At 40.2% G+C, this 71,451-nt stretch overlaps 2 protein-coding genes across 3 annotated transcripts; one reads left to right on the top strand and one right to left on the bottom strand.

The window, feature by feature from the left end:
- The first annotated feature begins 15,146 nt into the window (after positions 1-15,146).
- Positions 15,147-23,194, top strand: NS1 (Class II aminoacyl-tRNA and biotin synthetases superfamily protein). Of its 2 annotated transcripts, none has more exons than XM_089055756.1 (15): positions 15,147-15,610; positions 15,713-15,781; positions 16,102-16,212; positions 17,244-17,348; positions 18,347-18,484; positions 19,072-19,152; positions 19,946-20,023; positions 20,128-20,196; positions 20,289-20,363; positions 20,504-20,587; positions 20,775-20,861; positions 21,612-21,683; positions 21,814-21,888; positions 22,394-22,520; positions 22,860-23,194. In XM_089055756.1, exons 1-15 carry the CDS (start codon positions 15,182-15,184, stop codon positions 22,973-22,975), a joined length of 1,716 nt encoding a protein of 571 aa, XP_088911882.1. In that variant the 5' UTR covers positions 15,147-15,181; the 3' UTR covers positions 22,976-23,194. The 2 variants fall into 2 exon arrangements, with proteins under 2 accessions (XP_088911882.1, XP_088911881.1); XM_089055755.1 differs by having other exon boundaries at positions 15,148-15,610; positions 21,588-21,683.
- Positions 23,195-26,285: 3,091 nt separating this feature from the next.
- On the bottom strand, positions 26,286-34,359 carry LOC103337159 (protein transport protein SEC16B homolog). Its single transcript, XM_008240311.3, is given in 14 exon segments — positions 26,286-27,286; positions 27,821-28,119; positions 28,270-28,413; positions 28,563-28,765; positions 28,768-28,879; positions 28,962-29,070; positions 29,147-29,274; positions 29,845-29,979; positions 30,061-30,186; positions 30,619-30,789; positions 30,942-31,064; positions 31,152-31,280; positions 31,547-31,867; positions 32,183-34,359. Coding segments are annotated over 14 exon segments (4,257 nt in total). The 5' UTR covers positions 33,917-34,359; the 3' UTR covers positions 26,286-26,763.
- Between the last annotated feature and the right edge of the window lie 37,092 nt (positions 34,360-71,451).

Raw genomic sequence — 71,451 nt, 5'->3', positions numbered from 1 at the left:
AGATAAACTTCTACGGTACAATAAAAAACATCAACAAGACATCTAAAGTACCAATCCCAAGAGGGCAACAAACTAACATGCTAAAAGCAAAACTAACACAGACAAAAACCGCACGAAAACTACTAACCCACATCACCACAATTAGCCATAAGCCTAAACAAAGCCCACAAATGCAACATAACCAACCCTAAATCAACCCATGAGCCTAAACGAACCCTACCAACACCACCACCTGAAGAAGCGCTGTCGCGGCCACACCCACCATCTCATTCGTAATAGATATGAGGAAAATATGATTTCTAGCAATCTACCTGCGCATAAAAGTGAACAAATAAACGAAAACAATAACTTTGATAAAGAACAATTAAGTGATTTGTATCAACCTTCATCAAAGATGATGTAGAATCAAATTTAAAGAACATCAGCAGCGTCAGGGAGTGGGTTTTGAGAGTAGGATTTGATTGAGAACATAGACTAAAAGGGGTGATGGGGAACTTCAATCTAACCATGGCTTAGAAGAAACCACTACAAAAGGTTTTTATCCAAAATGCCCCAGTGGACTTATTTACTAGCCTAAAATGAAAAGACGAGAAAAGAGGAGGGGGAGGAGGGACAGTGACACTTCTTCCTCCTTCCCCCTCTATGAAATTTTCCTTTAGGACTCACAGAGTAAGAGAGCGGCTAGGGTTTTTTGGAGGCCCAACCATTGGCTCTTTAGACTCTTCCACCCTTTTGGGTGAACCCTACTAATACAGTTAGAATGATCAACTTGTAGAATGTTCTTGCTTTCCATCTTATTTTGAGGACCTTTTCTCTTATTGTCCATCTTTTAAATGCCATATAAATGTAGAGTGCTGCTATACGAATTCTAAAATTAATTGAGTACATCTTATGATCTAAGTACACCATAATATTTTAATCAAAATGTAAAATTAACTGAGTACCCTAATATCAATCCTAAACCATGTTTCTCTTTTCACATGAATTTGTGCCCAAGTTCAGATTATTAACAAAATCAATTGCTATGCTTATGATAATGATAGTTCCAAACAACATATTTGTGAGAATCCTTATTCTTAAAAATGTTAATATTTTATTTTGGTAAGTGTTAAATTATAATTATAATTATTTTATGGAAGTCTATGTTTTATTTGCTTCACTTAATGCAAATTCAATAATTTTGATTATATATATAGTTGTTTGACCATTTTAAATAATTATATATATTTTATTTAGGAAGCATGAGGTGGATAACATAAGCTGGAGGTGGCACCATTCCTTGGTTGCTTAAGGGACGTGTAAACACATAAGATTGTTGCCTTGCTATCCAAGTGCTAGCTGGCTTTACTCCATCAAAATATCATCCCAATACCAAATGTTAGCACTTATCTCCAACCCCAAACATATCAACCAATGATAGACTGATAGTTGCTGCCTTTATTCTAGTATAAATAGAGAGTTTCATGTACAAATGGTTTACACATCTAGAGAAGGGCATGCATACCTTGCTTAAGAAACGAGAAGACCATATTGGTAGAGAGAAAAAGAAAGAGAGTGGTAATAATATTCTTGGAGGAGTTAGAGGTCGGAGCTTGTGTTTTCTTAACTTGGAGTTAGCTTTGGAAATAAGGTAGGGGTTTCTTGGGGGGCCTTTTACAAAGATTGATTTAATTAAATTTCGTGAGCTTTATATTATGGATATTTTTTTTGATATTATATAATGTTCTGGATATTGGATATTTATAAATTATTAACTATTTGGTTAATGTATTACTGTTTGATTTACGTTCCTTGTATTGGATATTTACGTACCCTTAACTATTTGAATAATGTGGGCATAATTATATGTGCATTTGTGATATTTTAAATGGCTACATTGTTGTGAAGGGCATAATTATATCATGTCATGGAATTTGACTAGAATTTTGGAGTTGAGAAAATAATGGTGGAAAAGAGGGTAATGGAAATAGTCTTTTGTGTAGTTGAGTCTAAATCTTGGCAGGTACTAGGTCTCAGGGATCTCACAGTGCACATGATTTTTATTGGGTGATTCAGGACTGGCGAAAGGGAGTTAGACAAGATGACTAACAAAAGGGGAATTATGGGACAGTTAAAATGGGTGTTAGTTCATATAAATGGGCATTCGAGACCAAGTGGTAAAAGCATGGTATGGGACGTGTAGGTCTGCTTGTCCAATTATATGAATTAACGGGATTAGATGAAGAGCATTCATGCATTGTTTCTAATAATGTGAAATTTGGCTGCTTGATTATTTATCACTTAATTTAATTATATCAATTTATCGTAAAAAGGCTTATGTCCCGACTGAGTTGTGGTTTCGCTCATCCCCTAATAAATTTTGCAGGTACCGAACCTGAAATCTAGAGCTTGTGATGATTTTTGGCATGTCTATAGAGTGTATTATAGCTTGTGGATGAATAATGAGCTACTCTTTTAGTGAACTCTCGAGTAGTTCTGACTTGTAAAATAATGTAAAATTTTTATGGTTTCAGATGTTATCGTTTCCACGTTTCTGCTGAATATTTTATGTGAAATATTTATTTTATTTATTTAAATGTTTTCTTCACATTTTAGTTATAGTTTTTATTAAATTCTATAATTAAGGTGTGAATCACGTCTTAACCCAAGGTTTTGTAAATCCAAGGGTTGGGGTGTGACAATATTCTTAATTAATCATATTGATGCACTAAAACCAACAAGGCGTTTGTGTTTGGTTATGTTCATCAATAAACTTCCAAGTTGATTCCAAAATTTCAAAAGTAACCCAATTTGCATATCTGCATAATTTTAATAATCAACAAGGCAAGTATAAAACAAAGAAAAAAGAGTTATCTGCTACAGTTCATGCCAAAGTGGTAGCATGCCAGAGTGTTCATATTCACAACCTATGGTGCAAATTAACATGGAAAATCAATCGACTATGAAGATTTGGAAATTATTTTATGTAGCAATACTCTCTTATACATGGAAACAAAAATAATTAAGGTGGTTTAATTTCATAACATGAATTCATTACAGAGTAACAACTAACAGAGAATGTAACTAAACCATGAAAATATTTCATTCACAGTCAAGGAAAAGCAGTTTATTGCCCCATCATTACAAAGGATGAATATGTCTCTTTTTCTTTTGGTTGAATGTTCTTTTTGCGTCTAAATTTTCTTTCAACTTAAGGGTGATTGCGAAGTTTGTCTAATTCCCAATGTTAATTTTTTACAGAAAGCAAAATTTGGGTTTGTAATCGAATCTACATAATTTGAACAGAACATAACAACTCGAAGGGAATACGAAAGATAATAAGATGTAGAAACATGGTAATCAAATGCGCATTTGGCTAGAAATTTTGAATATTAGTTGTAAAAATCAAATTAAGCAATACAAAAACTTCTCTACATTTGATTAAGGTTGAATATGGTGAGTATGGTGTACTTATTAAAATTATATGGGTTTACTATTGATTTACCCCCTGAACTTGTATGCTACTTTCAATTTGCACCCCCACCTTTTATATATATATATATATATATTTGGAAAATTGAGTACACGAACTAATTTTTATTGCCAATTCCCCTTACCATCTAAATCAACAATATGTCATCCAATAGTCTGTCAAATCATTAAACCCCCACAGTTGGGAACTGATGATTGGCTCTGTCTACAAAAGTTTTTGGATTTACTCATAATGATCAAATTATATCCACTCTTGTTTCTACTTTTCCAGTCATTTTAGATACAATTTTTTAAAAATCTTTTTTATTCCCCCATTCCACCATGACCTCGCCATAGGGACCTACCCACCTACCCACCCCCTTCGGTTTTCTTCTCTTTCCATTCCCCCATTCCTCCATGACCTCCACCCTTCATTCTAGACCAATCCCCACCCTAAACCCTAGAACCCACACATCCACACACCCTGCCTCCCCCCAAAAAAACCAAACCAACCAAAACCCTAGCCCTCAACCACCTATTTCCTTCTCCCCCATTCCCCATGGCCATCATTGCAAGCCACCCACCAACCAACATATAAACTAACAAACGCCAGTGCCATTGGAGTGATTGATTTCACTGGGAAAGAAACGACGTCGGACAAAGGCAGCTGGTGGTGAAATGAAGTTGTTGACCAAAGAAGGCGATGATGGTGGTGGTGGGAAGACGGTGCTGGTCACACAGCAAGGAGTTGTTAACGTGGCACTCGTCAAAGTGGCAGAGCCTAGTGACAATGTCATCGCCATTCATATCCTTCAGGACCACCTCCACATCCCCCTTTAGGACCACCTCCACACCCCCCTTTGGTCTCTCTCTCTCTCTCTCTCTCTCCCCTATGTTTTTTCAATTACAACAAATGGAAGGCATGGGTGTGACACTTTGTTTCATATATTTTAAATATAAAATGACCACCTTGCCCTCATATTCAATGGCAAATTGAATGAAATGTTGAGATTTAGACAGTAGGGGGAAATTGGCAATAAAAATTAGTTCGTGTAGTCAATTTTCCAAAAAAAAAGTTGAGGGTGCAAATTGAAAATAACATACAAGTTCAGGGGGTAAATCAACAGTTAACCCAAATTATATTTGTTTTATAATTCAATATATCATTTATAGAGTAAATTAGTAATTCAATAAATACTTTGGTAGTATGGTGTACTCACTTAATTTTAGGGTTTGTTTAACAACACTCTAAATTGGCCCGACCTCTTAAGAGCAACATTTTAATCGATTTTTTGCTTTAATTTATGTGCAGAAGGTAGTGTAGAGACGTAGAGAATAAACAAGATAATTATCAGAAATTCAAACATGCAAAGCCAAAACCAGGGATAAGAATATAATGAAACTAAAACCGATATAAACGATAACATTAATATTTAGCAAACTTGCATAAAGGCAGAAGAGTAGTAGTGCTTGAAGCTTCACAGAAGCAGCACTTGGAATAAAAACACTCGGACACTCAAGTAGGGGTGGGCATCTCATCCGAATTATCCACGTACCGACCGTACCGTACCGTACTGGCGGTTTGGTTTGGTTTGGTTAAATAATTATTTTTTAATTTTAATTATTCCGATCCGATCCGTACCGAAACGTTTGGTTTGGTTAACGGTTAACAATGTCCATAATCTGACAGAAACCCGTACCAATCTGATATTTATAATTATTTTATTATTTAAATACTAATATATGTATATGTTTATTAGTGGCTGGATATTAAGTTATTGTAGACTGTCAAACACTGAAACACTACCTACATTAACCATAATTTCCTTGAAGTTGTTTTGTTAAAAATATGGAAATTCCCTTTCTTTCTCACTCTCTTTCTCTCTCTCCCTGCACACAGAAAATCTGGAAATCTGAAATTACTGTTCATCCAAACTTCCTCCGCCATCTCCTCCACCAGCCACCAAACTTCGTGATATTGGCATTAAAACGTCAAGCTCACTTCCCTCTTCCTATCGCGACCCTTCACTGCCTCCACCGCTGCCCGTGGTAGCCGGAAATTGCAGAAAATTCGCCGATTTTACCCATAACTTGAAGGAGCTCGTTCAGGTGATTCCCGCAACCAAATTCTTCGAACTTGGTATACATTTCTATCCTTTCAACATACTCTAGCTGCTGGTTGTGGTTTTTAGGATCAATTTCTGAGTTTTGAAACGTTTCCAAGTGATGGAAGTTTTGGCCGGTTTTGGCCTCCGATTCCAGCCACTTCATCAACTTTTTGGGGTAAGTCCAAAAACAAAAGTTGCTCCACTGCATGTGATTTACCTAACCTGGAAGTCTTGGCCAGCGGTTTGGAGTTTTTCCGGCCACTGGAAATTTCTTTGGGCACTCATGTCTTTTTGTTTAATTTAATTAATTTGTGTTTCAATTTAAGTAATTTGTGTTCATCTACTAGTCCTATGTCAAAAGCAAGTTCAACTCCTACACCAACCTCTGCACAATCTGTGGATAGTTCAACAAATGCCAATCCCCCACTTCCACCATTGAATAACTTAAAAAGAAAAGCTGCAGCTCGGTCTAATGTGTGGGAACATTTTGATAAGTTAAAGAAATCGAACCAAAGTTTGATCCACCATCTCGTAGGACAATTGCTAGAGATGTGTGGAATTTTTTTCAATTAGAGAAGGGTAAACTCAAGAGTGTGTTAAGTCACCCATCACATAAGGTGTTTATTACCACCGACACATGGACATCTCTTCACAAGATAAATTATATGGTGGTTACGGCTCACTTTATTGATGTTGATTGACACTTGAATAAGAGGATTATAAGCTTTTGTGTCATTCCAAACCATAAGGGTGAAACTATTGGAAAACTTTTGGATTATTGTTTGAATGATTGGGGTATAGATAAAGTGTTTACTATTACTGTTGATAATGCTACTCCTAATGATAAAATGATAAGTTATATGAAGGGTAGGTTGACCAAGAGCAAGACACTTATGTTTGGTGGTGATTGTTTGCATGTGCGATGTTGTGCACATATTTTGAATTTAATTGTGTTTGAAGGGATGAAAGAATTGGATAACTCCATTATGGCTATTACTAATTCGGTGTGGCACATCCATTCTTCTCCCGCAAGGTTGGAGAGTTGGAGAAGATGTGTTGCTTTTGAGAAACTTGATATCAAAGGGCTTGTGCCCTTAGATGTGTGTACAAGATGGAATTCCACCTATTTATTTTTGGAAGGGGCATTGAAGTATCAAAGAGCTTTTGAAAGGATGTTGGAGGATGATAGAGGACGATGATGTTGAGAAGAAGAAAAAAAGAGTGGGGCCTCCTACCTCAAATGATTGGGATTGTGCTAGAGTCTTGATCAAGTTCTTAAAGTTGTACTATGAAACCACTTTGAAATTTAGTGGGTCAAAGGTAGTGACTTCTCACCAAGCTTTCCATCAAATGTGTGCTATTTTTGTTCAATTACAAAAGTTTTGTAGAAGTGAGGATTCTCTCATGAAAAGCGTAGCAACATCAATGAAAAGAAAGTTTGACAGTATTGGGGGAAGGTTGAGGACATTAACAAATTGTTGCTTATTACAATTGTTCTTGATCCACGATACAAAATGGAGTATCTCTTATTTAGCCTTTCCGATATAGAATCCAATCCCTCCAAGGTTAATGAGTTACATAAAGGAGTCAAGGATTTTTTAATCCACATGTATGATGTATATAAAGTAGCTGACTCATTGGCTGCCCAAGGTTATAATAATAGCAATTTGGAGAGAATTGGGGATACGGTTATGGTAAATGATGAAGATGATGTTGAAGCAGAAAGATTGTCTAAATTTATGAAGTTGAGACAAGTGATGGATGTTGTTGAGATAAGAAATGAAGTGGATAAATATTTGTTAGAGCCACCTGAAAATCTTAGAAATCCCAAATTTGACTTGTTAGCTTGGTGGCAAGAAAATAGTCCAAGGTTTCCAATTGTATCCCAAATAGCCAAGGATGTATTTGGCATTCCAATCTCTACTGTGGCTTCAGAATCTGCCTTTAGTTTGGGTGGTAGAATTGTAGATCCTTTTCGTGCTTCTTCGACTCCAAGAATGGTGGAGGCCTTGGTTTGCACAATTGATTGATTGAAAGCCGAGGAGTTTTCCTTGTACAAGGATCCCACTAAGGAAGAACTTGAGTTCTATGATGCTTTGGAGAAAATTGAGACTGGTAAGTAATTTTAATTTTTTATATTTCTTTTGGTTTTCAATTGCATTCATATGACATATGTTTATTTTCTCACTTTCATAATTTGTTTAATGATGTAGAGGTATATTCTAGTTTTCAAATGAAAGAGAAAGTGGTTGCTAGTCCATCTTGAGTACATATTGAATGGTATGGTGATTAATAACCTTCCTTTATCTCAAATAACATGCCCATATACTTGATATTTGTTCTTAACTTTGTTTTTCTTTGGCTACAGTACACAAATCAGATTTGGATTGAAGATTACTCGACCTCTATGCTGCAATTTTTGGTTCTTTGAAGTGTTTAAACTAATTTCTTGTTGTTTTGTAACGTAATTTGCTATTTTATTATGCAGTTTTAATCTTCGTTTGTAACTTTAAAACTAAGTTATTTGATTTTGTATTTTACAAGGATAATTGGGTGTATTTGTTCAAGAACTAATGTCATGTGAAATTATTATAAATTGTATTTTTATTAGTATGTTTTTATTACGGTATTACCAGCATACCGATCCGTTCCGAACCGAATGTTAGGTTAACCGATCCGAAGTCTGCCGAAGTCTTTGGTTTGGTTAACGGAAGAGAAAATGTTCTACTGAAGTCTTTGGTTTGGTTAATGGAAGAGCCCTCTACCATTCCAAACCGATCCGAGCCCATGCCTACACTCAAGCACTCAAAACACTCAAAAGTACAAAGTTTGTTTCTGGAGGCGATGATTTTTCAGTGTCTTGCAACTGAGGAGATGTCCTCCTTTTAAAGCCTCGGGGCTATTGTCGTGTCAAATAAAGACAAGAAATCACAAAGCAGCCTATAGTAGAGCGGCATCTTCACTTTGAGAATCTTCGCTAAATTTTTCCGCAAACAGCTAAAAAAGGAAAAAGCACACTTTTACAAAAGAGAAATTTGAGTTAAAGCAGGAGAATCTTGCTTTAACCGAACAAAACTACAAGAAAGCATAAAATTACAGTTTTCACAAGTTGTCTTATATCAGACAGAAAAATTACTGAGGCCCACCATAAAGCTCTGGGTGGAAATTGTCCATCTCATCTTGAGGTTGGGTGGCAGATGCTAAGGCTATAGATTCGTTGTCCAAATCAAGAATCTTGAGGACTTTCTTTTTCAAGTCTTCTTTAGAGGATGAAGATCCTGGCTGATCTATCAACAGTTGTAACCTTTGGGAAACACTTAAATCAGAAGAAGTGACCAAAGGCTGAGTTGCAGCAGAATCAGGAGATGGGATAAGAGCTGGGATGATCTTGGTGGGAGCTAGGCGATCCCTAGTGAATTTATCCCACCATCTAATTAAGATACTTCAGACTAGATTAGGAATATAAGCCCACTCTTCATCAACATCCTCTGAAATGACATACTCCCATTTTAATATCCATGGTAGTTCATACATTATCATGAACCACATGAATAAGGTCCTTTGATCAGGATGGTTTTTATTCCATTTACAAAATTTCATTTGAAAAAATTCCTTAATTTCAGGAGGAAGGTATTCGAAAGTAGGATCCCAAATCAGAAAAAAGCTCTTGAACCAATTAGGGAGTTCTTTCAGAGCTCTAAGCTTGAACTAGATAAACCAAGTATGGGAATAATTTTGATTTTGAAAACATAATACATATTCCCATGCCTTTTTATAATCCCAGAATTTATAAGAATATGGCCTAATTTCAGGATGAATAAATCTTTTGGCCCTTTTAGGGCTAGGGCCCCATTTTTCCAAGGAAATGACGTTTAAAATTTGAATTTTAGAAAATGCTATAGTGTTAGCATTTTCACCCCTATGATGATGGACGATGTTAATAGACTTAGTTTCAAGTAGAAGAGTTTCATAGAAAATTCGAGGCTTATTTGAGAGAGGAAGATTATCCCTTAAATATTTTTCAACCAGAAAATTTGGGTGTTTATCTAAATCATTCATTTCAATGATTGCAACCGACATATTCATATACTCACAAAAAGGATTTTCAGCGATCTGCTTCTCCTTACCCTTATTGTATGGAGAAGAAGACATCAAAGGCTTTGGATTATTAGGGGATAACTTGATAAAAGCTGAGGAGCTCTTACTTGCAGTCATCCGGCCTGAACTTTTGGTTCTCACCCTGCAAAAATTCTCGAGTTAAAAAGTCCGGGAGTGCATTAGTTTAACCTTTTATAAATTCAATATCAAAATCGAAAGCAGAAAGAATTCCTTGCCATCTTGCAAAAATTTGTTTAGATGCTAGATTTTTAATATCCTTAAACAAAATGTCTTTGGCAGCCTTGCAATCCACTCTTATTAAAAATTTCTTATTTAAAAGATCACTTTCAAATTTAGACACAGCATGGACGATGGCTAGCATTTCTTTCTTAGCAGTAGAATAGTTCTTTTGAGTTGATTTCCAGACTCCAGAGGTGAACCTAACCAATTGTTCTGAGTTATCAACTTTCTGTTTTAAGATTCCCCCATATCCTATGTCGAAGCATCGGTTTCTACGATTTTAAAGGCTTCTGGGTTGGCTAAAGCTAGACAAGGAAGTTCTTTGACTTTTGCTTTCAATCTCCTAACAGCTTTAGTGTGTTCATCAGACCAAGGAACCGGGTTCTTTTTCAACATTTGATATAATAATTTTGAAACATGAGCTAGGTCTTTATAAAAATCTTTTATGTAATTGAGACTTCCTAAAAACCTTTGTAACTGTTTCTTGTCCCTAATTTCATTAGGGAACTTATCAGCAAAGGATATTGCTAGATCAATCAGAACTATTAGTCCCTTACTAATATTATGTCCCAAAAAGCGAACTTTTGCAGAAAATAGTTTCATTTTATTTGCCGACACTACTAATCCTGCATGTTTCACAACTTTTGAGAAAATATTCAGATATTTAAAGTGCTATTCCAAAGAATTAGAATAGATTAAAACATCATCAATATAAACAATGGTGAAAGCAGTGTAAGGATTAAATATATCATTCATAATATTTTGAAATTCAGAAGGAGCATTTTTCAATCCAAAACGTTAGAACGTTCCATTCGTAATGCCCAAAGGGGACATTAAAAGTTGTTTTGTACCTGTCCCTTTTTGCAATCTGGATTTGCCAATATCCTGATTTCATGTTGAATTTTGAAAAAATGACTGCCTTATTTAGTCTATCCAAAAGATCCTTCTTATTAGGTATCGGATATCTAACCCATTTCAAGGCTTTATTTAGAGGTTTGTAATTTGTCATCAATCTTGGTACTCCTCTTTCTAATTAAGCCATGTTTTCGACATAAAAGGCGGAACAGCTCCAAGGAGATGAGCTTTTCCTTATTAACTTGTTATTTAATAAATCTTGTATTTCAGATTTACAAATTTCCATTAGCCTAGCATTCATTTGAATTGGTTAGGCTTTGGTTGAGATTTTCTTTTCATCAAAATCAGGCTCATAGGGTAATTCAATTATGTGCCTTTTTCTATTCCAAAAGGCATTCGGTATTTCAGCACAAACTTGACTTTCGAACATCTTTTGAATTTCATCAATTTTATCTTTTATTTTGCTATTTTGCAGCTGCTCTTCTATTCTCTTATGCTGCATTTCTTCTTTCAAATGGTACAAATAGTTCTCTTTTCTTTTAATTTTTTCTTGAATTTCATTAATATACTTATGCTTTGGTGGTTGAGAAAACCTAAAGATTATAGGCTGACCTTCTACCTCAGTTCTAATTCCTTCTTCCGAAATAGAAAAAGGATAAAGCATATTAATGAATGGTGTTTGTAATATAAGAGACTGGTTTAAACCTTTCACCAAAACAAAAGGAGTTTCAAAACAAATACCTTGATTGAACACAGCAGCGTTTGACAATTTAAATTGAATTCCCTTTTTTGGCTATTAACGGTTGTATGTAGAACCTGGGTAGTTTTCTTAAAATACCTAGTAGGTACTACTCCATTTATATAGTTAAGATCGGCTCCTGTATCTATTAGCCCTTCAACTGTAAATGTATAAGTTCTATCAATCACAACAGTTATCATCGCATACCATTTCTGAGCTATCACTCTATCTATGCTATTAATGAATTTCATGGTATTAACCTGCTCTTCTTGTAGAGATTCTTTTCTCACAGGTTCTATCTTTTCTTGAAACTCTTCCATTAGATTTTCAAATTCTAATTGCTCTGATTTTTCTTATGTATCTTTTTTTGAAAAATGGTGATAAAGTTCTAGAACTCTAACCCTATTTTTTTTAACTCTCTAAGTTCTTCTTTCACATCATGAACTTTGCATTGAAGATCATTGAGAGTAGGTTCTTTCTTGTGAATTTTGTCATTCATCCTGTTTACTATAGTTTTAAAGCTATAGTTTTCAACTGGTTGCCTTACATTAGTTTTAAAGCCATAGGTATATGACCCATAAGGAATGACACCACCATTTTTATCTTTAATTCTATTACTAACCTTTTCAACGAATAGAATTGGTAATCCAGAAAGAAATTTCTCTTTCCAAAAATCAGCATTACAGTCTTGTCTTGTAAACACCTTAGAGTAAAATACATCCTTATACAATCTAAAATGGGACAGGTTATTAGGAGTTCTCTAGACCTATCATGCTGCAATTTTGTAATTCCTACAAAATGTAGAGTGATGGTGTAATTCCCCATCTTCCTGGTAAACGTTTTCACTTTTAATGACTCCAGTTGCTGGATCCTGTACACTCTGTTGGCCAATGGTCACTTGAGCATTTAAGATCTGGGTCTTAGCCGAGTCGCTTAGGTGGAAATCCCACCATCCTTTCAACTGACCGAAAAAGCCGGCGATAATGGCTTTAGCCACCCTCCTATCTCTATTTCCTTCTATCTTAGAGGCTATAGCGTACATCATCATATGTTTCATTGTATTAATGATCTGGTATTCTGTCAAACCATCAATATTCCACTCAACTATGGAACTTCCGTCATATTGAGCGGAATTCCGCATTCCATCTTCCTCAAACTGTAAATCAACTGGTGTGGGTCTAGGGTAGTAGTTTTTAGTCTTAGCAGTTTGAGTAAATCTTTTTTCAGTTATTAACCTATTAATTTCAGGTTGCTCTTCCTTAAATATTGTTTCTAGGTTATCTATTTCTCTTTTAGTGAGAACTGACACTTGAGGACCCTTTCCTTTATCTAACAAATTTAACCCTGATAACTTTTTGGCCAAGACGTCAACAAAGTTTTCATCTTCAGATAAGGTCCTTCCCATCTTAAAATTTTTATTATCTAAGGCAGGAGGTGGTTTAAAGAACGCTTGACTTACTTTTCTATTACTTTTGGTTTCTGAGGGTCCTGGTTCGGATTTCTGTTCCCCTATTGAAACAGATGTTTCAATCCTAGTAACTTGCTTTCCTAAAGACTGCAGAAACAAGTTGGTGTAGTTATTCTACTGAATGACAGCACCTACATCTTCTTTACTAGCTGTGCAAAAATTATTGGCACTATCTTCAAGGAAAGTGGTTTATTTGTAGGGAGCTGCAATTACATCCTTTTGTTTAATCACCATTTTAGGTAGATGTATGGCTTTGACTGACTTCCCATCTTTGGAAGTATAAGGCGAGAAGGGGCTTCCTATCATTTCTATATTTTTCCTATATTCAGGGATGTCATACTTTTTAGCACACCAATCTAACCACGCAAAGAAAAAACAATTGAATTTCTTTTCTTTTATGAAAGCGGTGTGGGCTTTCCAGAGATGGTCTTGCCTTTCCTTCCTAAAGGTTGTTTCAAACCAAATTCTTTTATCAACATTTTCAATACTCAGATAATCATTTTTAATGTTTTCGTGTTCTATTTCAAAAGATTTTATCATATTTATTTCAAATTCTACATCTGAAAATGTCGGTTCAGGTTGAGGAGGATTTCTTCTGAAACCTAAGTCTGGAATGGTTTGTTCGAACCTATAGACTGGCCTCTGTATTTCTTCTTGAGTTCTCCTAAGTCCTGCTAGAACCATTCTTTCATGTTCTAGGTCATAAGCTCTATCAGAGGAGGTGCTCGATCTATGTGGTTCTATGTTAGATCTAGAGGTGCCAAATCAATTCTAGTTCTTCTAGCACTAGAAAATTGTATTTCTACCTCTCCATCAGCAAATTGCGAGATCCGTGTAGGCTCTTGATTTTCAAGGGGCCTTTTTGGAGCTACTTCATCCAAGATCCATTTTTCTGGCAGAGTTATATCACTCCACTTTATCATTTTTGGGACTGCCACATTTGACTTTTGAAGATTGGTTTAGAACAAGGTAGTTTCACCTTTACTGTCCAATTCTTTAGCTTTATGACAGACAATGTTCAAAACCTTATATGAAACCCTGTAAATTATGGCTAGATTTTGGGATCCTGGGTCCATATCATAACCCCGAGTTTGAATATTCAACATTAAGGCTTTTAAGACATTTATATCAGAAAGGGCAACAGAAAAGTTGGAAAAACAATTAAAATATATTGGGCCTTCCCCTAAAGTTGACTCGACTATTCCTAACAAGGAATCTGTGAACTTTCTATGCCTTCCATCTCTTACACATAGCAAGATTGAACTGGGCAATCCTGTTCTGCTAAGTGGTTTCACTGCTACCTACACCAAGCCTATGTGCAAATAGTTATATTTTATATCAAGATGCTGGTCGATTTGACGCTGAGTAAATAGCTAGAAACTGTCATTTTTATCAATGAAAGATATGGTTTTTTCAACAGTTTTTATTGCATAATCAGATCTAAATTTGAAATATCCTTTATAGCAGATATCAGTGATAGGTACTCTGGGTATATCCCAGTTGGACAACTCCTTTTCTACGTCCCGCATGGTTATTTTTTGAGAGTTTTTTAGGGTTCTATGGCTAGAACTGCTACTAGCGCCTATATCTCTAGAAGAACGGGTAGACAAGATTCTTCTAAGGCTTGCCATTTTAATAGTCTAGGTTTTATGCTTTCCTTCTGTTCTCTTCCTAATTCAAGGTTGCTAGTCCCTGCCTAGGTCTCTTTAACGCCTTACGCCTATCTGGCAACGACTAACGAGCCTATCCAACAGCTAGACAACTCGATGACTAGCGAGTAAAGGAAACTTGACAAAAAACCTTCAAACTAACAACTCTTCTGGGGACTTTTAGCTTTGATACCAAGTACTGGCCCGACCTATATATATATATATATATATATAATTTAGTCTTTATTTAATCAATTATATAAAGTTTCACTGAAGTTTTGAACCCTACATTCAACGCCTTGTTCCCCAAGAAAATAGAAAAATGTAAAACAATTCACACATGATTTGTTTAGTATGAAATCAAACAAGAAATAAACATCTGGAATCTTTTTATTTTTTTCTGTGTTTTTTCTAATTTTATGGGTTAAAAGTTAATGGTGTTATTTCGGGGTTTAAGTTCTGTTAAATAGAGGGACGCATGTTAAAATTTGATAGGGACACGTGCGACGTGTGGATATTAAAACCAACAAAAGCACCACTCAGAATTACACACTCCACTGAAAACGAAGGGAAAATGGCTGCTGCTGCCGCCTTAGCACCAGCCCCTGCTCTCCGGTTCAACCCCTACTCAACCCTCCGGTTCCTCTCCTTCTACCCCCGAACCCTAGTTCAACCACAACCGCCAACTTTCCCGCCATTTCTTCCCTGCTGGTCCCGGTTCTCCGGCGCCGGTCCAGCAGTCCCTCGCCGGAGGTCCTTCTGCACCGTCATATCCGGAGCTCTCCACTCTGGCGGAGGAGCCGCCGAGAGGACGAAACCGGAAATTGCAGAAAATTGGAGGCCGGAAAGCGGCAACAACAGAGTTGGGGAGTTCAGGAAGAAGCTGAAGGTCGTGGATATCAAAGGCGGGCCCGACGAAGGGCTGGAGCGGTTGGGCCAGAGTTTGGTGGTTATGGGTTGGGTGCGGACTCTTCGAGTCCAAAGCAGCGTTACATTCATTGAGGTAATAGCATCAATATATAATTGGAATACATATTATTTTCCTAATCTTTTAGTTTTAGTTTAATAATTTGAGTCTTTTTGTTGTTAAATTTTGCATCTTTAGGTTAATGACGGGTCGTGTCTCTCAAACATGCAATGTGTATTGGGTTTAGATGCTGAAGGTTATGATCAGGTACTGTTTACTAATCGCTGGTAGAAAAATGTGTGCTTCTTCTGATCATTGCTTATGTGCTTGTGTTTTTTGTATTTGCATATAAGTTTACTTCACACCAGTTCTTGGGCCAGCCTGAAACTTGCTTCTTATATTAACATTGTGGAATATGTCTATATTTAGGTTGCATGGTTTATATCTATAATAGTATGGGTTTATTCTGTTAGTTATTTTTTGTTAGAGTGAAATAAGTATCTTGAGATATTAGTTTCCCTGATAATTTAGTGGAATTTGTGGCATATCATCGTGTCTTTACTTCAAGCTATGGAGCTTATTGATAGGTAGAATCTGGCTTGATCACTACTGGTGCTTCAATATGGGTGCAAGGGATATTAGCTGCCAGCCAAGGATCAAAGCAAAAAGTGGAATTGAAGGTCAAGAAAATTGTTGTGGTTAGTATTTCTTGTTATCTAAGTCTAGCTTGACAACTACCTTGATGGTATGTGATATAGGTTTTATCATTCCTCCACTCCTGTTTACCTCTTTTCATTGTTTTCCAGTTGTAGCAACTTTGCTTGTTTGAGACCATGTAACTATTTGAAAATGGAATCTCTTACTACATTTATTGGACATATCTGCTATAGTTTACAGTTTAGTTCCCATTGTGCATGCACTGCCTTGTGGGGTGGGGACTGTGCCCTAAAAAAATGTGTATTTGTGGGAAAAAAAGAGGTTATAATTTTAATTCATCAACTATGAGTGAAGCATTCTGCCTCAAGCCTGTACATAACACATGATATCTAAAGGCTACTTTTCCATGTTTGGGACCCATGTGTGAACTTATTAGTTTCATTTTTGAATTCAAAGCCTCAAGATGTGAGCTTGAGTTCTGAATTCGTGGTCTTATCATTGTTAGTATAGTCCCACATCACCTGTGAACTTTTGGGATGTGTGATGTGGTGTAAGTTTATTCCTTTGTAAGTTTATTTTCAAGCATGAGTTCATCATGGAGTATATCATGGTACAGAGCAGGTATGTTGTAGAGATCAGTTGATTTGTGTTTAAGGCCTTGCACGGAGGGGGAAGAGTTGAGTGTCTCTGCACCTGGTGCTGAGGGGGAGTGTTAGCACAGTCCCTCATTGGCCAGGTGCCTTGGAATGTGCAATATATAACCTTTTCATAATCCAGTTTTGTAAATTCGTGAAGTTTTTCATGGTATCCGAGCAAGAAATACTGAGCTCTAATCTTGCAATTAAATCCTCCCAATATAAATTGAACTGCACAAGGTGGGCTTTAATGGTGGAGAGGGGCCCACATATGAGGGGTGTTAAATATAAAACACTTGTTGACCTAATCCTAACAGCTTAAGCTTTTAGGAGTAGTGCTAAACCAACAAAGTTTATCAATCATTATTTTGGACTTTCAAGTTTCTAGGTTCCCAACAAAAGAATTGGAATAATTGTGTATGCTCTTCATCTTGAAGGTTGGAAAGAGTGATCCTTCATATCCCATCCAAAAGAAAAGGGTCAGTAGAGAATTTTTGAGAACAAAAGCTCATCTTCGGCCAAGAACAAATACTTTTGGTGCGGTATGGTTCTACATCTTTGTTGCTAATGATTCTCTATAGTTACATAAACCATTTAGTTCTATTTGTCGTTGTTTTAATTTTTTTGTCAATCATTTTATCTTTTTCATGTTTTATATTTAAAATTCTTTTACTTGTCATTTTCAGGATATGCTGCCATTGCTCTTTTTAGATAGATTTAGTGCTACGTTGTTGATTGTGTTGAAATCAGACTTCCATTTATGTCTTTCTTAATTATTTTGGTTGTTTGAATATGCCTTATGGTGCATGAATCTTACTTGAGTGATTAAGACATGTCATGGTTTAGTAAATTTGTGCATATCCAACTGAGTGCTTTTTTGTTTGTTTGTTAAAACAAAAAAAAAATATATATAAAAAAACGAAGGCAAGGAGGAAGATGGAGAGATTAAATGTGGATAAGGACAATACTCACCTGAATTTTGGGTTAGCGTTCCTAGAATTTTCACTTAAATCCATAAATATCAGTAAGCCAATAAATAATGCATTGAGATAACGGTGATGGCTAATTTTCAGTTCAAAGTGAGTGAAGCTGACCTTTGATGGGTGACCTAAGTTGATATAATTTGATTTAGTGTGCATAGAAGTTCAAGTTCAAGTGATCCAGATCATTCACAATTTCATTCTTTTGAAACCCAACTTAAAAAAAAAAAAATTACTCACTAGACCTACCATTTATTCTTCACTTGCTGTTCCAATTGGGTGCGTAAATCTGTTGATTTTTGTTTTTTGTTTTTTTTTCTGGATAAGTGGATATTGAAGTCAATGGGACTAATCTACACATGTATTCAGATATTTTGTATTGGCATACTTACGCAAGTATTCATTAATCATTACTTTGAGACATTTCTTACCTAATTGAGTATGACAGAAGTTCAGTGTGGCAAACAATAATGTGTGCATCTTTTTAGTATTTTCTCTGTGGATCTATCTACAATGTCTAAATCAATTATCTTAATTTTTCAATTGCATGATGGTTTTAGGTCGCAAGAGTGAGAAATGCTTTGGCATATGCTACCCACAAGTTTTTCCAAGAAAATGGATTTGTGTGGGTCTCAAGTCCCATAATTACTGCTTCAGATTGTGAAGGAGCAGGCGAACAATTTTGTGTGACTACTTTGGTGAGCACTGTTGCTTAAAAGTTGTCTTATTATTTTTGTTCAAAACATTGCTGTTTCTGATATAACAGTTTGCAGCATGTGTATCACTATGCAAGTTGTAATTCTATTTAGTTTTTACTCCTTTTTTTGCTTGTCTTATATGCTATTTGCAGGTTTATTTTTGCAATATATTATACATGAAATGTTCTCTTGTCAGATAGTCTGGCAACATAAGAAGCTTATGCTGCCACTGATTTTTTAGACCATGAACATCTTATGTTCCATTACTGTGTGGCAAGAGAATATTAATATACATATAACATATGCTTTTTCCAGTGGACAGTGTTCTATTTTTAATCTGTATTCATTAGCTTGCTTAATTGTTTTCTTGTTTCCTAGTGCCTGCACGGACACACATAGCCAAGATACTTTGGCATTCAGCATCTTGAAGATAATACATCGTGCAAGATGTCATGCCATATTATATTTCAGGCCATTTATAGTGATTAGTAGTGCATTTTGGTTTTGTACCATTGTTGTCATTGCTCTTAAATCTGCTGTATGTTGTGTAGTACTTATATAAACTCTTCTCTTTGTTCAATTAAAAGATTCCAAGCACCAGAGAAGCCTCTCATTCTCCTGTGGATGGTATCCCAAGATTGAAGGATGGCCTAGTTGATTGGTCACAAGTGAGTTGGATGCATTTCCAATTTCTTTCTAAGTTATAACAAAGCAAGTGCAACAGCACACCAATTATGTTCTTATATTATTAACTATTATTACCATTCCCTTGGCCATTCTGCCATTGATAAATGGAAACAAGAAAAGCCCCTTAGGCATATATAAATCTTTGAACCTTCTAATTAAAAAAAATGATGTAGTGGTGGTTTCTATTATGATTTCTAATTTAGGGCTTAGGTATTTCAAAACATCCTGCCCATCACACCAACGGAGGTATTTCACCTTTGTACCTTATTTGGACTTCATATGATATATTGTCTAATCAAATAAATGTATTGTGATGAATGAGATAATTGGGCTTCACTAACACTGTCAAATTAAATGGCTCTGATACATCACTAAGTTGTCACTAAGTTGTTATATGAGCTCCAGCATTGAATTCCTTGTGGAGAAATTTAGCATCTCAAGGAACTCCAAATGGTGTTTTCCTGGGAGGATGAATCAGGACATGGATTATGGCAAAATTGAGATCCAAACCTGTAAATGACTTATGGATAGTTCAACATGCAGATTGAAATATAGCAGTTTGATTCTTAAAAAGGTAAAAAAAAAAAAAAAAACTATAACAGTTTGATCTTTACTATTGGGATGGGGAGGTTTGTACATCACACAACTAGGAAAGAGGTTATGTACCAAACTTCCGTTTTAATAATATTTGGAATTGACCAAAGCTAGTGGGTCCTCTTGTTAAATTTTTATGCGACTTCCATTTGAGTTTTGATTTTAATATTATGGTCTCAGGATTTTTTCGGGAAGCCAGCATTCTTGACTGTCTCTGGCCAACTCAATGCTGAAACCTATGCTACTGCTCTTTCTGATGTATGTTTTTTCTTTCATGCACCAATGCCCGTCCTCATTTTAGTATCAAATTCGGATTACAATCAGTGTATCTTTCCAAGATAAAACCAAGAATCGTTTTCCAGGTGTATACATTTGGCCCCACATTTCGGGCTGAAAATTCCAACACTTCCAGGCACCTGGCTGAATTTTGGGTAAGTTTTTTTCCTTTCACATTCCTTTCTTTATTTAGCTTCTTGGGTTGTATTCTTCTTATAATTTAATTCCCTTTTCTTCCTTGGTTTAGATGATTGAACCGGAACTTGCATTTGCTGATCTCAACGATGACATGGCCTGTGCAACTGCCTATCTCCAGTATGTAGTATGTTACCTTTCAAAACTATTTTCATGAACACTATTATCAAACCATTTTCTGGAAAACTCACCAACCAACTTGCTAGAATTGTCAAGTGACATTGTTATTTTTGGATTTTAGAGTAACATATACTTCCATTCTTGAAGGTGAGACACGTCCTTGAAAATTGCAAGGAAGACATGGAATTTTTCAACACTTGGATTGAGAAAGGAATCATAGATCGATTAAATGTATGAGCTCTTTCTTGGTGTAACTTGTCCTTTATCCTCTGCTATAAATTAAATCCTCCTTTCTATGTTCTTTTTCTGAATTGGTTATTTATACGACGACTAAGCTATGCCCTGCTTTCCAAAATTTCAATTATTATTGTCCCCTCATTATTTTTCTTACCTCTCTCTCTGTGTGTTCAATCAACAGGATGTGGCAGATAAAGACTTCGTGCAGTTGACTTATACTGATGCAGTTGAACTTCTTCTCAGAGCAAATAAGAAATTCGAATTCCCAGTATGGCCAACTACTTAAAGCTTTTTTAACCAACTCTGTTCTTGTAAAAAAATTTCCCTATGATGTTTGTCATGAGATTAAAAGGTCTCTGGAATCTTCTATCAAATTCAAAAGATAAACAATTATCTGGAATCTGAATTGTTTGCCATAATCTTCGGTTCTTTCCTCTTATCTAATTCAACTATGTTCTAGTGTGTATGTAATGTAAGGATGGTATTTAGTATTCTTTTTCTCCGGACCTGTTTGCATAAAATGTTGTGATATGATCTCATCATAATCACTGCTCCTTGGAGCTTCAGGAGAAGATTTTATCAATATTTAAATCCTATCATAACCAAAACATTGCTTGCTTATTTTTAGATCAGATACCAGCGGCATTAATTTTATCAATGTGTATAATACAGATGCCCTCCCACTGGATTGCCACTTTCTGATCTTTTGATAATGGGCAGCTTTAGACATGTGAGCGTTATGACTCAGGCTGATGTTTCATGATTTATAAGTTAACCGATGATGCCCCTTAAGCATACTCTGAGTTTAGAAAAGAAACTTAGTTGATTTACGTTCAGTGAGTCAGAAGATACTCATCAGGTTACAAAAGATGGTGCTTATTTCCATCATTGTATACTGGTACATCTGTGGCAATAGTATTATTCGTTCTCAATAAGTGGCTTTCACCATGTTTTGCATTTTACATTCTGACTCCTATTCAATGCTTGTTTTTAGGTTAAGTGGGGTTGTGATTTGCAGAGTGAGCATGAACGGTATTTAACTGAGGAGGCATTTAGCGGATGCCCTGTAATTGTGAGAGATTATCCGAAGGCATGAACCCCTCTGTTGTATCTTTTCCTATTTTTTGGAATAATCATGGAAGGGAAAAACTAATTATGAAATTTAGTTCCACTTATCGAACTACTTCTCTGAAGATATTCATGACACATTCCTATTTCAGGACATCAAAGCATTTTATATGCGGCGAAATGATGATGGGAAGACTGTTGCAGCTATGGATATGTTGGTTCCCCGGGTAATTTTAGCAATATATAATTGCATTTCTATTATTGCTATCCTGTAGCTATTAATAAAATTTTATTGCTGTCTAAAATTTATTCTAGAGGGTATAGTGATTTTTTTAGGTTGTGTCTTGCGCAACACATTAGACACAGGTATGAAGCTATGCTTAGTTGAATTACAGATAACAAGAGAATGTTCTAGAATGCCAAAGGTTTGCGGTCCAGCAATCCTGTTGAGGCAGGTCTATAGTGGCAATTTGTGTTTCTGGGTTGTGCTTTGACTAAGACAACACAAAATAAAACAAAAACACAAATATGATAAGACATAACCTGACTAACATGGTTCGGTTTATTTAATACTTTGGCTTTGGGTTACATTGTAATGTATTTCGTTCCATCATCAAAACCAGACCATGTTGTGTCAACTTTTGTATCAATTCAGTGATGTATCATGCCATTTAATCAGTGATGTTTTATAGTATTATTTTTGCTAATAAATTGTGATTGTTCTTTTGTCAGGTTGGCGAGCTTATTGGTGGAAGCCAGAGAGAAGAGAGGCTTGAATATCTAGAAGAAAGGTTGGATGAATCAAAGCTGAATAAGGACAACTACTGGTGGTATCTTGATTTGCGTCGTTATGGTTCAGGTGAGGAATTCTGTTTTTTGAACTTGAAAAATTACTCTAGTGGCTGAATGAATGCTGAGAGAATTTGCGCTACTACACAATTGGAAAATCTGAACTTAAAGTTAAGAGTGCTGCTGTTCCCACTCTCCCACCTCAAATTTAGAAAACGAAGGTAGTATTTATGGATAAATTTATACATACAAATCACTAGAAGGTCGTCTAAGTTAACATGATCCATCCAGAATGAACGTTAATAAAACATGAGATGTAGTCGATAGTATATGGTTTATCAATTGAGCTTCTATATTCTGAGTGGATAAATTATTTTATGTTTAATTGCCATTCTCCTTGTTTCTCCAGTTCCTCATGCGGGCTTTGGTTTGGGTTTCGAAAGACTTGTACAATTTGCAACTGGGATAGAGAACATCAGAGATGTTATCCCTTTTCCCCGGGCGCCTGGTTCAGCTGAATTTTGATGCGATTGCTTTTGGTTCCTAAATAGTTTTCCCTCATTTTGTAAGACTGATTCTGATTGCTGAACTTTTTATGTATAGAGAATTTTATAGCTTCAAGCTGGCTTGGCTTCAATTCTTTTAGGCCTGTAAGGTCTGCAGTATCTCATGTAAGAAATATTTGTCTTACTTCTGCGCACTTTTTCGCTATTTAGTTTCTTGACCAACCTTTTTTGGGATGAAGTACCAGTTAAATTTTATAATTACAGCCAATGCGTGTTTGTCCCATACCTTATATTATTTATGGAATTGAACTATTTACATGGAATTAGAGAAACCGAACCTACTCCCTAATATATCTTCCCCACTGCTGAATTGGTGGTGGGTTAATTTCACTCTCGTTCACGCAAGGAGAGCCAAAATTGTTGACTGCTGGGGTTAGGGTTTTCTCTAGTTTTCTTGATCCATTTTTTGTGTCGTCTCTCTCTGCCCTCTCTGATTGTCTCTCTGGGTTCTTCTTGGTGTGTTGGGTCCGGTGGTTTTCGCTTTGTTTGTTCTTTGTGAGGAGGGCTGCGTCAGCTCTTCGTGTTCCTCACTCATAGGCTCTGTGTTTGGTTGCTCTCCATCCTCGGGTCTGCATTTGGATTGGAGACCCTCTTTCCCAAGGTCTTCCTCCCATGGGGCTTGTGTGCTTCTGTTCTCAATGTACCAGGTTGGGCTCCATTTTTATTATTTATTATTTTTTATTTTTCTATGGGGCTGTCTGATCTTGATAGGAAAGTGGCTCTCGACGATATTGAGTGCTCGCTTGGGAGTTGTATGGTGCTTACACATCGGGCAAAGGTTGAAGTAGTGATTGGTATTTCAGCGGCCTCTGTTCAGATCTTGATCTGCGGTGAGAAACGGAAGCGTGCCAGAATTGATGGTGGGAGAGCATATGATCGATGGTGGCATCAATTTTTCTGGTAACAATTTGGTACCAATGGCTCTGCTGACAAGGGTCTCTAAGGTCTCCTTGATAATTCTTAGTTGGATGGTGGGAGAGCATATGATCGATGGTGGCATCAATTTTTCTGGTAACAATTTGGTACCAATGGCTCTGCTGACAAGGGTCTCTAAGGTCTCCTTGATAATTCTTAGTTGGAACGTTTGTGGGCTTGGCATTCGACGAATGTTCAGTAACATGAAGTTTTCTTCTTCAAGACAATAGGTTGGTATGGGAGCAAGTTGGCTCCCGATTTAGTTCTTATTAATTTTGTGTTTTGTTTCTATGGTGGTACGTGTTGGTATTCCTTTGTTTCTGACCCATTGCATATTGTACAACTCTAGCATTTTGCAAAGGACTATGTTTACACAAGAGGTCTTCTTTGACACAACCTAAGAGACGGTGTGCTCTTTGATGGGTTTCGTTTTGCTTAAGTTTGTTCATTTGTGCTTTGTTCTCGTGGATTGTTCGTCTTGGTGGTGTTTTGGTTCTGCCCATTGTATCCTGAACAAATCTCGCGTTGTACAAATGACTATGTTTACATAGGAGGTCTTCTTTGACAAAACTTGAGAGGCGTTGGTGTGCCCTAGGGATGGAAGAAATCCCCATCGGGTCGGGTCCCCATCGAGTTCTCGGCTCTAACGGGGGGAGATTTGGAGGAAAAACAGGGGCGAGTACGGGGATCCCTGATTTTTAAAGAGATATTTAGTCATATATCTATTCTTAGCATTAATAATATAGATAAACTTTACACCATTTAAATTACTTCGATGTCCTATTGAGTGTTTTGGGTTTTTTTTAATGAGGTTTTGGGGTTGAGTTTTTAAAGAAATCAATGATAGTTTTGTAATTTAAAAGAAGTCGAAAGCCTTTTGTTATGTTGTAAATGAGCTTTTGGTGTGTTTCTAAAGTTCATTTTATATAGGGTTTTTTATATTTATAATTTGGGCTCTTATATTAGGTATAATAGTAAATCTCCCTTTTTTAAAAATACCCGATCGGAGACGGGGTGGGGATGGTATTGTTATCCCCATCCCCGAACTCAGGCCATAAGTGATGTATTTGGTTTTAATTAATAAATATGTTATATAATATAATATAACAATTAAAAAATTAGCCTAACCTTTGTAAGATGATGAAACTTTGGAATGTCTCTTCTTCTGACCTGAAAATTCCACCAAATACTTCCTTGGTATATGGTACAACACAATCCCAAATACACCAATAATATGGGGTGCTAACAAAGAATCCCCACTTGATTATCTGGGTTTTTTCATGCTCGGCTATGATGGACATTCTAGTGTGTTAGATGGTAGTTATCTGGTCATCAAATGCATTATGCATGAGTATCTGCTTCTGCAATGAATGCAATAACAATTAAAAGTTATCATAAGCTTTGTAGAATGATGAAACTCTGTCAAATTAAATTGAGATGATTTTGAATAGTTGAGTGAAATTTTATAATTCAATTAAATAATAGTTAAAGGTGAAATTTAAGTGTTATAATATGAATACTTTTTTTTAATTGTTCTAAAAATTAGGGATTCGGGCCGTCTTTGGTATATCAAAACCCCCGACGGGGATGGGGAGGGGGATTCCTAGAAAATTCAAACCGGGTATAGGGCAGGTATGGGGAGCGGAGACGGGTATGGTATTGCTCTACTCGACCTTTAATAAGCCGTTCCATCCCTAGTGTGGTCCTTTGATGGGTTTGTTTTGCTTCAGTTTGTTTCTTTGGTTTTTTGTTTTGCGGGTTGTTCGTTTTTGATGTTCTTTTGGTTATGTCCATTGCATGCTGAACAATTCTTGCGCTATACAAATGACTATGTTTGCTTAGGAGGCCTTCTTTGACAGAACTAGAGAGGTGTTGGTATGCTTTTTCAATGGGTTTTCTTAATTTGTGTTTGTTGGTGGGGAAGTTTTGTTTTAAGAGGTGACTAAACTGTGTTTTTGTTTTTGTCTAGACTCTCTTGTTAGTCTGCTAGTCTACTGCATGTGTAGCACTCTTTCCTCGCTTGGGAGTTTTCCCATGTGGTTCTCATGAGAAGGTTTTAATAAAGCCATTGTTAACACGTCGGCCTTGTGTAATGTTCTTGGGTTAATGGAATTTCTCTTCCACTCACAAAAAAGAAAACAAAAAACAAAAAGGAGAAACCAAACTTACTCGCTAACATATATCTTCCCCACTGCTTAATTGGAGGTGGGTTAATTTCAGCTCTGAAATCTGCCAAAAGACATTTTCCTTATTTTCATCAACTGTTGCTGGATATTTTGCAACTTAAAAAAGAAAAGAGAGTAAAATCCGGCCTTTTTAACATTAATTCAATGTCACAAAGTAATAGCAATACATAACCAAAGAACAAAAACAAGGCATCTTATTTTTCTCTCAATTCGATACACTATCTTTTTCCCTTGAGAAGATCTGTAGACCCTTTTATCTACTTCAAGGAACGTTTACTGTTTTTAAACAAATGAAAAAATGATCTGTACAATGGCGCCCATGCAGGCTTTTTTGTCAAAGGAAACCAGAAAAAAAAAAAAAAAAAAAAACCAGCTCCCAAGCCAGAAATGGTGGCAACTCCCCGGGCATTAAAATAAAATATTGGCTCGAGAATAAAGGAATTGCGCCAATTACATCTGAACATACAACATGTTAGGGTGGGGAGTAGGGATTTTGAAAACGAAAATAATTGTTCTATGGGACTTACTTCTGGCACATACATACCCACCATTTTGACTTTTTGAGAGATGCAGGAGCAGGAACATCACAAGTATTGTATAGATCACTAGGAGCAAAACTTGATATTTACATCTTCATTACTTCGGCTCAAAGTTCCACTTCATGAAGATCATCACCAAAACTGCCACCATTCATTGGCACGCGCATCATAGAAGGCTCACTAGGCCTAAACATAGCTGGGGACATGCCTAATGCCTCCCCTAGAGGTTTTATTTCCCCCATTTTGGGAGGAGGGCTAAATACATCATTGGAGCTTCCACCCCAAGAGGCCGTCCGTCGTGAGTGGGGTGGAACAGAGCCATTAGCATTTGTAGCAACTTCCATGCCATGAATATTACCCATGCTCGGGAACCTTTGCATGGTCGTTGAAGATGGGGGCAGAGGAGTCTGGAATGGGTCATTCCTAGCAGATGTTGAGGGAACTTCTTTAGCTGCAACATCTTCTTGCACACTTTCAGCAATAGCCTCCATAGTCTGTTCACTTGATGATCCTAAGGTGGGAATGAAAAACTTTGCATTGGCAGCCACAGCAGGCTTAACTGATGGAACAGAAGGTGACTGGAACAAGTTTGCTGGGCTTCCACCACCTTGGTTGAATGTGTCAACATATCTGCCAAAATTCCACAAACAATATAGTCAACTCAAATTCATTCCCACATTTGATGAATAGTGGAAATTTTGGTGAAAAGACATAACATTGACTTTGCTCTGCAAAGGGCTTGTGAAAACTCAGTCCCAGAGAAAAAAAAAACCTTTTGAATGAAAGGATTTGAATTGAGAGAACTTTAGAAATATTAACTTCTTAGGTTCATAAAATCCACATAAATTTCTAATGGCCAAAATCACGTCCAAGTTGATTGGTAGTTAGGTTGGATGATCTGGTTCTCCAGTTCTGCAAAGAAAACCCTGGTGGAGTGGAAGTCTGTGCTCCCAAAATAAATTTCCCAGTTTGTTTCAAACAATATTATACCACCAGCTATTTAAGGGATGGGCATTTCTCTTCAAATTTTCAAGCAGTTCTAGCAAGAAGGACAGAAGGGAATTATAGTAATTCAACCAAGGAAATTAAATATGACCTTCACTTAATGCACAACATGAGGGGGGTTGGAAGTTTGGTTGAGAGAGACAGAGCAAACTTATTTACCTGGACCGAATACCCAACCGTCCACGAGCTGAGAATTGATTTGAGCTGGGTGGAATAGGTGGGGTTCCTGAAGTTGGTCCTGGAGGGGTTGAAGTTTGTAAATCTGGGCTGCCCTTAGTGGGAGACCCTTCTTTCTTCAAAACAGATTTCAAGTTGTAATCAGACACACCATTGTGGAAGGCCGTAGTTGTCGGAGGAGGAGGCAAGGCAGCTTCTTCAGCTGGGGGTTCAACACCTTCCTCAACCCATCTCTTAAGTTTTTCGTCATAGTAGAACTTATTTGTTTCACCCAACTTAGCCTTCAGTAACAGGTAGAAAATTTGTTAGTGATGATTTACCAGAAGAGACAACATCTGTACTTCTTTCTCAAAAATGTTTATGAGAAAAAGAAAAGAAAAAGAAGGGGAGGGGGGATGAAGGAAACCGTAATATATGAAAGTAAAAACTACCTGTTTGCCTGGGCGAGGTCTTAAGACTAGACCCACAGTCTTTTGCAACAGCTGTGACCCGAAACCAAAACGAGCAAAGCGAGAAGTACCCCCTGAGGCTTTTCCTTGGGCATCAGGTGAAGCCGTTTCCTTTGATGAATCAACCTGAACTCATAATGAGAAGAGATGTCAAAAAATATAATCAAGCACACAGAAATCAAAGAGGTGATTAATTGCATATATGGGTGTTGTAATGCACTGAGCAGGTGTGTGCACGCATGAGTGAACTTTACACATGGAGAATTTTACAACACCTGTCTTGGAGTTCTACCAAAGTCTGGCTCTGAAACACTTCTATTATGCATTGGCTTTCTATTGCCATCAGCTGCCCACTCACTTATGGGTTCCATTGAAGCAGAAGGAATTAAAGACGACATGGCCATTGTTGATTGACTAGCAGATACTCTGGGGCCCATTGGCTGCTGGTAATGGTCATTACCTTGAGTACTTCCTGGTATGTGGATGGTGCAGGTGGCGGTAGGCCCCCAACAACACGATGTGCAGTACTATCAAACAAGTTGAGCAATTTACCTACAAACTTTGTAGAAACCAAATTTACAGAGTATCCACCCTGAAAATGGAATGTGCATTCAGAGGGATTAGTCATATTAGCTTGAAAATGATAACATACAAACAATAGGACAAAGAACTACCTGCTGATGGGTTTTAATCCTCTCCTCAAGAGATAATACTAGCTGCTTCCACGTTTCCACTTCTGGTGCTCTTCCGGTTTTCAAAGACTTTAGTATTGTTTGACAGTACCTGTATTACATGCACTTTGTTAAGAAAAACAGATATGAAAGAAAGCACCAAATAAAAGAAAAATGCACATGCTTACTTCAACGAGTCAGAAACTCTTCCAACTTCAGCAAGCATGTGCGCATATATGAGCTTATATGGCTGAAATGGTAGAAGGATAAACTGAGAGTTTCCAAGCACCCTTGAATATTCATATAGTTCAGTCCTCTGTCAAAAGATCATAAGGGCAAACTGAGTATAGACTCCAGAAAGCATTGCTTAAAGGAATTAATACAAGACTCTTGTTAAGCAATTATTATGTCTCATTGCATATGAACAAGCAAATAAGAATCAGTTTTCGAAGGAGAGAATTTATATTGAAGCTATAAGTGACTAGGAAGTTGTTACTTTTCGCTCAAAGGGTAAAATAAAAGAAAATAAAGATCAAGTAGAGAAGAAAGATAAATGAACAGGTTAGGGTAAAAAAAATTGAATTAGGAATTAGGGGAGGGGAAAACACTAAAAAGAGAGACGAATGAGATTAGACACTGTTGATCTAGTGTCCAAGACCTGGCTTATGCTATGATTTAAGGATGTTACAAAAAAACATTAACTTTCAACCCTGAAATCTCTGATAAAGCTACCATACAAAGTTACTTGGAGTCCAGATTCGCACTGTTGCATTAAAGCGTGCATTCAGGCACGATCCAGGCACCAAAAAATAACTAGCACAAGGAGAAGTTTCTGAAGAATAAAATGAAGAGATAATGCATAAAAGATAACAGCATTCGAAAGCACCTGAATGGCCTCCGGACTAGCATAAGTTCGAGGTGATTTCCAGTGATCTGCTCCAATTAGACATAGTCTTGCGCTATCAGAGTATGACTCAAAATTTGCTTCTGCCACTAAATAGCAGATGTGTGCTGCAGTAATCTGATACACAACTCATGTCCGATTAAGTGATAAAAAGTTAACATACGTAAAGGAAAAAGGTTACATGTAACAGTATCATACCTCACTCCTATCCTTCCATAAGCAATCTCCAAGATGAATAATTACGAGTTCATCATCTTTTGTTCTGTTTGCAGTTATCACAGCCAGATTCTCCTCCCAGTCATCAAGCATTTTATTTGCACCAAACTGTAGTTGCATAACAGAAACAAAAAGCATTTTAAGGCAAATGTACTGCTAAAGAATTCAGAAAAAGAAGATGAAATTAGAGAACTTATTCCAATCGTACTACCAAGTGCAGCACTACAGGTAATGCTATGTTCAAATTTAATCGGATGTCCCTAAATGAACTACACTACATGTATATAGCTATGAGAAGCAACATATTGATCCAAGAAGCAACTGTCTTCTAATCTTCTAGCTTGCATCCTTTATACGAACCTCCTCTCTTGCTTTAGTGCGATTCCTCTTTTCTTTTAATTGCTATTGAAACTAAATGCATAATTACTTTTGTTTGTCTATTCACTTTCTAAAGGAAACTAAAAACAGGTGAGTTGGCTAGTATTGTATATAAATCGCTAAAGCCTATCCCAATAAGCAGTTTTTAAATAGATATCTCACCTGTGCAGGTGGTTGAGGGGTATTAACAGCACCGGGTCGATTGATCTCAGATGTAGTGTCAGTAGAGAACACTTCAGCAGGTTGCCCGGCAATGAGCAGGCATAATGTCCGCAACGGTGATCCTGCAACCAGCTGACGAAGTGCCATTTGCTTCACAGTATCAACATAAAACTGAAGTTGTTCCAAGCCGCCATCCCAACCGGAGGAAAAGGAAGAGAAAAAAAGGGTGAGATGAGTGCATCCTTCAGTATAAACTGACAATGTACCTCAAGAAAGTAACATCTGATTGAAGTCTTCGAATTTAGCATCAATGGCCAACAAACCTGTTCCCCAAGCTGTGAAGCAATAACAAGCGCAGGTCCCCACAACTGACCTTCTTGTGCACATTGTAAAGCCTCTTTCTTTCTACCAGAAACCAGAAGATTTTGTACCTCAGAAGCAGTTGCCTAGGACATACAACCACCCTATTACAAAATGAAAATTTTGATAATTTAGAGAGAAGGGGAGTTGTCATCAGAGTTGTTTATCCATACCCGCATTTGTCCTTCTGAAGGCATTTTCTGCACACAGTGACTAAGAGCACCATACTCACTGAATTGTACACCATTGCTCTTTGCAGATGCAAAAAGTTTAGCAACTGCTGATTCTGGAGTGTCGCTTTCCTATCACAAGAGAAGCCCAAAAGTATACAAGATACATATTAGTCATATCTCTATGTGGCTCTTAAAAAATACTCTGGCTAGGAGAAAAGTTGAGAAACCATTCATGGGAAGATATGCCTTTATCTCACATAAATACACACAAACACACACACAGAGAAAGAGGTGACAATATGCGTGACTAAATGCAGGATAACTTAAAAGAAATAGAGTCAACTTAAGAGAAGTTTCAAAAGCTACAAGTACCAAAGGACAGGAATGTGATTTACCCTCGATAAATTGTCGGTTCCAAAAGGAGATCGAAGTTTTCCATAATGTTGACAAGCTATCTTAAGCAAAGAAAGAAGCAACCTCAATACTTTGCCTTTCCTATAGTCCATCTCTGATGATTCACAGTTAGCAATCCTCTCATCCATCCATTTGTTCAACTCTTTGCTTCCAACACTCCCTCCAACCAAGGGACCTGGGAAGGATTGTTGGCACAAAGCACGAAAATAATCACAAGTACTCATTCCAAAACTTGAAGCATCAGTCTTTTCCGTAAAAACTTCTATCAAGTTCAGGACAGAAACTGAGCCTCCTACAGGGTCCTTCACATAACAATAAAACATGCATAATTAGGCCTTTCATGGAACAATGTAAACAGAAAAGTTGTACGCTCCATTTGGCCACAAGTCTGAGAAGGAATTTGGGACCAAACATAAATCAAGTCAGTACCTAATACAGGTTATCAATCGATAAAGCAATTCTTTCTAGTTTCAAACTTTCTATCTCTATTCAGGAAACCAGTGGAAGATCAAATAACCACTTCGAAAAAATTTGGATTTTTATTTCCTTCCATCAGCCTTTTGTCAACCAAATGGAGCCTTAATTAATCTTAAAGAGAGAAGGTTTCGAGGCCTCACCTGACTTCCATATGACAAATTCGTGAGACTACTATTGTCCTTCATTACAATGAGTTTCCCACCAAATCCGAAAGTTACTAGGGCATGTGGAGGACGCCCAGCAGATGATCTTCCTACGCTGGGAGCATACGAAAACTGATTGCCACTCTGGAAAGGTTGCTGGGAATAATTTAAAGGTTTCTGATTGCCATAGTAATCATCTGAGAATTGTGTTTGTTCGATCAGCTTTGCATTTCCTTGATTAAACTGCTGGCTAAAGTTACCACCTGGGAGGAAACTTTGGAACCCGACAGTCCCATTAGCCTCACCATGACCTTGACTCGCTTTGTTGTACACAGGAACTGCTCCGAAAGAATTTAATGACTTCTGCTGGTCCTTGTTGACTGTTGAACCAAACGAATTACTCATCTGCTGGTTTCCACCAAAACTTGAAAAAGCCTCATTGTTAGTTCCAGTCCGAGCTTGCCACATATTTGAACCCTGTTGATTGTAATTACTATAAGACCCAGCCCAGCTGCTGTCTTGACCTTGGCTACCAACCCCTAGCGACCCATAATTGCTATCTTGCCTGTACTCACCATATAAACTAGTATCATTCTGGGCTTGAGCAGTCGGTTGCAGAGAGGAGTTATACCCCTCCAATGAGCGCCATTCTTGCGCAATTGTATCATAGTACCAACCCGGGTATTCAGGATTGAAAACCATATGTGCTGGGTACCCATTAGTCCCTTGTGAGACCTGATCCCAGTTTGACAAACTACCAGTCGTGCTAGTTTCAGTCACAGTTCCCGCAACGGAATGAGCCGTTTGCTGCAAATAAGAAACCTCAGTTTTGTTATCAGAAACAGTGGCCCAATCACTGGCTGAATCAGTGCCGAAGCTCCCTTCAGCATTTGCAGGCACATCGAAACTGTCCACTTGATACCATTGCCCCGTGTTAGGGTCATACTTCCACCCTGGATAAAGACTTTCCCAATATTCCGTACTATTTAGATCCTGCTCATTTCTACTTTCCTCCACAGTTGCTCCATAAGCTTGGCCCTCTTGATATTGCTCGTTATTAACCGAATGGTTCAAACCTTGTGCTGTATGATCTTCATTACTGGGTGCAGTTTTTGATTTAGTACTCAAGTTTCCGTCTACTTTCGGGGGGAAATCCCCAGAACTATCTCCCAATTCATTGAAAAAATCTGAGTACGATCCAAACCCATGAATCCCATTTTGTGCAGAATCAGCATGAAACGAACCCCACCCTATCTCCTTCACCCCTGAAGCTCCAGAATCGTTGCTCTTGCTCATTCTGGAATCTGACGTCAATTGAGATCCCGCCCCATCATTATTGGACTGAATCACTCCGTCATCAATAACCGAATTCTTCGACTCCATTACGTTACGGAACCCGAATGAATTCGACTCATCAGGACCTATTTCATCTTTTGTTTTGGTTCTGGCACCCAAATCCTCAGATACAGCTGCAGAATCACCAATAGTCAGATTGGCGAACGCCTTATTTTCGTCGTCTTTGGCTTTGGCATTGGCACCAGAATCCTCAGATACAGCTGCTACAGAATCACCACTACTCAGATTGGTGAATGCCTTAGCGTCATCGGAATCGTTTCCTTCGTTGCATTTGGGGCCTGATTCGGCGGGCCCCAGGTCATCTTCAACCAATTTATCAAAGAAATCCTCGTCGGTCTGATCCTCCACCTGAAATGGAGGAGGATTTGAAGCCATCGACCAAATCCCACAGGCAATTCACCCCTCAGAGTCCAAAAAGCCTCGAAATTGGAGCTCGAACACGACGAAAAACCCGAGATCCAGAGCCAAACACGCAAAAACCAATCTCAGAATCACCAATTTAAAAAATTCAAGCCTAACAAGAAGATAATACAACCCCGAAATGAATGAGATCTAGGGTTCCTGAGCTACCCTGCAAATTCTACAGTGACAAATCAAGCAAAAACAAGATGGCAGATTTTCTTTTTTCTTTTGCTTGCATTCAACGCATTGCGTTAAAAATGAGAATACTGTAAATTGAAATAAATAAATAAAAATAACTTACAGATCGATGGAATTTCAGAAAGAAAATCCAACAGAGAGAAAAGAGGGAAAGAAATGTGTGTGTTTGACAGAAAGAGAGAGAGTCTGAGAGTAGAGGAAAGCCCTCGATTTCGCACCTCCCACCCACCGAGTCCAAGAGCTTCCGTATTATAATTTTAGTATTTTCTTTTTAATTTTCTTTTCAAATTTTCGTTTATGGCCTTTTTGCCTGCATTTTTTAAATTATTATTTATATATATATATATATATATTTGTCTCAGTTTTCAGATTTTCGGAGATGGATGGATTTAATAAAGAACGGTGATGTTTGTCTGATTGTTGTGTCATAAAAGACAGAAAAAAAGAAAGAAGAAAAAAAAAAGGGGGGTTTAGGAATATTTATATGCCGTTGCCTAAATTTTTAGCTGACTAGAGTGCAAATTGAACCGAAAATCCGGCCGTCACAATTAAAATAAGAAATATTAGCAAAAGTCGAAGGTATGGGGTTTCGAGAAGGTTATGAAGTTTCCAACCCCTAACCTCCAACACTGAATGGATAATTTTCACCACTGAATTAACGAATTCACTTGTGTTATGGTAACACGATAAATATATTTATTGAGTTCCCATTCCAGATAATTCAACTATATATATATATATATATACAAAATTCTCCTATGCGACATCCGGACTTTATTATCGTGCCGATACTATGTATTTTCTACTACCCTCCTGCTCCTTCCTTTACAATGACTTCCACGTTATCCATACAATAATAGCGTGTGGACGTCCGGATGAGAGAATAACTACGTAAGTATACTAATGATTTGCCCTCTGAATTTGTACCTAACTTTCAATTTACACTCCTATCTTTTTTTATTCTATTGTATAGAAAATTAAGGATATGAATTTTTTTTTCTTCACCAATTCCCCCCCCCCCTAAATCCGCAACATTTCATCCAATTTGTCGTTAAATATGAGGGTAAAATAGTCATTTTATACGTTATAAATAAATAAATAATAGAAAATTGAAATAATAGTCATGAAATAAAAACTGAAATGTTATCTCTCTCTCTCTCTCTCTCTCTCTCTCTCTCTCTCTCTCTCTTCTTCTTTGAATTTCTAGAACCTCCTCCTCTCATTCTCTTCAAATCCAAATCCAAACTTTCTACTTCTTTGCATATCAATCTTCCTCAAAAAGGCTCAAACTCAGAAATCTACCTGCACAGTGAACTCAAATAATTTCTCAAGTGTTCAGCAAATTCAACTTTACAAAACTGAACATAACAACCCAATTATAAACTTGCGGCTGCACCTAGGTTAACCTAGGTTGTCTGAGGGATCAAACCATACGTAATTCTTTATACAAGAAATCAAGGTCCAACCCATATGTAAGCACATGAATTAAATATTCATTTACACTTTCCTAAAACCAAAAGCTTCAAACTTTAATCAATATGCTGAAACTTAAACAAAAGATATTGATTTCAGAACAATCTTCCACCCATCACATATGTGTAGATACAAATACACATATTTAATAGCTCATTACAGATAAGTAGGAAAACAAGAAAATTATTAAAATAATATTGGCCACTGAAACCTTAATATCAATATCAATGGTTTGAATAAAACATGTTTCAATCTTTCACATGTAAAAACAAACTCATCACTTAAGAAAATAGTTGTGAATTGTATAAAATCCTTAAACTTAGAAAACTCTCAATCATTGTCTCATAAATCTGAAAACATGTATTAAAATTTTGACCAATAAGTACCAAGATAAAATCATCAGTTTTAGTTTAAAACATCTCAAAACTCAAATACTCTCCACCTAGGCGTACTCCCAATCAAAATCCGTCAATTCTAATAATATTATGTCAATTCCAAGTACCATATATGTTACATCCTCGTTGAACTCAGGGGACACGCACGCAGTCAGCTAGAGAACACATTGTTAAAAATATGCCCTAGAAGCCAATATAAAATGGATAATTCTAAGGAAATAATATATAATAGTAAAGAGGCAAGAACATTGCTTTTGATATATAAAGTACACAAAGTAACAAGTCCATGGATTAAGATATAAATGGAAAGTGGTCTAAAGAAGTTAGATGCACGAGACCTTTCCATGCATATAATATCGTATCCTAAAATGTTCTTGGCATAGAATCACCAATTGGACAATGGTGACCCGCAAAGACTGGTACACATTATGTCTGCTCAATTGGGAAGATGACTAGTCTCAAGTCATTTATGTAGAGACACTGAGATATATGTGTAGGTGCTCTATAGAAGATGAAGGCCACTGAACGTGATCAACTCTAGAATTCTTGTATGAAAGTCTTACTCACAAGTGTCAAACAAAGAATTCTAAGTTGTGATAATGCAAATTAATCCTTAAACTTGAGACATCATAGTTGTTTCTCTTTGAGAGCACTATATGGTCGTATCAAAATAATGTGACTTAAAGGTGTTCCTCAAGATTCTTAGCGTATACGCAGAGACAAATGAATGTACAACAAGGAATCTCTATTCTTAGTAAGAAAAGAGAACACTCTAAAAATATGATTCGTGAATTTTTGGCCAAAGTATTGGATGGAAATTGAAACAAAAACGTTTGTAATTTCATCAAATTTCATCAAATAATCAAGAGATGTCATATTAGGGATTTTGACACAAGTTTACCATATCCCGAGAATATGACATAAAGTATTGAATTAAAGAATGATCAAATTGCATTGTAATCACAAACTGAGTAGGTTCTCTAAATGAATTCTTTTTAGCTTGGGTAGCCATAACATACTACTAGGTGTCACTCATGACTTATGGAAGCCTTGTAAGGACTAATTATAATTATACAAATTTATAAATAAACCCAATCCTAGACATGTATTTATAAAAAAACCCAAGCACTATTTAAACATAGAAACACACCCAAAATCAACCCCAAAGTCAACTTTTTGGGTGTGTTTATAAATAGGTTTTGAGTGTGTGTAATGATGGGTTTTGGGTGTGTTTATAAAGTGTTTTGAGTGTTGGGTTTTTTTATAATTTCAACCTCCATTTTGGGTGTTTTAGTGAAACTCCCTTATAATTAGCCTTTGCCAATAGGGAGAATTGTATGGAGGGATACAATTCACACTTGATTCAGAGTGAATCACTCATACCCACTGCCTCACTAATTAGAACCTATAGGATCACACACCGAAAATGAATTGATTGGGAAATTATGAAGAGAATGAATGATTTTGTGACTCGGTCAAAGTCAATGTGAAAGTCAAAGGTCAAAGGTCAAACGGTTGACCCGACACTTGACATGGTCAATTAAAGATGACCGGGACCAACACACATTAGACAAGTGAGTGATTGAATTAGTCAAGTCACTAGAGTAATTAAATTGATTAAGATTAATTTAATTATTCAATTAAAGTTATGAAACTTTAATTAAAGGTCTCATATGACTTGGAAATTCAAAATGAATTTGACCATATGGACTTAGGCAAATATGTGACACATTATAGGATTAATGTGTTGGACCAAGATAGCAAAAGATGACACACAAAAGGGGGGGTGTGGCTACACTAGGGCTTGGGGGCATTTTTGTCACTCTTGTGACATTTTTGATCCTATAAGTGTGTAGTTATGGATTCCTATCATCCTAGGGTTTTTCAAGTTGGTGAAATTGGAAGAGAGAAAACATCAATCTCTCTCTCCCTAACCCCTTGAATCTATTACGTACATCAAGTGAAGGTGCTAGCATCACTCTTCACTTGTTGTCTACTCATTCTCTCATCCTATTCAATCATTGATAAAGAGCTTTGGGGAGGTTCATATCTTTGTACCTATTTGGAGAGCTACAAGGTGGAGAATCAACATCAAAGGGAGAGCCAACAACAAAGGGACCACTCCCTCTACTTAAACACCATTCTTAGTTTCAAGATTCACGTTCCAAGGGTATGAACATCTTATCTTTCCCTCAAATAGGATTTAGAGAGTCTTTGGTGCACACTTTCATAGACTTATAAAGATTGGGAACAAATGAGACTTGCATAAATCCCTAGTTTTTTTTAATGCTTCCGCTCTTACTTTGATTTCATATTAGATATGGCATACTAGGTGATTTATACTCTCAAAATTTGGTTGTAGAGTTTTTAGAAATCTCTACACAACACCATTCCCATAATATTCCCTTCACGCATATCGTAAAATCGAGTGATCGAAATGCATATCTATCAAATCCCCTCACATGACTCAAGAAGATATAATCAACCTGAGAATACAAATCCTTGCACCACATGATTCAGGTGTCATCGAGACTCGTGGGGCATTGTTATATATGACTAGACTGTTTCGAAGGCAACTAGCGAGGTACTCTTGTGGTGGGTTTAAAAATTATTTTTCGAAACTTGTCATAAAATTTCTCTTTTTACAATAAATCCACTTTCACAAATCCATTTCCAAATCCTTTCTCAACTTTTCAAAAATAAGTTCTTAAATAGATAACCCAAAAATCCCCTTTTTAAAATGAGATCAATCCCAACATTCCTTAACTTGAATTTGACCATACATAATCTTTCAAAATTGTTCTCAAACTACATTCAAATATGTACCACATACTATTGAGAAAACTAGTATCCATAATTCATTCATTTCAAGCCACCGAGCATATATTTAAATATAGACATATAATTAGGCATTTAATTAATTCCTTATTCATGCCAAAACCCGGTTAACTAAGCAATTCCCAACTCCACACATTTAAACATAATATAACATGCTTGGAAAGTAAAAGTGATTGCAGTAATTCATAAACATTTACTAAAACTCTCACAGTATAATACCATTTTAAAACAAACCTCCAATTACAACTACAACTACTAAATGGCCTAAATCGAGCCGACAAAGCCCATTATTTAAATCAATTGGGCTCGTAGGGCCCACAACATCTATTTGTTATATGATGATTCCTATTGGTCTATAACCATGAGTTAAACCCATCCTAGAAGTCTCGTCACGATCCAACGGTCGGTTTGACCTCGATCGCGAAATTTGACCAATTAGGCCCTCAGGGCCCACAACCTCCAATTTTCGGTCTGAATGTTCCTCTAAGTTCACCAAGGTCTACGTAACACATCTCCAAAGTTTGGTCTTGATTGAGCAGTCGGATCACTCACGATTGCGCGATTGGACGTTGACTTAGTACTTAACTCTTAAATAATTGATTTGGAGTATCTAGGACTTCGATTCTCAATCAACCAATTCCTACTCGATCCTAGAGACATGGGGAACGAAATATTAGAAAATGGGACTGATCTAACGGTCCGAACCTATCGAACTCAGATATCGCCTAATAGGCGTAATATCCGTTCGATAGTCAAACGGTATCCAATTGCTAATATGAGCAAATCGTCTTGCTCGGGACGACATGAACTCTAAGAACCACCACCAAGTGGCCCACGCACCGCCACCTACCACCAGCAACGATGGGTGTCTTGAGAGATTTTTCGTTGCCTCCAAACCACGGTCCAATACCTATACCAACGCATTCAGACTGAAGGAAACATGCATATAATACTTAGGAAATGAACTCTAGCCACAACCTATACAACAAAAACATTCTAAATGGCAGATTCATTTTGTTTATACTAGTTGAGCTAAACATTTTTCATTTTAAACTAAGTATCCTAGCCTAGTCTCTTTGATTACAAATAGAAAAGGGAAAAGGGAATAGATCTTTACACTTGATGACCTTTTCTTGATTTATTAAGAATGAACACCTTTGTTGGAAATGCCTTTTCTTTCTCATGATTTTGACTCCTTCACCTTAAGACTCCAAGATTGGAGTCTTCTACCTCACCGCACCAAATGCTCATACAGATGAAGAGAAGGCAATCAAGAAGTATGGATGCTAGTCTATTGCTTGATTGGACCAATTTTTGGTTTATGGAATATGAGATGCAAGGATAATCACTCATCAACCAAAGTAGGAAACCAAAAACCCTTTAGCTAGGTTTTCTTCAAAATTTAGCTTATATAGGACGACATAAAAGGCAAGGGGTGATCTTCCCCTTAGTTGCCAAAATTTGGGTGGGTATTTGGGGCTCCATTTGGTCCATTGGTCATGTCATCTTATACCACTTATGACAGAACTCGACCCAAATTCCACTTCGGAATCCGGGCCAAACCCTGTGCGTGATCGACACCTGGTGGGTGCCGAGCACAAATGACCTAATTGCCTTTCTTGTTAAAAACTTAACTTCATTTTAGGTTTGACTTCTACCGAAAATTCGATAGAGTTTCTCCTATAAATCGAACATTCCCCAAAATTTACACCTGTCAACAAGCATTTAAATATATACACCAATTGCCAGCACACAAATAAGTACGTTCCAACAGTTAACTACGTCTTAGGGCAATATCAGAGCAACTATACAGATCAATTTACAAGGAAGTGAGCAACTTGTGAACCAAGAAACCCTACATCAAACTGAGGAAGTGCGGGAAGCGGAAACGCCATGTGGTGGCTCATGGATGCATGTCTCTGCGTGGGGGCGCAAAGCATTAAAAAGGTGAGCGGACCCAAAAACAAGTTTAGAAAAATACATAAAAACATATTAACCCCACTGTAAAAACAGTTATTCAAAATATACGTACTAAAATCAATGCAATCGCATATTTATACGTATATACACCAATCATACTCATGGTCAACTTTAAACTCTTAAAAGCACTGAAATCAGTTTAAAACTACCATCTAGGTGCACCCTTTTATTTCCGTCAACTCCTCGTATCACCAGTGGTGACACGCTCTCGCAGGTCTCGGTGACACAAGATCAACCGGCGAGCAAACTCGCGAGATTCGGGGACATAAGTCATCTGATTAGCATCCTCGCTCCACACGAGTCCGGGTACCATAGAACTCATGGGGCAACTGTCAAGCATGCTGACTAAACTGAAGGCTATTGATAAAATCAGAAGGCAACATATTTACCGAAGGCAACCAATTTATCCGAAGGCAACATATTTATATCTGGGTACCTAAGGTGGCTTTAGAAAAATATAAGATTTCTGAAAGATCTGATAAATAACTGAATTTCTATTAAATCTAACACTCTGCTGCCATTTAACTGATATTTAGCTAGAACTTCCTTTTTCTATATCCTTAAAGAATATTCCACTCGGCAGCATATAAATTAAAATATTTAAAAGCACATATCAAGTTATGAAAGTACTAATCTTTGAATAAAACTTATTCAAGATCAAATAATGGAATCGAGTTGCATAAATCTGTTATAAAACAAAAAGTCCACTCACTGCTGGTCCGTGCTCGCTGGACCTCTTGAAGGTCCCTCATGCGGGTCAACTGGTGCCCGGGTGCTATTTGTGCCTAATAAATCACGGTCATAAACTGACCGAAGGGATCTCCTCTCGGCCTAGCACCTACTCATGAAAAAGCGGCTACGTTTCGTTAGGCATTCGCCCTCCACGAAAATAAGAGAAAAGCTACGAAGGCAAAATCCTCTCGGCCTCGCGACCGATATTATGGGCCAAAACCGAGGGCGTAAAGACATGGCGAAGGTGCTGCGGACAAATCACCACGTGGCTTCGGGTCCCACCCCATTTAATGAAGTAATGCCTCGACTATCGCAGCAAGCCCACTAGTCGCAGCATTTAATGCGAGGAATAGAAGTGGTGAAGTCGAGGATTTGATAATAGAGATAAGAGTGGTTAGGCACAAACACTCTCACAAGTATGCTTACAACTTGAGGTCAGATCACCAACCACCAGACCAGGGCATTAAATGCATTCCCACGGCCAAGGGGCGAACCCACGATCAGGCGGTGGTGAGATTTATCCATGGGGCACCACCATGCTTCACGATCCCAAATGCCAATTTGACTACCTACTTGCCCCGATCAGGCTCCACCATGCAGATCTTTTCAGCCTCGATTGTCCTTCCAGGACTTCCCCTATAAATACTAAGCTCAAGAGTACATTCAAAAGGTTCAAACACTAAAACAAAAGCCTCCCACGGAGCAAATTATATTTTCCTGTAATGCACTTTCAATACCTTTATTTGCTTTCCTAGGAGTAGTGGTAGATTGTAAGGAAAATCCATTCATCAATATATCATACGACCCTTGATTTTCAAGGTGCTGGAGCACCATCTCTGTTGTCATCTCATTCACCCTATATATTATACGACCGTCGCTCTCGAACAACGTGAGCACCGCCTAAAACCCGCCACCAACACCACCATTAAACGGCCTTGTAGCTCGGTAGTGAACACGATGGCGAGATCGGTTCCTCTCACCACAATCGTTTGATCAGAGTCGAACTCGAAACACATCATTTAAACCATCTTCGACCCAAACCTCATCACCATCTCGATGCCACGGTGGCCGTCTTTGCACGCCGCGCACAACCACACCGCATCCAAAGAAGGATGTCATGTGTTAACGCACATCCTCTCGGCACGGAGCACAGGCCATGAGATTTTTGCGCCAACACTTTGCACGCTGGTGGGACACTTGTCAAAACTTATGGTGAAAACTAGGGCACAGGAAAGCTAAAAACAAAATAGTCAAAATGACTTCCAAGGCTCTGAGTCCACCTCACCAATCACTATCGCCGAGAACACGCGGTCGAGAATCTCGACCAGTTGTTCCAATAACGACGGAGCGTGCGGCCGAGTCCATAGGAGAGGAAGCGATAATGGAGGATCGATGGCTAAGCGAGCCTACGGGATAGAGACATCCTTTATGGCGCATAGATGATTCTCCTCGAGATCTGACGCTTTTTCAAGAGAGGATGCGGTGACGCCGTCTCGCGAAGCCTCCTAGAGTCGAGCGAGAAGCCAAGAGCGCGAGAGGTTTGAGCCATACGGCGAGAGCGAGCAACCTCGGCACCTCCGCCGCACCTGCGTCGAGTTACGGCCGGCATTCTCACCGCCGACAAATAGTGAGGCAATCCCGGCCGACATGGGAATCCGGACCGACCTGCCCACGTAAGCGACATACGGCCCACTCCATGCTTTGGTCGTATCACTAGGGCAAAGCAGCCCCACGTATTCCGCGGTCTAGCAACTCGGCCCGATTCACACCGTGACCGTCGCACCCATCACGGCCCAAGCAAGCGCGACGGCGCCTCGTCCGCCGATGCGGTCGAGCAATCCAACCGTTTCACCATTACGAGCGTCGTTATTTCCGCGGGCTCCCACCTTCAATGCGATTCGGCCATTCCAACGAGGACATATATGCACCGATCAAACCTACGGTGCTTATCGATCTTTGCCCGGCTCGGTTGCAATGGATGAACCCTTGTTCAAGTGGCCCGGCAGATAAAGCGCGAGCGATGCACAACAGTCCGGTGGCCACTTCTAACCTAGCCGAGTCGCCCCTCGGGATCCTCGGACCGAAGATGTCCGACGTGACCAAGGGCGGCTTAGCCGAGGCGGGGCACCAAGTTATCTTGAGTCGTACCCACCCGAGAAGCCCGGGACTTGGCGCGACTTGCTCCTTAAGGCTTTTTGGGCACGCTGGCATCAAAAGCGCTCGGCCATGGGCACCTCTCCTTTTGTCTTGACCTACGGGCACGACATTGATAAACTAATGGAATTAGAGGTTCGATTTCTTCGAGTTTTCAAGTGACTTAGGCGAAAGACGAAGGACTATGCGGAAACCGCGCCCCGGAGTTTAGAAAATTTAGAACGGTCAAGGCTCGACGCTTACAATTCGGTGCGTGTTCAAGAAAAAATGGCACCAAGGGCCTACGACAAAAAAGTCAAAAAGAAAAAGAGGGGGAGGTAGGCGAGTGAGCTAAACAAACGATGCGGCCAATATAAAGCAAACAACATACATTCAATCATTCAGAGAAGAAGGCCTACGACCAGTCATGGCCAATAGGCGAGCGAACTAAACAACCGAGATCATGTTTTGTTTTTACAAAAGAATAAGAACGGCCAGTCATGGCCGATCAGTAAAAAAAGGGGAAGAGAATATATGCGTATATTTATGTGTCTGCATATGGAACAAGAAGAAAATGTTTAAATTATTACATCCCAAAATCTTGAAACACCTGCCCACCTAAACCCCTTCACTGAACATCCCCAGATTAGGCATGTTATCCTTCTCCAGGTAATGTCCCCACCATCTATGTCCGCCTGCCACCTTGCCCAAATCAGCTTCCTTTCGGCGGTGCCTTATTTTTCTCGGTTGCCACCTTGAGATTTGCGGCCGAAGACTTCAGCTTCGGTTCGACCACGACCGCACCATCTCGGCGTTGAAGGATGAGATCTCGACGGGCTTGAAGCTCGGCGATCTGAACCTCGACCTGCGCAAGTTCCTCATTCTCTATTTGGACAACGAGGTCATTTTCCTTCAGACGGACTATGGTAGGTTGGACTTGTTCTTTTATCACTGATAGCTATTGCTCGAGCAAGCACCCCTCGGCCATCCTCATGTTCGCCTCAGCGTATTGACCGATCATCTTTTTGCCCTCGGCCAAGCGAGCCTGTAGCTCATCCGGTGGCCGAGTCCAACAGACCTAACACCGTGGCGTATCTAGGCAGGACCTGAACTCCATGAATGCCTCGGCGGTGGTCATTTGGTGAACCCCAAAGAACAAGAACTCTGGGAGCCTTTCAGTGACGGCCCTGGAATCCTCGTCCAAGAGCCGAGGCCGAGCTGCCTCATTTTCATGGAGGTGGCGTATAACTCCTCGAGATCATCGGAGGAGGTGGTCTCTGAAAATGGAAAAGAGATTTAAATAAGCGACCGGTGGGACATGAGGAATGACAAGGTGAAAAATCTAAATACTCACTTTAGTGGTGGCGGCACTCACGAGAGCTTAGTAGCCACAAGCTCGTCGGGGCCGAGAGGAGGCGGCGGGCTCGGCGTCGATAGCCATCGCCTCGACCACCCAAGCTGGTCACTACCGCCGAGTCACAGGACAACGTCGCCTCTGCATCTGCCTCGGCATCCGCATTCTTGCCACCTCGGTAGTGGCCGCCACCTCAACCACCACCTCGATGGCGGCCTCCTCCTCGGCCAACTCCTCGACCCTTTGCCTGCATACGAGCAAGGACAGATTATCGAGAATCGATAAAGAGGGGAGGCGTGGCCACGAAAAAGGGAAGGGCAAAAAGAATCAAGGAAAAGTACTACGGTCACGAGAGGCTTCACTCACAATCACAGGAGGAACTTCCACCTCGTCCTCGCCCTCCAGAAAGAACAAGGAGGACCCTTTTTCTCGGCCGCTCTAACACCACTGCTTGTCTCAACCGCAATACTCTCGGCCGGCCACGGCCTCGACCACTGCGGCTTCAATACTTGAGGCCTCTCGACCCCTATACAAAGAGAAAGGCAAAAGGGTAAGAAGTAAAATAAACAAGGATAAGGGTGGCTCGTGAGGCCGACGAAAATATAAAGGAAGGAGGCTTACCAGCGGTAGCGATCGGTTGAGCCGGGGCGGATGGCGCCGTCCTATGCGCGGGGTTTTCCGCGCCCGTCTGGGGCGCTCTGGAGGTTGGAGCCGCGGTTGAAGCCACGATCGTTGCTCTCCATTTGAAGGAGGCCACCACCACTGGTATGCGGCCACGGCCGGCGTGCTCGGCAGAAAGCACGGTCGAGGCCTTCTTCCTTTGCGACCTTGGGGTGAGGGGTCTCAATTTGCATTCTTCAAGGCCCCCTCACGGCCTCTTCAACGAGCCGAATGAATCGCGAGATGCACTCGTGCACTCTTCCATCCTCGTCATACGCATTACGATGCAGCCAAAGCGTCAAAGTGAGGAAGGTCATCCCTTTTGAAATTGGAAGGAAATGCCATCCCCTTTTGATTGACAACGGAAGCGGCGCCGTCTGGATTAGGCGAATTGCCGCGCCACGAGTTCGGCAGATAAACCTCGGCCCTAGCCTTGAGAGGCGCGGTGAAGGTCTTGCGCGACTAGGAAGGAGCCCAGATCTCCCTCGGATCGTTCTCCGTTTCACCGTCGGGAATCACGGAGAGGTCATGGGCCAAGAACAAAGTACGGCCGAGCAAGGCACACCGGAACGTCCGGTCCTTTGACCAAGCCATAGAAAAATTTGTAGTAGATAGTCAGTGTTGTGCTTCACGGGGCTTGGGCAAATCGTTGGCCAACGGCTCTTTGTTGGCAATATTGACCGCCCCTTCGGCTCTAGGAAGTAAGCTTGGCCATAGCTGGAAGGCCATAGTGGGCCACCGTGCTTCGGCTTCATCCCATCCGTGACGACGTTGTGAAGTGTCACGGTAGATATGATCAGGAGGAATGGGCCGAGTGCCGCCTTCCGCCCGAGCAAGATAGTCGGCCGGATGGGCAAACTCGGGGTGACTTTGTTCGCTGGGTGCAAACACGAACTTGCATAGTCGGTCTGAGCAAGAACGCGGCATGCTCGACCTCGCCCAAAGGGCGATGGAGTCATCATCGGGCTTGTCCTCCACGCCGAATTTGTTGTAAAAGGCTGGAGTAGTTGAGTATGTTCTTCGCCTTACTCCCGGCAAGCAGCGGCCAAGTAGACCAGCGGCCTTAAAGCTCCCTTCGACCTTAGGGGCAACGAGCGGCGTTTACTTCCATGCCAAGGGAAAGGCGAATAGGGCGGCCATGTCTAAACGATCGGCGTCATCATGCCAAACCGAAGGTTCATAGTATTTGTGGCGGCGACCCAGAAGCATAGGGCCGCGGTCAAGAGTGACCGGTCCATGACGAGTGGTCGATTGAACAACTTGATCAAGTGGTAGATGCCTTGATCGTTCCATTGTTGGTCAAAGAAGTGCTCCATCCTCGGCAGCCATTTTTCCCGGTCAGAGTCGAGGTTGGCCATTGGAGCTGCGGCTTGGCGACATTCCAATCTTGGAAGTCCCCTCCATCAAAAGCCGAGAGGTCCACAGATTGTTCTTCAAATGAGCCACCGCCTCTCTGGCATCCCGCCATCTACGGAGGGGGCGATGGCGAGGAATCGGTGGTAGTGCCGTCATCATCGGTCCAGGGTGTGACGATGTTAGGAAGGACTGAGCCTGGGAAATACAGGAAACAACTAAAGTCGTTGGTTACTAACAAAGGGATAACTGGGCGAGAGAGAGGTGGAGTCTTTGAAATGTGAAGTTCGAAAGGGTTGAGGAATTGAGAGAAGGGTTTGGCAGAGTTTGGGTGTTTGAAAATTCTGAAGGCGTGAGGAAGGAATGAAGAATGATAGGCTTTTATATTGGCGCTAGAGTTTGAAATGAAAGGGCACGATCCTCTCGAGAGACGTAAAGGTCGATAGGGTGCTCAAGCGGTGTGATGGCGTGTCAGGAGCCTAGAGGCCGTCGCTTCATTTGACGAGACGAAACGACGGCTCGCGCAAGTCTGGGCAATGATAGCCTACGAGACGTGCTTGTGCAATAAATGCGTAGGCATTTAAGGTACCAGTTGTCAATCACTTTAGGAGGAATGCAAAGGGTCCATCCCTTAGAATCCATTCGGCCTCTGCTCATTGGCCGCTCGAAGAATCCAGGGATGTAGGGCCAATGTTTGTGCCTAATAAATCACGGTCATAAACTGACTGAAGGACCTCCTCTCGGCCCTAGCACTTACTCATGAATCGAAACGGCCATGTTTCGTTAGGCATTTTGCCCTCCTAAAAACAAGAGAAAAGCTGCAAGGCGAGAATCCTTCTCGGCCTCGCGACCATGTATTATGGGCCAAAACCAAGGGCCGTAAAAGACATGGCCTGATGGTACTGCGGACAAATCACCACGTGGCCTCAGGGTCCCACGCCCCATTTAATGAAGTAATGCCTCTGATTATTGCAGCAAGCCCACTAGTCGCAAAAGCATTTAATGCACGAGGAAGAGGGAAGTGGTGAAGTCGGGATTTGGTAATAGAGATCGAGTGGTTATGTATTTACAACTTGAGGTCGAGATCACCAACCACGGACCAGGGCATTAAATGCATTCCCACGGCCAAGGGCGAACCCACGATCGGGCGGTGGCCAGATTTACCCGGATCCATGGGGGTCACACCACCATGCTTCACGATCCCAAATGCCGATTTGACTACCCACTTGCCCCGATCAGGCTCCACCATGCAGATCTTTTCAGCCTTCATTGTCCTTCCAGGACTCCCCTATAAATATTAAGCTCAAGACTACATTCAAAAGGTTCAAACACCAAACCAAAAGCCTCCCACGGAGCAAGTTATATTTTCCTGTAATGCACTTTCAATACTTTATTTGCTTTCCTAGGAGTAGTGGTAGATTGTAAGGAAAATCCATTCATCAATATATCATACGACCTTTGACAGGTGCCGGGCGCATCATCTTAATCATTAAACGGCCTTGTAGTCAGCCGAACTCGAAACAAGGGCATCATTTAAACCATCTCAGACCCAAACCTCATCACCATCTCGATGGGCGCACGGCACAACCACACCACATCTAGACCACGTGTTAACGCATCGGCGGGCACCAGGCCGTGAGATTTGCGCGATAGCCAACAGTGCTCGATTCAATTACCATAGTATTATATTAATATACTTACTCAATATAGTAATAAACTAAAAACCCTGACCCCCGGCTCCTAGAAGTGCGTGCATCAAATCAAAGTTATTCCTATGCCCACATTAACGTTCCTTTATACTTAGGACACATGTCCCGTGAGTCTGGTCTTGATCGGACGGTTGGATTGGTCACAATCGTACGATCAAATGGTTTCTAAAACCTTAACACTAGGGTTTGCGATTTCAGAGTATCCGAGACTCCGATTCACGATCCGTCTAACCTTCAACGATCCTGATAACGTCTAGATTAACATATCTGAAAATGATTACGATCCAACAACTCCATTGTACTGAACTCGGAAATCACACAAATGTGAGATTCGTTCGGTGTTCAAACGTTGTCCAATTGAGACCCGTGAATTCCTATGCGCTCGTGACAACACGAGGACCATTCTAGGACTAAATGTGGTTCCAACTGCCGCGACCACCTTGGCGTGCGTGAGTACCCAAGCGATAACACTTGCTGGTATAACTCAGAATTACGGCTCATGACTCCTATCCTAGGTGTAACACCTAATTTGGAACCCCCTTTATTCTTGGACCTACCCCGAAAAGTGGCCGAGAGTGGCCGGAATAGCACTCTCAAAATCTGGGCTGAAACCTAGATCGAAAATAAAGGTATCTACGCTAGAAATTTCGCAAATCCTACCCAACCAATAGCTAGAGCATGGAAAATAGCTAGAAATCCATACTTCACTCGTCCAATTTGGTGGCCGGATGACGAGGTCGAAGGCTTGGAAATTCTGTCAAAATCAACGACTTTCCTTCGAGTTTTTCAGCGGTTTTGTGGCGGCTAGCGGCGGAATGTGGTCGGGGTTTGAAGACAGGAACCGAGCTAGTCATTTTGGCACCGATGGCAAGGGCTGAGGCTTAGGTGGCTATGGAGGTGAGAAGGTGGCGAGCAAAATTTGAAGGGGGTTTCGCACGCAGGAGAGAGAAAAGGGCGTTTTAAAAATTCTGACTTTGAAATTTACTATTTTGCCTCTCTACGTATTTTGACCGTATTTTCTTCATTATAACTCCGATTCGAGCCCACTACCTGTCTATGGACTCGTTTCATCGCACTCTACGCAACGGTGCAAGTGGAATTGCCAAATTCTTCTCCGGTCAAAAAGTCAACTTTTCCTTAATAAGTTATTCTCTGGGCAAAGTTGTCCTTTCCTCCTAATAGTTTAATAGTTAAATATTAATTAAGGTTTGGGTTATTACAACTTATCCCTTGGGCCTAATAGCCTTTTGGGCTATTTTGTCAATTTCTTTTTAAATCACATTTAAAAGCCCAATCCACTATTTCTATATATCAATATTAAGTCTATAATTAATCTTTTAATTATAATTTAACTATTAAATTATAAATATAGTTTTACTTAATTGATCCAGTCGAACTATTTGACTTTGGTCAATTTCTCCGGTCAACATGTTGACTTTTGACTGTTGACTTTGACATTTGGTTATCAACCTTTGACTTGTGTCTCCTCATTTCATTGATCCTCATTTGTATCTCTAATCACATTCTTTGGGTGTGCTGATCCATAGGTCCCTTTGAGCAATGTAGTGGGTTGACTCAACTCCTTAGAGATGATATACAAATTAAATTTCACAATTTAATTCATCCTATTAATAAAGGTTAATTAAAACCTTTTAAGACATCCACAAACCATGTTGTCGCCTAGCAGCAAGTCACGGTTATCCGAGTTAAATGAGACGTTGTGAAAGAATCTATTCAAATTGGAATAACCGTGCAATTGAATCCTTCTTTTATGTCAATACTCCTTATTCACATGATTAGATCATGGAATTGATTATCTTGGTAAGATTTGAAGGCTTATTCTTTCAAGTCTTATCCACTACTCTGCGCAGAGATTTGACCAATAATATATTGGAGTATTCTCTCTCCTTTACTAAGAGTAGAGATTCTTTGTTGTACATTCATTTACTTCCATGACTCTATGAGAATTACCTTTAAGCTATGCCTAATTCAACTGACCATATAGTGCCTTGATTAACAACATAGCCACAAAACATCTATGATGCCTCCTAAGGATTAGTTTGCATCATTGCAATTTATGAGTTCCAGTTTGACATGTGAGTAAAGACTTCCATGCTGATTCATGTGTTGGATTGCATTTAGTGTACTTGTTCTTCTATAAGCACCTACACACATATCGATGTGTCTTCACACCTAATGACTTGAGACATTGCCATTCCCTACATATAGAGACAATAGTGTGTATACTGGTCTTTGTGGAATATTGACGCCCAATCAATATTCCTATGACCAGGAACATATTCAAGATTTAGGGATGATGAGAAGTCTCCATGTATGCAATCTCATTACATAGCTCTCATATCCACTTGTGTATTTTTTGGACTATGGTTTTTCTACATATTGAAAGATAATATAGGATGATCTAATGTATAAAACAACATTTCTTTCCTATTGATAACATAATATGTCTTTTATCAAAGATATTCTTAACTCTAACTATTACATAATTAGTTGGCTTTTTGGGCATATTTCTAACACAGATTAACAAGGAGAGCAACTTTTGGTCTCGGACCCTGACCAAAAAGTGGTCGAAAATGGGTGAAAAACGGCCGGAACCATAGGCCAAAAATGGGTATTTGAATCAATCCCCAAAACTCCAAAAATAATCCACACTAATTACATAAACAAGTAGAGCATAATGATGGGATGAATTTTCATACCTCACTCGTAGAATTTAGCCATCGAAATAGCCGAAAGACGCTAAAACACCACCGAAAAACTTATCCTTTTTTATAAGGAGGTAGGTTGTAATATCCCGACCCAATTTTAATTATTCATTTAAATTAATTATTTTATTTAATTATGAAATTACAATTTTACTTTTGGGCTAGGGTTATTTTGGTCATTTTTAATCCAGTAGGATTTTGGGAATTAAATGGCACCATGACGTAGATTGCGTCGATACGAGTTTGTAGACACGCTCAAATTGCAGTTGGTTCGCTCTGTAAATATTTTGAAGTCTTTAAAAATCTGTCCTCTCTCTCTCTCCCTCCCTCCCAATCTCTCTTCTCACTCTTGCACGAACAACCCCCCTTTAAACAGCCGCCACTATTTTGGGCCACCACCACCACATTCGACCACCGTTGGCCACGAGACCAATACCCAAACGATCGACTCATCTTCCTCTTCTCGACCTACCCCACCTCTCGACGTAAAGCGCGTAGCTACTTGTCGGCGAAAAAGAAAACAGGCCGTATTTCACATAAACTTTCTGGTGTTCGTTTCGACCATTCCGGCTACTAAATTTGTCGATCTAGGTATGCTTTCTCATCCTTTCAACATGACATAGCTGATGGTTGGGTTGGTTATGATCGATTTTGAAGTTTTGAGGTTCAATTTACTACTTAAAGTTTTGGCCGATTTTTGGCAAGTTCCGGTCACTTTTTAACTGTGGCCCAAGAACAAAAATTGCTCCGCTTGTTGTCCTGATCACATATGTATAGGTATTGTTGGGTGTTTCGAGAATTTTTCGGTTGCCGAAATTTTCTCAAGACACCCATGTGCTGTCGACACATGTGGTGGCGCTTGGGTTAGGTTTGGGTGATCCATTTGGTCTTGTCAACTTGGTATCAGAGCATTAGGTTCAATTTCTTGTGGACTCCACACCTTGTGTGCATCCTTAGTATGTGAGTAGTGTAGTGTGTTCCATCACGGAATAAGACATCCTCAATGTGGATGACCTCGTTAGACATTTCAAGTACATCTTGCAAATGGTTTCCTTTGTTTCTCAATAAACTTTGACCTCTAGGTTTTAAGGTTGCTTGAATTGGTTAGAGTCTTAGTTGACTCAATTCTTGATTAAGGGTGTTTTTGGGGAAATTTGAAAGGGATAAAGAAAAGAACAAGAGAAAAATGAAAGTTAGCATACCTTGATAAGTTTAGGATGTTACCCTTGTGTAGCATCCTGGGAGAAATAAGGTAGTCGTGGGTATCTCAAGTTCGAGAGCCCAGTGAGCCTTGGCTTGACGACAATGCAAGAAAGGAAAGGTATATAAGTTTGCATTCGGGCTGAGTGTTGTAGCAAACATAGTGAGGTGATATATTGGTTTATGAGGGGTAAGGACAAGGTTTTGTCATAAAGGAAATACTTGAGTTGGCAAGGCCGACACAGAGAATTGATTAATCATGGTAGCAAAGTTAATAAGGGTTGTGTTGAGTATCGTTCGAGTTGAACCGATGGGAGTGCATATGGGTTGTTATACCCTTAAACTATACGTGTTAGAGTTGGTTTTGGTTGGGCATGTTTTCAGAGGAACGAATAATTGTGGATTCTCAGGAAATGGAAGTAGTGTTATATTGGGAAGGTGTTGTGGATGAGTTGGAATGATGAGGAAATAAATGGAGTAGGTCCATTAGGAACTAGAGGAGTATTTGTGGGCCCAGTACTCATACCTCTTTCTGCGACATGTATGAAATTTTGAGGATGAAATTTTTATAACGAATTTTTTATAAGGAGGGTAGGTTGTAACATCCCGACCCAATTTTAATTATTCATTTCAATTAATTATTTAATTTAATTATGAAATTACAAATTTGCCTTGGGGATAGGGTTATTTTGGTCAGTTTTAATCCAATAGGATTTTGGGGAATTGAATATAGTTCGCGTCGATACGAGTTCGTAGACACATAGTAGGCTCAAATCAGAGTTGTAACGAAGAAGTTACAATCGACGGAAGTGCAATGGCACAACTATAAATATTTCAAAGTCTGTTTAAAAAAATATGATTTCCTTTTCTCTCACACCCTCTCCCTCACGATCTCTTTTCTCCCTCTTGCACGAACAACCCCTCTTTTAAACAGCCTCCACTATTTTGGGCCATCACCACCACATCCGACCACTTTGTTGACCACGAGACTGGTACCAAAACGTCTGGCTCGGTTTCCTCATCCCGACCTACCCCACCTGTGACGAAACCGTAGCCACTGTCGCGGAAAACTAGAAAATAGGCTGAATTTTACGTAAACTTTTCGGTGTTCGTTCCTACGATTCCAGCCGCCAAATTTATCGATCCAAGTATGCTTTCTCATCCTTTCAACGTGACTTAGCTGATGTTGGGTTGGTTAGGATCAATTTTGAAGTTTTGAGGTTCGATTTACGACTTAAAGTTTTGGCCGGTTTTCGGCTCGAGTTTTCGACAAGTTTTGGTCACTTTTTGGCCGTGGCCCAAGAACAAAAGTTGCTCCATTCGTTGTCCTGATCACATAGGTATAGGTATTGTCGGGTGTTTCGAGAATTTTTCAATCGGCAGAATTTTCTCAAAACACTCACGCGCTGCCGACGCTTGTAGCTCTTTATCATTAAAAAGCCATGTCAAAAAAATTGGGGTCATATGCTTAAAGAAAAGGGACAAGACACCCTTGAAACAAATAAAATAATACCTAAACTACTATAAAGCCAGACAAAACACGGTTGGGATCACATTCTTCATTAGAAAAATTGGACAAAAACACGCCTTAAAAAAACTGAAATAATTAAATTCATATTAATAGTTTAAATGAGTATTATTGTAAAACGACAAAAACTAAACTAAAAACAAAAAGTTCAAAAGCAAAGATACGCGGGAGAAGTCGTGCAAGAATTATTCATTTCCAGTTTTCAGATTCACGTTAAACAACTACCTTGTAGCTTACACATATATATCACAATCACTTTACTTTTATCAATCATTATGGTGATCTCTTACTCTCTCTCTCTTTCTCTCTCTCAGTTTCTTTCTTCTGTTTGATTATAACGAGTCTAAGATCTTTCACACAGAGTGAAATACATAGAACCCTTACGTGATGCCATCTTCCTTGAATCACGACCTCATAGCTCATTCAACGGTAGCAGCAACAAAAGCAAGTCACGAACGACTTAATGCTTTTGCTATGTCTTAAAGCTGTTTCAGTCCTTTCTTTATGATGAGATTAGGGTTAAAGAACATGTTTGATGAGAGCATGGTCTTAAGCTTATATAGGTCTACGTCAAGTTGTCTCTACTTATCACCGAGGCCTAACTTGACTAACACTATAGGCCCATCAAGCAATAGTTCACACAAAAGGAAATAAATAGGACCCTTTAATTGGCTACAAAACTTTCCTTAATTTACAAGAATTTGTGCTGCATGTATAACCTAATTTAAACTCTTACCAAACCTCAATAAGTCGATGACTCATAAAAAAATATAACCTAGCTTCTAGTGCATTGATCTATATAGGAATATAACATCTTCTAGTCAGCTGCACTATTTCTTCTTTATACTTAGTAGAGATGGTGCCAAATCTGCACAAAATCAGCAATTCTAATATATGTGATTTAGTTTTCCTTTATTGTGATATTGTAATCCCATGTAATTATAGGTAATTATAACCAAATAGGAATGTACTTGGAGACCAAGTATCCACCACTTGTATAAATATTCTATTTCTATGTGAATAGAAATCATCCAATTTCAAATCTAAGTGAATCTCTAACATGGTATTAGAGCTCTAAACCCTAGCCTAGCTTCCTTGCGTTTTCTCTATGTGTTTCCTCAGCCCACATATGCCTTCTCTATTGAACCCTCTCTAGCAAATACTCCTCTCTAGTCTCCTCATTCTTCTCTAATGGCTGCTTCTTCGTCTGTGACGTTGCTTGCTTCTCATATGGCCTTTTTTCATAATATCTCCTATGTTGTTTCTATCAAACTGGATTCTATGAACTACATCATTTGGAAAACTTAGTTCTTGCCTCTTGTTGAAGAGTACTGGTTTAATCAGATTTGTTGATCAAACAAATTCATGCCTCTCTCAATTCACCTCTGATAGGGTCACTCCCAAACCTGCCTATGCAGACTGGCATAAGCTTGATCAACAATTGCTCAGTTGGATCAATTTTACACTCATTCCTGGCGAGCTATCTCAAGTTTGTCGTTGTCTTACAGCTCGTGATGCCTGGATCTCCTTGGAGAAACGTTTCAATTCTTAGTCCAATTCTCGTATTCTTCAGTTGAAGCACCAGTCGTAAACCACCAAATGAGGTGCCTCATCTATCGCTGATTTTGTCGATCAGATGACTACTCTTATTGATAGTTTGACTCTTGCTAGAAAACCTGTGGATGATGATGATCTTATTGACCTCATTCTTAATGATGTCAGACTGGCGTACGAGAGCGCCGTCAACTCTATTCAGTCCTATGACCCTCCTATGGCCCTTGATGTTGCTATTGCCTTTATATTGACTGCTAAGACTCGTGTTAGCGCCAAAACTAAACAGATAGAAATAAAGCTAACTTACAGGTGACGTGGAAGGTTTGGACCCGAGAAGCCTTCGGTCTATGGTGTCTTCCCACGAGGTAATGCGGATTACTCGGGAGAGAAACGGCAGGTGAAGCCTATGACACCAATGTTGTGCCAACCGAAGGTCCATCCGATGCCAAAGTTAATGACTAAGAGCGATTCTATTGACACAGTGAAAGCACAAGTCAAGTAAAGAAATAGTCTTACCTCTTGGCTAGGCCAAAGGGCTCTATTTATAGAGAGTATTTGTAATGCTCTTAGTACTTAGTTTCGATGTAGGACTCGTGGGAGTGTCTTCAGCGGTTGACGTGTGCCCTGATAGGTTCTAGTGGGAGTTCCGAGGTGATTTGTCAGAATCGGTCGAATGTGTTGACATGTGGCTCGGCATTGTTTGCCGAAGGTTGGTGTCTTTTGTCAGTTTGTAGGCACTCCACCAATTTGACCTAGTATGAATCGGTGGAGCATGCCGATCGAAGTTTCGGCATGGCTCACTGAGCTGGTCTGGCCGTGCAGATTTTGCCACGTGTTAAGACATGAGGAGGGGGGTCAGATATGGTACAAACAACTCGTATGGTTTATTACACGTCTTCCATGACGTCTGATTCTACCACTCAAGTGTCTTACACTAATCATGGCCATGGCTTTTCCAATTGTGGGTCTTTCTTTTCCCATGGTGAATTCTCTGGCTCTTGTGGTGGTTTTTTTGGCCTAGGTTCTTCTCTTGGTCAAGGCATCCTTTCGCTCCCCTTATAAGCTCCACCTTCTGTGTCTATTGCTGTTAGCCATGATGGTTTCTCCTCTCCATCTTATGGTTCTTCCCCTGGTTTTCATAATAGTTGTTATAAATGTCATGAATATGGTCATATATGGCTCTATGTTGCCCTTGCCCTCATGTTGCTCCCCAAGCCATGGTTGCCTCTCATACTCCCACTCAGTCAACCACCTAGTTTACTGATAGTGGTGCCTCGGCTCACATAACAAATGATCTTGCCTCGGCTCACATAACAAATGATTTTGCTCATCTCCAACTCTCTTAGAATTATGGTGGTTTGGATCAAGTTTCAGTGGGTAATGGTCAAAGTTTTCATATATCTAATATTGGTTTTGGTTCCATCTCTCAATTCCATTTAAATAAAGTTCTTTATTGTCTTTCTACGTCTCATAAAGTTCTTCATTCCATTTAAATAAAGTTCTATCAGTGCTAGTCTTCTCCATCCTCTTACTCCTTTCCTACCACTGACGTGGCCCTCCTTGGTATTCGTACTTCTTCTCCCTTGTGGCATCAACACTTATGTCATCCCTCTCCTGTTGTCTTTTAGAAGATTTTCGCTCACCTTCCTCTTCGTGGTTCTCCTAACAATTCCTTTTGTTCTGACGCAACGAGATGTAAGGGATAGGGAGATCGAACGATAACCGTACAAGTAAAAATGTCGGAATCCACTAGAGAATTAAGTAAACCTCAAATATATTGATTGAAAATAAGATGAATAAACTGACAAATACAACGCCATGAGTTGGCTTAAATAGAAAACAAAGAAACCTAAAACCTTAGGAAACCCTTAGGTTCTAGAATATTCTTAAACTTAGCTAACAAGAAAATAATAAAAATCATAGCTAAAATCATATTAGGAAAATAATATCCTAATAGATAACTTAGTCTTCAAAATATGAAATTAAACATTAAGTTAAATACAAATCTTGACAGAATCATAATTACTTCAAACTTCCTCAACCAATTAGAAAATCCCAATGATACACCTTCCTTCTTTTTCTAGCACCATAATTGATATTTAATTGGAATTTTCCTCTCTTGCACTATTTCCTTCCAACTTTGAGCCATTTTATTTTAATTAATTTTTCACATCATAATTGACCCATATTTCATCCTACATCAGACCCCTTCACTTGTAAAGAACTCGACCAATAGTTCTCGTTAAAATGAACCTGAGTATATGTTGTGAAATTATTGCAAGTGCACAATCCGCACAAGTAATATAGAGATAAGTGAAGTGTCGTTCCCACGAAGACTGTAGTTTTCTTTTAATTACCAATTATGATTAATGCATAAGTTTATTTGAACAATTAATTACGAGGATTGATTAATTTAATTAACGATGGAAAATCAAGTTGATGAGACACTAGAGCATACGATTTCACCAGAACCAATTCCCCTTAATTCTTATAGCCAATTAACCCTAATAACTATCCATGTTGACAGTTGATTTCTCATAATTCATTCGATATCCCCACTCGGGCTCATCCAAAAGTATTCTTAATTAACAACCAATTCTCTCTCGAGCAAGGGATTTAGAAAATCAAGAACCCATTAAGTTCTATGAGAACCTGCAAGAAAACTGCATGAGTCATGTTAGTCCCTCTCGGGCACTCATTCAAGACATGGTATTTATTGTAAGAAGCAAACACCAAACATTTCCTCTCGGTCTTTGCTTGGATCATCAAATCAATTAAATATTGGCCAGATATTCAAAGCATTAAGAACAATAACAAATACTCAACCTGGAATAGTAATAAGAAATTAATATAACTATAAAAATTAAGTATTCATGGTTATGCTACATCGTAGCCCTAGCAAGGAAAATTAGTTCATGACAAAAGAAAAGATAAACAAGATAGTTGTTGTCACAAAACTGATTTAGCCGATGGATTTGATCTCTGGATTCTCCACAGCAACCACTTTCGAAAGCTCCTCAAGTAGTGCAGCAGCAAATTCTTGGCTCTCTCTAATATTTTTCTGGTTATATGAAAGTTGTGTATAGGAAGATGATGGAAAAGATGATCCTCCTTAGAGAGAACTTAGGGTGACCTTATATAGTGTAAAACAACTAAACCCTACTCTAAAAAGGTCTGGAAAAACTCTCCTAAAGCAAAACCAAATTCCAAACAATTAAGGAAACAAACTAGGAAAGAATCCTTCTTTGACTTGGAAACACGTCAGCCAACTTGCACGCACGTTTTGGGGTCGTTCCACTTCCCAAAAAATTCTGGAAAAATATGAGCAACGTAGCTATATCTCTAAGCTTTCTAAGCATATATACAAGCCACTAGGAAAAATCGAAAAGGTCTTCAAATCTTCAATCTTCCACAGCAGTGCAGTTCTGACGGGATTTCAACTTAGGCTGTCTTGACTTGCAGGTCTGGAGCATTTGGCTTGGTAGAAAATTCTGGAACTTTAACACAATGATCTTCAATGTCTTGCACTAAAATTCATTCGAAAGTTGATTTTCAGTTGAAATCCTTCTAAGAGGGCAGAATAGCTGAAAATAAGGAAAGTAAGGTAATAATGCTCTTTTTAATTAACTTTCTCTACAAAAACTAAATATAAGAAGTATAAAAATATAGGAAATAATGCACTTATCAGTATACATGGAACTTGATTTGTAGATAAGCTCTTCAATTTGTGGCGTATGGACTTGCTCATATTTGGATGGAATAATAAAATAATTAATTCCATAAACAAGATTTGAATATGCCAGTTGAGAATCAATAAACTCCTTGTATGAATTATTTTCCTCTCCAAATTCAGATTTATCCATACCTCGAATTTAAGAGCAATCCAATTGTTGTTCTTCATCTTTTGAAAAATCAGTTTGAACAACAATAGGAGTTTCAATTGGCTCAATATCTTGTTTTTCTTGAATTTCTTCATTCATCTTATGGATTGTTGGATTTTCAATTAATTTAGCATCCATAATAGTTTCTTCCTTTTTGAGATCTTCCTCCATTTTTTCTTGACTCACCATTATATTGGGTTGAGCAATCTTGTAACCATTCCTAACAAATATATATCATATTCAAAAGGAAATAATTTTTCACAAGAAGTCTCTTCATCCAACGCCAAGAAATGATAGGATTTTTACCTTGTTGTTCTCTAGATTGTCGCAACTGATCCCACCAAGAAGCGACTTCGTCTTCTAAACGAGACGCAACAATTTTCACCATCTTCTCCTCTGGGATCACTATTGAATCAAATATTTCTTTTATGTCTGCAACTCATTGGAGAAAGCCTTCGATGTAGTCACTCCCCATGAAGTATGGAACAATTGCAACATCAAATTCTCTAAGAGTGATTGGTTCCCAGTCTCCACGGGTCCTATCTTCTTTGTATAGACGAGCCATTGGAGGCACCTCCAGTCAGGCAAAACCTGCTTTGATATCAACTAATGAAGTGAGGTATAAGGGATAGGGAGATTGAATGATAACTGTACAAATAACAATGTTGGAATCCACCAACAAACTGGAATCCACAAGAGAAATTGAGTAAACCTCAAATATATTGATTGAAAATAAGATGAATAAACTGCCAAATACAACGTCATTAGTTAGCTTAAATAGAAAACAAAGAAACCCTAAAACCTTAGGAAACCCTAGGTTCTAGAATATTCCTAAACTTAGTTAACAAGAAAATAATAAAAATCATAGCTAAAATCATATTAGGAAAATAATATCCTAATAGATAACTTATTCTTCAAAATATAAAATTACACATTAAATTAAGTACAAATCTTGACAAAATCATAATTGCTTCAAACTTCCTCAACCAATTAGAAAATCCCAACAATACCCTTCCATCTTTTCCTAGCACCATAATTGATATTTAATTGGAATTTTCCTCTCTTGCACTATTTCCTTCCAACTTTGAGCCATTTTATTTTAATTAATTTTTCACACCATAGTTGACCCATATTTCTCCTACATCATATTCTTATTGTCTTATAGAGGTGTCAAACGGGTCGTGTCGAGTCAACCCATCCCATTTAAACTTGTGCTTTTAACGCTTTCATGTTGGGCCAGGCCGACCCATTTAATTATCGGACCGTGTTGTGCTAGTACATTTAGTAAAATCGTTGATCCGGCCCGGCCCAAAGCCCATGTCCACATTGAAACAGGTCGGGCCGGGCCAAGCTCTTGCTGTGCCCGTGCTCGTGCCATACTTAGGCCCAAGAACCAACCCATTTAATTTGAATTTTTTTCACTTGTTTTTTTTTCCACTAGATAATTCAAATTATAAACATTAAAAATATAATTAGAGGCAAGAAGTGATAACTATTTGAAAACATTAATCAATCAAACATCAAACAATATGAAAGGGTGAATGGCAAAAAGTGTCCAACTCCACAAAGTCCACTTCAACTTTTCATCTTTAAACAACTTATTATTTTATATGTAAAGAAATGTCTTGCTTTGATTATAAGAGAAGCGTATATGTCATATGTACTGATTAGATTTCAAGTCCAATGTGGTTTAATTAATTTATAGTTGATATGTTTAATTAATTAAGGACCCAAGTAATTTTCCTAAAATGAAAGACATCAAATATATGTTTATGATTAAAAAAACATATAAACAATGACATTAGATGTCAAATTATTGCATTTTGACATCTGAGAAAAAAAAAAAGTTAAGTGTGCCGGGTTTGGGCTTGGGCCGTGCTTGAAGAGGGCTTAGGGCCAAGCCCGCCCATGTCGCCATGGGCGGGCGCTATTAGATCTCATTTTTGATCCCTGCCCGCCCAAGTTTTCGTGCCGTCTTGAGCACAGCCCATTAATATTAGTGCTCGTACCATGTCGTGCCTCATCTAAACGAGCTGGGCTCGTGCGCGTGCTGGGCTGGACTGTCCCGTTTGATACCTCTATTCCTCTAGGCAAAATCGGTCGTCTACCTTTTCAGTTATCTTCTTTTGTTACTACTATTCCGTTACAACTAGTTCATTGTGATATTTGGATATCTCCTGTTTTATTTAATAAAGGTTCTAAGTATTTATCTTATTTGTTGATGATTACTCTCGTTATACATGGGTTTTTCCCATGTATTTTAAGTCTGAAGCTTTTGATTATTTTCAAAAATTGAGGACTTTGGTGGAAAATTTATTGCTTGTTGACCGTGTGTGCACAATCAAATCTCTTCAAAAAGATAGGGGGCTGAATTCCTTAGTCACCAATTCCAGCATTACTTAAGTACTCATGATATTTTTCACCGTGTTTCTAATCCTCACAACCTTGACCAAAATGGAGCCGCCGAACGTAAACAGCTTCACCTTATAGACATGGCTCTTACTCTCCTTGCCACGCCCACATGCCCCTTTCCTTTTCGGTTGAAGCATGTAATACTTTTACTTATTTAATCAATCGTTTGCCTGTCCATCAATTAAATTATTTGTGTCCATATGAATCTTTGTTTGGTCATCGTCCTGACTATTCTATTTTTCATGTTTTTGGATGTGCCTGTTATCCTTACCTCCATCATTATAATAAATATAAACTTCAATTTCGTTATAAACAGTTTGTTTGCATAGGTTATTCTCTTAATTACCAAGGTATCGTTGTTATGATTCTTCTAATGGTTGTGTTTATCTCTCTTGTCATGTTGTTTTTGATGAATCTACTTTTCCCTTTCAGGTTCTTTCGCACTTCTGCTTCTTCATCCTGGTGCCTCCTCCACTTTTAGTCATGTTTCCTCCCGTTGTGTTGCCCCACCTTCCCCACCGCCTTCTCTCCTCCTCATTCGTTCACAGTCACTCATGTTGATGTCCCCGCTTATCTAGTTAAGTCATCCCCACCCCTTCCCTTCCCCTCCCATACTCATACCATGGTCACTTGTTTGAGAGATGGGATTCGAAAATTGAATCCCAAATATGAAAATCTTAGTTTTTCGCAGGTATATGAGATTGAACCTACCTCATTCCGAGAAGCCAACAAATTGGATCAATGGCGCTAATGTATGCTAACAGAGGTCCAAGCCCTCAACCACAATCATACTTGTGATCTTGTTCCTCCATCCCCTTAACATCATGCCTTGCCTTGCAAGTGGGTGTACCGTATCAAATGTCTCTCAGATGGTTCCATTGAACAGTTTAAGGCCCATCTTGTGGTGAATGGTTTTCATCAACAATATGGCATTGACTACTTGGAAACTTTCGGTCCTGTTGTTAAGCATGTTACTGTTTGCATTATTATTTCCCTTGCTTTTTCTCGACAATGGCCCATTCGCCAGCTTGATGCCACTAATGCTTTTCTTCATGGTTATTTGTCTGAAGAGTTTTATATGTGTCAGGCCCGTAGCTTTGAACCCTAAATTTCCTCATCATATTTGTCGCCTTTGGAAGTCTCTCTATGGTCTTAAGCAATCTCCCCGTGCTTGGTACATCCGCTTCTCTGCATTTCTTATTCACTTGGGCTTCATGGCTTCCAAGGCGGATCCTTCCTTATTCATTTTTCATAAAGATGGCAACTTTATCTTCCTTTTGATTTACGTGAATGATATTATTGTTGTTGGTAATGCTTTGTCACAGGTTCAAGCTCTTCTTAAGTCTCTTAACCGTCAGTTTGCTATGAAAGATTTGGGGGTTCTCCATTATTTTTTGGGCATTGAGGTAAAGTGTACTTCAGATCTGTTGTGTTTGACTCAAGCCAAATATGCAGCCTATCTTCTTAAAGGGGCCACCGTACATGAGGCTAATCCTTGTCTCACTCCAGTTGCCACTGGCTCTCAACTTCGCTCTCTTTATGGCTCATCTCTCTCATCCTACTGAGTATCACAGTCTTGTTGGCGCGCTTCAATATCTCACCCTCATCCATTTGGACATCTCCTTTGCCGTCAACCAAGTTTGTCAATTCATGCATCAACCTACCGGTATTCATTGGAAAGCTGTCAAGCATATTCTCCGTTATGTTCTTGGCACTTCTCATGATGACCTTGTTTTTCGTCCTGGTGACTCTTCCATGATTGCTTTCTCTGATGGTAATCCTGATGATTGTCGTTTTATAGGGGGATATTGTATTTTCTTTTGCTCAATCCTTGTCACGTGGAGCTCCAAGAAGTAGCGCACCGTCTCCCGTTCTTGTACCAAATACGAGTATCATCAATTGGCTCTCACCGCTATGGAACTCTCCTGGATTCAACAACTTATACAAGAATTACATGTCTCTTTGCCTTCACCTCCTTTGCTTTGGTGTGACAACACAAGCTCTATTGCTCTTGCTTCTAATCCGATCTTTTGTGTGCGCACCAAACACATTGCTGTTGATTATCATTATGTCCATGAACTTCTCCTTGCTGGCTCATTGAATGTTAGTTATGTCTCCACCCATACTCAACTAGCTGACATTTTTAGCAAGGGTCTCCCGCATCCTCGGTTCGCCATTCTCAAATCCAAGCTATTGAGCTCTTCGCACATTAGCTTGTAAGGGGATAATAGAGATGGCGCCGAATCTGCACAAAATCAGCAACTCCAATCTCTATGATTTAGTTTCTCTTTATTGTGATATTTTAATCCCATGTAATTATAGGTAATTGTAACCAAATAGGAATAAACTTGGAGACCAAGTACCCACCACTTGTATAAATATTCTAGTTCTATATGAATACAAATCATCCAATTTCAAACCTAAGTGAATCTCTGAAAATACTATTATGAGTTTTCTAGTGCTCAAGCTTGTGGGTTTCATCTATTGAGACGTCTCTTTTTTTGACACAATTAAGCCGCTTACTTGTGTCAAAAACAAAGAAGAAAGCTTCAACTTCAGGTTCTTATACTTTTATCTTTAAGCTCTTTATTCTTAATTTTTCTTTTTCATTGTTTAGTTTGTAGCTTATATTATTGTAGTAGATGGATGGTTTAAGGTGCTTACATTTAAAAATTCCTAATTTTCTTAAGTGGTCCATATTCTTATGCTTAATTTTCTTTTTGTTGTGAAGTGCTGAATTTCTGACTTTTGTTTAAGAAATGCTTCAATGCTATAAACAATCAAACTAATTGTTTCGTAATGCTATAAACAATGACTACTATCAATGTGGAAAAAAAACAGAGCTTAGTTGTAGGATATGGTTCTCTCGCTCGAACCCTAACCCCTTCCATTTCAAACACTTTGCAACGCCGCAATGAGGGGAGGGGGTCATTTTACTCCTCCCTTCCTCTCGAGGGTGGCCATGAGATTTTTAAGGCCAAAGTGAGGCCCAAAATAGATACTATGTATATATTTATAGCTCGACACAAGAAAAATAATTTCTGTTTACACCATAATTAACCAAGCGTGATTGAACACCAAGGTAGACATGTCTTCCTCCCTGCCAAAGGGAGATGCTCTTCCGAGGGGACAACCACCTGCCGAAGCTCGAACTGCCAAACCTAAAACACAGGAGACACGTGTCGTCATCACACAACTTGCACAAAGTCCCACATCGAAACTTTGTGCAAACCTCCTACTTTTACTTCCTTATAAATGGGGAACAGTAACCAAGAAAAAGGGGTAACTTCTCTTCCACTATTATCTGTTACTTTACAATAGTCACTACACCTAGCTGACTCAGGCATCGGAGAGCCTTCGGCCGGCACCACACCGGGTGTCCGTCGAACGACCGCTTCCTCTGCTTTTGTCTTCTGCAGGCTAGCCTTTTACCAAAGGCCCAGGCCCTTCTCTTGTTAAAGACAAACCCTATCTCTAAGTTGACCCTCTCCGAAAAAGAGCATCAACAGTTTGGCGCCGTCTGTGGGAATCCAATACTTGAAACCCATTTTTCTACTGGCCAGTGGCTCCTTCACCTATCAGCCCCGTCGCCTCTTCTTCACTCCACACTCAGCCATGCCTCATCGAGGATAGCGCGATGCCAACAGCGCAATACCCCTCAGAGAGGTACCTCTCGAAGGACCGTCCGGAGGTCAACCTCCGTGCCGAGGTGGAGCTCCTCCGCTTGCATGTCGTCAAGATGTCCGAGAGATGTGACCATCTTCCTCCGAGAATGTTGAGTGGAACACGACTCTTGCATCTCGGCTGAAACCGGGAGCGGAACCAAGCCGAGGATCAACGCAGCCTTTACCTGGAACTGGCGCGACACAGTAAACTAACCAGACATTCCCACCATGGCCCTCCAATCGGCCTAGGCCCGGCAAAGAGGGTAAGGACTCTCCATCCGGAGGCGACCAAGTCTGGCGTCTTCTCCGTATCTCCCGCCGAGGAACCGGCCTCATGAACCAACGAAGGTCTACAGGATTGCGGGGATCGTATCCTCGACCAACCAGACGGGACCCTTCTTATCCTTTAATCTCCAAGACCCAAAGGTGACACACCTAGGCCCCCACCAAAACCAACCCATGTGCCTACAGGAGAGGGTATGGGGACTCGGATGATTGGGAGCATGATTACTCAGAGGAGCACGAGCCTTATCACACCGAGGAGTTCGATGGACTGACTTCATATCTAGCTCGGCCACACACACACACACAAGACCTCCAAGACCAAGAGACTCTCCCTCATGCCGCCTGGCAATGAGACTTCTTTTTGAGAAGGTCCGGCGTCGGAGAATGAGCACAAGAATAAGAACCACCAACCCCTGCAGGCAAAGCCACGACCGGGCCTTTAATGAGCGCATCCTTAATTTCCACCGGAGAAGAAATCCAGCCCTCCGTGATCGCCTTCTATACACAGCGCGGAGGATCCTCACCACATACATTCTTTCCGGTCCGCCATGGGATGCAAGGCTTAATGGGCGTAAGGCATGTGCCTCATCTTCCCATCTACCTCGGCAGGCGCCTCAATTGGTTCTACAGCCGAGCCCCGCACTATCAATACATTTGACGCCTGGCAGGCTCGACCATTTCATGATCCAGACTGACGCTTCACTTACTGACGACTGCATATGCTTAGTGTGGTGAGGATGAGTCTTCTGAGTATGCAGCCGTGTTCACCACGAGTACGCCACGCCTGTAGACATGATCGTGCCGCCTCGGTGCTTCAAGAGTGGCCTCCGAGAGTCTAACTCGCACCTGTGCACAAAGAACCCTTGGAACACACGATGTCAATTATGAAGGTGCCGTGCACGCTAAGGCTGAGATTTCAACCTGGGCGGTCCGCCACCCCAAGACATCACCCTTTCACGATCCCCAACTCGCTTCAAGATCCACCTCAAGCCCCTCTCAACATTCTACTCCCGCTCTATACCTTGTGGTACCCAAGACTCAAACGGAAGGATAACTACAAAGATACCTTCAACAATAACAAACGGGCAGATATAATAACCAATTAGTCCAATGTATCAACTCCACGGGCAAAGCGATCGGGCTCCACTCTTCACCCAAGCCTGTGTTCGAGGTTTCACCACTCAACACCACCTACGAAATGTCTCCGTGTATGAGGCATCTATAATACCTGCTTCCCCAAGACCAAAGCAAGAAGCCCATGCCCAACACGGGTGTCTTCTTGCCGCTTACCGCCTCGGTGACACACATCAATCTTGTGTTGCCTTGCGCAACATCATCAAGGACTTACTACTGAAACTCGAGGCGGGTGAACAATCTCCCACCCCCACCTAACCTCACCAACGCCGATCAACATGATCTCAACTATCGCGGTGGTCCCACTCGGGCCGGAACCTCCAACAACTCCATCAAACATTATGTCCGCTTCCACCTATGCGCACTCAGTGTCTTCGCCACGAAAGGACGCTTGCCAAGACCCAAATCAAAGCTAAGCTCCCATCACCTTCGTGAGGAGGAAGAGCGCGTGTTATCCTCCCACGATGACCCAATCATTATCCGGCCGATATTTAACTTTGATGTGGGGCGATCCCCTGTGACACCTGCGCTGTCAGGTGGATGTTTGCCGAGGCTCAACGAGCCTGTGTCCCATCTCACCGCCGACCGATGCATCACGCCTAGTGAGCTTCTTCCGCGAGGTGGTCCACCATTGAAGCATCCATCTCCCATCTCTATTGGATCGGGCACCAGCCGGAGGACAATCACCACTCTCTCACATTTCGACCGCCCCACACCATAATGTCATCCCTACCGCCTCGCCATGGCCCAAATAAAGGTCTTCATCTCACCCATATGTCGCTGCCAAGTTTTTACACTCATGGTACAGCACGGGTGCGGAGACTAACTCTGGCGCCCGGCCGCTTACGCTCTGCAGAAGGTCCACCAACCGCCAACATCGGGCGAGGCCCTCGCAGAACCTGTAGCTCCAACACCGCTCAAGCCGCACCGAGCGCCGAGGACCTAGGGAGAATTACACCCTTACGTGCCAACTCGTGGAAGATCTTGAGCCTGGTTACCTTTTGATGAACATCCCAACCGGCTGTGTCGATCGCACCTCTCTCTGTGAGCTTGCTCGATCTTGTCGCTTTCCCTTCGCTCTTTATTCTCGAGGTCTTCGCCGTCGTAAATGACATGCCTCGGCATCTCACCGAGACCATATCCCACCGGCCAGCGATTAATCCCGCTGCTTTGACCTGCTCGCGTAAGCGCCGTGCTTAATTCCAGAGCGATACGAGGCCATGAGGCAAAGAGGTGACAAGCTAACTAGCATTGATTTATTAAAGAGGTGACTATCCCACTGGCCGCCAATGTGGTGATGGTCCCAAGTGGCAATCGCGGCGGTTGGCGTGACGATGTAGACTACACTAACTCTCAATCGGGCCTGCCCGGCGATAGCTTCTCTACCCCGACGATCACCGGCTAGTTGATGCTACACCGCCACGCCTCTCGCCATGGATGCTTACTCGGGTACAACCAGATTTTCATGCATCCCGAGGACCGCACATACCTTCATCACGGATCGTGGGCTTTATCGCTATAATGCGCCCTTCGCCCTCAGAATGCCGGCATATCAGCGTCTGTAACGGCATCTTCGGGCCCGATTGGCAACACCATGGAGGTTTATGTTTATGACATGCTCAAGTAAGAGTCGCACACTATCGACTCAAGACATCCCCAACCTCTCTCACCATGTCTACCATTCGGCAAAGATAGGATGAGGCTCAACCCCACCAAGTGTGCATTTGGGTGTATTTGTGGAATTCTTGGCCGCTGATCAGCCGAGGGGTATTGAGGCTAACCGAGAAGATCAAGGCCATATTAGACATGGCCATACCCAAGACGATCAAGGACATCCAGAGTTTTACCGGCGAGTCGCACCGACTGTATTCATCTCCAAAGCCATCGATCACGGCCCCTTCTTCGTGGCACTTAAGGGTAGCAAGCGGTATTACCGACCGCCGAGTGTGACAAAGCTTTCAACGAGTCAGGCGATACGGGCCGGCCCTTATTGTCAACACCGAGCCGGGCGACACCTCATGATCTATCTCTCCGCCCGCCATACGGGTCGCTCAGGCTCATTCAGACTAAGAACGGCGGCGGCACCCTGCATTACGCCAAGAAAGCTGCACAGACGCGAGGTTCGCACCGGACATCGAAATTGGCATTCGCTTGGTGGTTTCGGCCACGCCAGCCGCATTTCGTGCTCATACCATTGGCGTCTTAACCAATCAACCACTTCGCAAGTATTGCGTGGTTTAGACTCGGGAGGCTAGTCGGCGGGCCATTGAGCTTGGCGAATTTGATATCTACTACAAACCCCGCCACCACGGCGGGCCAAGGCCAGGCCGACTTTATATCCGACCATCAACCTCATGCGGGGCCACCCACGTATCACGGCGGAGCCCACTTACCCCGAGCCAGTCCACCGCCCGCAACGGCACTCCTAGATGGTAACACAGCCTCTTATGGACTGCGTGGATGGGCTCCAACGCCTGTGATGCGAGTCGCCTTGTCCTCATCTTCCGGCAAGGTTGTCCTCGAGTACGCCTTCGCTTTCCACCCCACGCCCAACAATGAGGCCGAATACGGCACTCTTGGCTGGCCTCCTGTAAGCCAAGGAGATGGGCGCTAGGCAATTCAGATTTTCGACTCACACTGCGGCACCAAGTCAACCAGACTTCACAAGGACGTGTCCATGACAAATTACTTCCAACATACACGCCTATCCGCTGTAACCTTCAATGCTTATCTCATAAGCTGTACCACGCTTTGAGAATAGCCATGCTGATGCCCTAGCTAGACTAGCTCCACCCATAAGTGGTCTTGGCCGCAATATCCACATGGAAATCTTGGATCACCAAGCACACTGACACCACTTATCCTGCGCCATCGATCACAGCCCAACATGGATGGACCCCATCCTCCACTTGCAGAACTGTGACGCTACTCACCGACTGGGCCGAGGCGCTGGCGTGTTCGCTATCGCCCCGCCCGACACTGATCACACAGCCCCGATAAGCGCCGGATTCACCTACTCCTACCTTCGATGCCCTCGACCCAGAGGAAGGCTACTTATGTCCTCCGAAATTCACGAAGGCATCCGTAGTCATTCAGCGCCCGCTTCCCTTATAAGGCCATTAGGCGCGATACTCCGCCCTCACTTCACACTCGATGCCCAAGCCTTCACCTGTAGCGCGATAAGTGTCGGCGGTTGCCAATATCCCGCAACTCCTGTACCAACCTTTAATAAACCATGGTCACCCCTGGCATTCGCTCTGGGGACTTGACCTCATCGGACCTATGCCCGAGGGTAAAGTGCCAGCAATACGCAACGTGGCAAATACCACTACTGGTGGGTCAAGCCGAGGCCTCGCCACCATCATCGCGGGCTCGCAGATTGAGACGCTCGCTTGGCAAAATATCGCGGTGCCGCTCGCATCCCCAAGGCCATCGCCACGGATAACGGCCGCAATTTGACAACGCAAAATTTAGGCGCTTGTTCCAACTCAAGATAAAACTTTGCTTCGCTTCTCAGCACCATCCTCGCCCAATGGCCGTGTCGGCCGTGAACAAAATTATCAAGAAAACCCTCAAGACCAAGCTTGACAAAGGGTTGTCGCCGAGCTACCCTGCAGGTTCTCGCTTACCGCACCACCTGGTGACCAACGGAGAAACACCGCTTTCTTCTTGGTAACGGGCGGTGGTACCAAGGAGATTGGCCAGCCAACATACCAACTTCTTCCACTTACAGGCGTCGGTTAATAACGAGCAAATGCCCTCAACCTCGATTTCATCGATCTTCGCTTCAGCCAGGACGGCCCAACATGCGCAACGCCGCATACAAGGCCAGACAGTTGTAGTGTAATACGACTCCAGAGTTAAACTCGAGCCACAATCGGGATCAATGCAAGGTTTCATTAGCCACTAAGAACCCTAATGAAGGTACCCCGGGCCCTACGGGAAGGCCCGATGAGATCCACCAAGGTTTGCTGCCGACTTATATCACGGACCGGGCAAAACGCTGTCTCACCCTTGGAACGTCAATTATCTCAAGTGCTACTACAAGTAAACATACCTGACCCTAGACATTGTGTTTCTTATACTCACTTTGAGCCTCGACTAAACTCACCATTGTACTTTTGCCTTCGGCACCCATCTACTGTAAGACCCAATCGGGCCCCATTTCTACTGTAATCCTGCGTAATGCTTAAGGTAAAAGGTACCAAGCTATCATAAAATCAGGCAACTCGCTTTAGGGCAGGAAATATCCATACATGTCAAAGACTACGTCAAATAATCGCGTACAACATAGCAAA

Source organism: Prunus mume, linkage group LG7 (assembly GCF_029339155.1).
Source record: "Prunus mume cultivar Tortuosa linkage group LG7, ASM2933915v1, whole genome shotgun sequence".
In the NCBI taxonomy this organism is placed as follows: domain Eukaryota; kingdom Viridiplantae; phylum Streptophyta; class Magnoliopsida; order Rosales; family Rosaceae; genus Prunus; species Prunus mume.
Note: the sequence above shows the minus strand (reverse complement) of the source record. Positions and strands in the feature narration are given on the sequence as shown.

Bases quoted from the DNA above. Each gene is read 5' to 3' on its own strand.
- NS1 (XM_089055755.1), top strand. From the start codon at position 15,182: ATGGCTGCTGCTGCCGCCTTAGCACCAGCCCCTGCTCTCCGGTTCAAC. The intron at 20,024-20,127 runs GTATGTTTTTTC...ATCGTTTTCCAG, and splicing joins ATGCTACTGCTCTTTCTGAT to GTGTATACATTTGGCCCCAC. The intron at 20,862-21,587 runs GTATGGCCAACT...GCTTGTTTTTAG, and splicing joins ATAAGAAATTCGAATTCCCA to GTTAAGTGGGGTTGTGATTT.